The sequence below is a fragment of the Sciurus vulgaris genome, assembly GCF_902686455.1.
Source record: "Sciurus vulgaris genome assembly, chromosome: 17".
NCBI lineage: Eukaryota > Metazoa > Chordata > Mammalia > Rodentia > Sciuridae > Sciurus > Sciurus vulgaris.
The window spans coordinates 69,439,342-69,511,430 of NC_136478.1; the positions used below are offsets into that span (position 1 = coordinate 69,439,342).

The window sequence follows — 72,089 nt, forward strand, 5'->3', positions numbered from 1 at the left end:
ACCCAGGGCCTTGTGCTTGTAAGGCAAACACTCTACCAACTGAGCTATCTCCCCAGCCCCATATAGTACTAATAAATGAGCAGAAGTAGCAATTCCCTTGTCTGAGAAACCAGATTTTGAGTAAAAATAATCAGAAAAAGACAAGAAAGCCACTACATCCTAATAGAGAAAATAATCCATGTATATACCAATAATAAACATTTATGCCCCAAATGTTCTAAGATTCCTTGTTTTTACCTTGATTTCCATGCAGTGATTAAGTATATGAAATGTATTTGGAAAGAAAAGTTTAGAAAGAAAAGTTTAGAAATAAAGATAAAAATCTTTTTTGGTGTAATTACATAATGCTGGAAAATGAAAATGAGCTTTTCTGAGAAGTGTAGACCTCCTAATCCTGGTCTAGAACACACTCATGGATGGGACTTGACTTGGGTGCTGTGGTTATAGGGAATGGGTGTGGGCTTCATTTGATTGCATCTTCCTGCTTGTGCCAAAAGAGGGCAAAGACAAGGCTTTTCTCTGATTCCCATAAGGGCACAAGAGAGGGAAAGAGTGAGGCTAAAGAGGTGCCAGTAGTAAACACCAAAAATTGGAGCCAGACTCTCTCAAAACCCTGGATGTTTACTCTTGGATCTCCTGAATTCTTGGTTGGAAAGAAGAGTTTTCCTTATGCCATTTACTTAGTACCTTCCTTTTCAAGCCATACTCTCAGGTTTCACTGCACAATATAGTATAAAAATGCTTGTAAAATAATGTATAGATATACTCCCTGTTTTCACACTGATTTTATGAAACTTTAATGTGTTGAAATATTGATTAGCTCTTACCCATTATTGCACAATTTTACTAGAGCAACTTCCAAAGAATATAAAAGAGGTAATTTTTAGAGTATACTAAGTAGTACAGGGAATTGAAGCCAGGATGCTCTATCACCGAGCTACATTCACAGCCTCCGTCCCTGCTTTTCTTAAACTAAAAAGAAAAAAAAAGTTTATCTGTTTCCTTCCCACACTGACCTTGAATTTGAGATTCTCCTTCTGTCATAGCCTCCAAGGTCACTGGGATTACAAGTGTGCAACAGTACAAATGACTGAAAAGTGCTTATGTTGAATAATAGCATTAAGCATTTTTATAGGATTTATTCTCAATTGTCATAAATCTTTATTTCTTGGTCCTTGGGATTGAACCTAGGGGCACTCTACCACTGAAATAAATCTCTTTTTACTTTTTGAGACAGGTTTTGGCTAAGCCACCCACACTGACCCTGCACTTGAAACCCTCCTGCCTCAGCTTCTTGACTCACTGGGGGTTGCAGGCATGTGCCACTGCACCTGGCTCTAAAACATTTTATATATAATTTTTCTTCCCATTTTTTTCTTTCACATTTTAAACAGGCTAATATTTTTCTCCCTTGTACTTCAGGGGATGCACAAGTTTATGGTTGTTTGAGACTTGTTGATATAAAATTGCACCAAGAAAACAATTAGTACAAAGTAGGTACCTTGTGAAAAAGTTACGTCTAACTCAGTTAATGAACTGGAGTGATGTCAGATGGTGGGGTGAATCTCAGCCTGGAACTGGCTAAGGTCAGGTGCTTGAACACAAGCATATGGATGCTAACCAGCCTCCAGCAAGGTAAATGAAGATATAAAGTACCCAGGATCCCAACTTATTTCTAACAAATCCCCAAATGCCTGGAGGCTGTTCTGCAGTTCCCAGTGGTGCAGGAACTCATCCAGAGCCAACGGATCTTGTAAGAATGTGAACTTTGTGTGATGCTTACTCTGGCAACTGACAGTCAAGTTCCTCCCCTTATGTTTGCTTGCATATGTATAATCCTTTACACTTGAGAAGAGTCACAAATGGTGACTGAATGTTCAATGGAATAAAGTGTTGTTGCTCATAATCACAAGAACATAGGAAAGAGATGCATTCAGTTGTCTGGCTTCAAAGTTGACTTCTTTGCCATCTCCAGGGTACTGGGGATGGAAAGCAAGGGTACTTTGCCACTGAGTTTTATCCAGGCCTTTTTATTTTTTATTTTAAGCAGGTTCTCAAATTGCCCAGGCTGTCCTAGAACTTGCAACCCTCCCACCTCAGTCTCCCTGCATTAATTCACTAAAAAGTTCTTTGCAAATTATCACACATTCTCATGTAAAAACAAAAGGCCCAATAAGTTTATATAGCATCCCTACCTCACCCGGAATCCAGACGTAGAAGTAGGATCTGAACATGTAAGCAGGCTGAGATGCCTTGTTCATATACATAAAAACCATTGCAATCAGAGCAGCAGGATTACAGCAGGTCATGCAAATACAGTGCAGGAGAAACATTTCCAGAAATACAAGACATGAGCTGGTTCCCTAGGGAATGGCGCCACCCAGTGGGTTACAGGATTTTGAGGCACGACACTCTTGCACACATTGATGTGGTAGACTGGATCAGGTTTCCTCCCTGTAAGTCTGTTCAGCCTGGGAGCAGATGTCTTTCCTTCAAGTGTGTGCTGTGCAGGAAGCAGTAAGTCTTACAAAAACTGGGTTTCTGAGGTGCTCACTTTTACTGGTAAATTTGGTTGGAGCTGGAGAATATCATGCTAAATGTTAGGTCTGAATTTGGGTGACTATATGACAGAGAACGGAGCAACTGAGGCAAAGGGCAGCACGCCACATGGTGACCAATCAAACAGGTAGGAAAACTTCACTGACCCTTACCACCCCTGTCACTCAGCAGGACCCCCGCCCATTCTGGCACGTAAAGACCCCGGGCAGCCATGGCCACACACGATTTTGGCTCCCTACCCTGATCTGTTCCCCAGAGGGCTGGGAATTTTGCCCAAGAGCCAAATTCCAATAAAGCTTGCTTCTGCCGCTTTCTGTCCGATTTCATTTGGCCACTAGCCATGCCCCCGAGCTTCCATTTGATGTAGAAACCTGGGAGGGTTTTTGGGCTTTCCCCCATCGTGGTTGAGGTCCACACCCTCCCTCAGAAGAACCAGGAGATTCCGTTCCATTCCACTCAGCTCTGCTCCATTCCGCTCCATCCTGTTTAGTTTCCCTTTATTTGGCAACAGATGGGGTAAGTTCCCTGGGGTTTCTACCATGTGTCTTTCCAATCTTTACCATCTGATCCACATGGGGTCTGTCCATTGCGTACTCCACAGACCCCCACACCCGTTCTGTTTGGGCTCTGGTAGTTTTGGAGCCATCCCAGTCTCCAGTTAGTCCCCCGTTTATTCTGTTCCAGAAACGTGAAAGTCGAAAGACATTTTGACTTTTGGTCCGTCCGCTGTTTTTCCGGTGTACACAAACTAAAATTGGGATGCCTTTTTGTGCTTCTGTACATAATCTGGGTAAAATTGGATGGCTAGTGGGAAATACTGGTAACCCATTTGACCCCAAAACTCCTTTGGGCTGTCTCTACCATAATTTTAGGGACTCCCCCAAGACTTATGACATAAAAGGCTAGTTTTTAATTCTACCATGGTCTGGCCTCAGTAGATCACAAGATGGCCACCAAAGTGCACTCATGGCCATTTGCAAGCTTATCTTTTTGTAATTTGGTGCTTGCCCAACCTCTTCTTCTACCTTTTCCACCACCCAAGTTCTCCTCTCCAGGGGTGATCCCAAACCCCACCCCCTCCATGCTCTGGCCAAAATTCCTCTCCTTTTCCTGTCCTCCTCTTGCAAACCTGCCCCCTTCTCCTGCAGATGCAGCTCCACTTCCTCTTCCTTCTCAGAGCCTTCCCACCTCCCCTTCTTCTCCTCCTCCAGAATATCCCTCCGCCCACTCTGTTCTCTCCTCCCCTGTTAGCGCTCACACAGGATCTCATCAGACCTTACAAAATTCTAATCCAGAATTCTTTTTCCTTCCAACAGTATTGTGTGAATCCAAGATCCATTCTCACTCCAGGATCTTTCCCAGATTGAGAAATGTTTAGGGTCTTTCTCTGCTGACTCCTCTACTTATATTAAGGAATTTAGATATCTTTCCCAAACTTATGATCTCACTTAGCATGTCTTTCTTCCACTCTCACCCCAGACTAATGACCGTGCATCCAACGGGCACCACAAGATCTTGCTGACTAAATCCACCTAACAGACATGACTCTCCCCATACATGCCAAAAAAAAAAGAAGCATTTACCAGAACTCCAACAAAGCAATAATTAATGGCCATATCATTTTTCCAGGACTCTTGTTTTATTTTTGTTTTTTTTTTCTTAAATTCTATAATTTTTGAGCTCATAACATTGTTGTTTTGATCAGTCCTACTTTTATTGAACTCAAATTTTTGAGTAGTTTTTGAGTATCTGTTACATCAATGCAATGGAATCATTTGTTTCTAGAACTTGTCTCTAACAGAAAAGAGACCACAAATACTGTTCAATATACCTATCCGATATCTTGGTTTTTACAGTAAAATAAGGATTGACATGTGTGGGATTATTCAAATGTGTTTCTTGGAAACACCTAATTAATTTACAGGGTGTTGCCACTGATCTCTTTGCACAACCAACCAGACTTTCCCACAGACTGGTGGCATATCTCTGCAGGCAGCTTGATTCTGCCATTCGTGGGTGGCTACCATGTCTCTGGGCACTGACTGCAGCAGCTGAATTAACTAAGGAAGCTCTAAAACTCACCCTACTCCAGCCAAAAACTGCGTTTTCTGCCCATCGACGACAGGACCTCTTAAGCCATAAATCCTTCCACTCCACAGGTGCTGGAGGCCCTGTGCTCACCTCATGAAGACCTCTTTGATTACCCACGCCCCTCACCTGACCTAACCATTTTTGCAGATGGCAGTTCTGTGCTGGGTCCCAATAGATGCTGTAGAGCCGCTTATGCAGAGCCCCTGCCTCAGTTCTGGAAGCCAAATGCCTTCCAGAAGGGACCACTTCCAAAAGAGCCAAACTATTTCCTCTGATTAGGGCACTAATTCCATCCAAAGGTAAACAGGTTAACATCTATACAGATTCCAAATATGTCTTCTTGATTGCTCACTTACATTCGGCTATTTGGAATGAGTATGGATTTTTCACCATAAAGCAGTCACCAGATAGGGAAGAAAAACAGAATGTTCTAAGTATGGGAATGTATTCAGTAGAAGGGAAAAGAAAATGTTTCTGGGTAAGAAAGTCTTGGTGTGGTAAAATACATGAGGGTTTAAGCAAGTGCTAAGAAAGTCTGTGTGTGAGAAAAGGGCAAATTTTTCAACAACTTTGCATGTAACGAAGTTGGTTATATGTACGTGAGACAATCAGTTAAAGCTATTTAAGTTTTTCCTAAAGTCAAATACTAATGCGCTAATATAAACCAAAGATTAATCTAATGTTAAAATAAAGGACTACTTTAAAAACACTAATTTAGGGGGCGATCCAAGATGGCGGACTAGAGGGTGACTGCATCTCCTGTCACGTCAGAACCCAGGATTCAAGAAGGGGAGGCATTGAGAGACTCAGACTAAAATAGAACCACAGGTGAGTCTCTTCCCCCGGGTGAAGCTCAGCCGGCAGCAGGCCCAGATTCAGGTGGCTTATTAGAGTAGGGCAGGGCAGATAGAGTCTCCCTCAGGCAGCCCTGAGCACTCTAGCGGTGCGCTCCTCCCACAGGGCTAGATTCTACAGCTTCACGGAGCAGGCGCCCCAGTGAGAGACTTTCTGCACAGAACCAGCGCAAGGCCAGCTCCAGCCCACCCACAGGTTGCTTCAGAGACAAGGACAGGGCAGCCAGGGACTTCCCCAAGCAGCCTGGCTCCCTCCGGCGGGAAGTGCCTTTCTAGGCTAGCTTCTTGGAGCAGACCGCTCAGTGAGAGCCTTTCTACACAGAGCCAGCCACAAGTCCCCAAGCCAGTGGAGACCTCTCACCTGCAAGCAGCCTCTGGGACCAGGGCTGGGCAGCCAGAGACCTCTCCAGGTCTCTCTCCCTGGAACCAGTAGCGGGATAGGGGCAGCGTTCTTTGGAAGCACTGCATTATCAAGTTACTCCAAGACTTCAGGCTACTGAAGGCAGGGAGGTGATACACTGGCAATCTACAAGGACACTATAAGCCAATAGAGGAAATCTGCAATATCTCAGAGTCCCACTGACATCTGACCAATATGAGAAGACAAGGGAAGAAAATATACCAAACAAACCTAGATACTATATCAATAAAACCCAATGACAGCACAGCAGAAGAAATATCAAAGGGAGTTCAGAATGTACATAATAAAAGCAATCAGGGAAGCAAACGAGGAGATGAAAGAGCAAATGCAGGCATTGAAGGAGGAGATAAAAGAGCAAATGCAGGCATTAAATGATCGTAGCAATCAACAGTTAAAAGAGCAAATATGGGAAGCAAAAGATCATTTCAATAAAGAGTTAGATATACTGAAAAAAAAAAAACCAGAAATCCTTGAAATGAAGGAAACAATAAACCAAGTTAAAAACTCCATAGAAAGCATAACCAACAGGATAGAACACCTGGAAGACAGACCTCATATATTGAAGACAAAATATTTAATCTTGAAAACAAAGTTGACCAAACAGAAAAGATGGTAAGAAATCATGAACAGAATCTACAAGAATTATGGGATATCATGAAAAGGCCAAATTTAAGAATTATTGGGATTGAGGAAGGCTTAGAGAAACAAACCAAAGGAATGAACAATCTATTCAATGAAATAATAACAGAAAATTTCCCAAATCTGAAGAATGAAATGGAAAACCAAGTACAAGAGGCTTATAGGACTCCAAATATACAAAATTACAACAGATCCACACCAAGGCACATTGTTATGAAATTACCTAACATACAAAATAAAGACACAATATTAAAGGCCACAAGAGAAAAGAATCAGACTACATTCAGGGGAAACCAATAAGAATATAAGTAGATTTTTCAATCCAGACCCTAAAAGCTAGAAGGGCCTGGAACATTTACGAAGCCCTGAAAGAAAACGGATGCCAACCAAGACTCTTATACCCAGCAAAACTTACTTTCAGATTTGACGATGAGATAAGATCCTTCCATGATAAACAAAAACTAAAGGAATTGACAAAAAGAAAGCCGGCATTACAGAACATTCTCAGCAAAATATTCCATGAGGAAGAGATGAAAAACAACAATGCAAATCAGCAATGGGAGGAACTAGCCTAAAGGAATAGCCAAATAAAGGAGAACCAAATCATGTCAAAAACAAAAATGAGCCAAATGACTGGGAATACAAATCATATCACAATAATAACCCTGAATGTTAATGGCCTGAATTCATCAATCAAAAGACATAGACTGGCAGATTGGATTAAAAAAAAATCCAACGGCCTGCAAGATACCCATAGACTAAAGGTAAAAGGATAGGAAAAACATACCATGCACACAGACACAGCAAAAAAGCTGGAGTATCCATCCTCATTTCAGATAATGTGGACTTCAACCCAAAATTAGTAAGAAGGCATAAAGAAGGATATTACATACTGCTTAAGGGAAGCATAAATCAGCAGGACATAACAATCATGAATATGTATGCCCCAAACATTGGTTCAACCATGTACGTCAAACAAATCCTTCTCAATTCCAGAAATCAAATAGACCACAACACAATAATACTAGGTGATTTTAACACACCTCTCTCACCGCTGGATAGACCATCCAAACAAAATTGAATAAAGAAGCCATCGATCTCAATAACACAATCAACAATTTAGACTTAACCGACTTATATAGAATACCATCCAACAAAGAACAAATACACTTTCTTCTCAGCAGCACATGGATCCTTCTCTAAAATAGACCATGTTTTATGCCACAAAGCTACTATTAGCAAATACAAGAAGATAGAGATACTACCTTGTACTCTATCAGATCATAATGGATTGAAACTAGAAATAAATGACAGAATGAAAACAGAAACTTCTCCAATACCTGGAGATTAAATAATATGCTATTATATGATGAATGGATAACAGAAGACATCAGGAGGGAAATAAAAAAATTCTTAGAAGTAAACGAGAACAAAGACACATCATATCAAAATCTCTGGGACACTATGAAAGCAGTACTTAGAGGAAGATTTATTTTATGGGGCACATTCAACAAAAGAAGTAGAAATCAAGAAATACACGAATTAACACTACAGCTCAAAGCCCTAGAAAAAGAAGAGCAGACCAACACCAAAAGTAGTAGAAGACAGGAAATAGTTAAAATCAGAGCCGAAATCAATGAAATTGAAACAAAATAAAAATTGGAAAAATTAACAAATAAATAGTTGGTTCTTTGAAAAAATAAACAAAATTGATAAATCCTTAGCCACACTAACAAAGAGAAAGAGGGAGAAAACTCAAATTACTAAAATTTGGAATGAACAAGGAAATATCACAACAGACACAAGTGAAATACAAAACATAATTAGAAACTATTTTGAAAACCTATACTCCAACAAAACAGAAAACCTCGAAGACATCAACAAGTTTCTAGAGACATATAAATTACCTAAACTGAATGAGGAGGACATACACAACTTAAATAAATCACTTTCAAGCAGTGAATAGAAGAGGTCATCAAAAGCCTACCACAAAGAAAAGTCCCGACCAGATGGGTGCTCAGCTGAATCCTACAAAACCTTTAAAGAAGAGCTCATTCCAATACTCCTCAAAGTATTCCATGAATAGAAGAGGAAGGAACACTCCCAAACTCATTCTATAAAGCCAGTATCACCCTGATACCTAAACCAGACAGAGACACATCAAGGGAAAGAAAACTTCAGACCTAATATACTAATGAAATCGACGCAGAAACTCTCATTAAAATTTATAGCAAATCGGGATACAAAAATATATTAAAAAGATAGTGAACCACGATCAAGTGGGTTTTATCCCAGGGATGCAAGGTTGGTTCAAACATCCGGAAATCAATAAATGTCATTCACCATATCAACAGACCTAAAAGTTAAGAATCACATGATTATTCAATAGATGCAGAAAAAGCATTCAATAAAATACAGCATCCGTTCATACTCAAAAACACTAGAAAAAATTGGGTAGTGGGAACATTCCTTAACATTGTAAAGGCCATCTATGCTAAGCCCATTGCCAATATCATTCTAAATGGTGAAAAACTGAAGCATTCCCCCTAAAAACATGGAACAAGGGCAGTGATGCCCTCTTTCACCACTTCTATTCAACATCGTTCTATGAGACCTCTAGCCAGAGCAATAGACAAACCAAAGAAATTAAAGGGATATGAATTGGGAAAAGAACTCAACTAGCCCCTATTTGCTGATGACATGATTACATATTTAGAGGAACCTGGAAATTCCACCAGAAAACTCTTAGAACTCATAAGTGAATTCAGTCAAGTAGCAGGTTACAAGATCTTAAATCCAATGCATTTTTATACATAATTTATGAATCTTTAGAAAGAGAAATTAGGAAAACTGCCCCATTCACAATATCCTCGAAAAAAATAAAATACTTGGGAATCAACCTCACAAAAGAGGTGAAAGACCTCTACAATCAGATCTACAGAACACTAAAGAAAGAAATTAAAGAAAACCTTAGAAGATGGAAAGATCTCCCATGTTCATGGATAGGAAGAATTAATATTGTCAAAATGGCCATACTACCAAAAGTGCTATACAGATTCAATGCAATTCCAATTAAAATCTCAATGATGTTCTTTACAGAAATAGAGCAAGCAATTATGAAATTCATCTGGAAGAATAAGAAACCCAGGATAGCTAAAGCAATCCTCAGTAGAAAGAGCGAAGCAGGGGGTATCGCAATACCAGATCTTCAACTCTATTACAAAGCAATAGTAACAAAAACGGCATGGTATTGTTACCAAAATAGACAGGGTAGATCAATGGTACAGAATAGAGGACACGGACACAAAACCCAAATAAATACAATTTTCTCATACTAGACAAAGGTGCCAAAAATATGCAATGGAGAAAGATATCCTCTTCAAAAAATGGTGCTGGGAAAACCCGAAATCCATATGCAACAGAATGAAACTAAACCCCTATCTCTCACCCTGCACAAAACTAAACTCAAAATGGATCAAGGACCTCGGAATCAGACCAGAGACCTGCATCTTATAGAAGAAAAAGTAGGTCCAAACCTTCAACTGGTTGGCTTAGGATCAGACTTCCTTAACAGGACTCCCATAGCCCAAGAAATAAAAGCAAGAATCAACAACTGGGATAGATTCAAACTAAAAAGCTTTCTCTCAGCAAAGGAAACTATCAGTTTCAGTATGTAAAGAGAGAGCCTACAGAGTGGGAGAATATCTTTGCCACTCATACTTCAGAGAGAGCACTAATTTCCATAATCTATAAAGAACTTATAAAACTCTACACCAAGAATACAAGTAACCCAATCAACAAATGGGCTAAGGAAATGAACAGACACTTCACAGAAGAAGATGTAGAAGCAATCAACAGATTTATGAAAAAATGTTCAACATCTCTAGTTATAAGAGAAATGCAAATCAAAACTACCCTAACATTCCATCTCACCCCAATTAGATGCAATTATCAAGAATGTAAGCAACAATAGGTGTTGGCGAGGCTGTGGGGAAAAAAGGTACACTCATACATTGCTGGTGGGGCTGCAAATTAGTGCAGCCACTCTGGAAAGCAGTATGGAGATTCCTCAGAAGCTTGGAATGGACCCACCATTTGACCCAGCTATCCCACTCCTTGGCCTAATACCCAAAGGACTTAAAATCAGCATACTACAGAGATACATCCACACCAATGTTCATAGCTGCTCAATTCACCATAGCCAGATTGTGGAACCAACCTAGATGCCCTTCAGTTGATGAATGGATAAAGAAGCTGTGGCATATATTATACAATGTAATATTACTCCACCATGTAGAATGCTAAAATTATGGCTTTTGTATGCAAATGGATGAAATTGGAGAATATCATGCTAAGTGAGATAAGCCAGTCCTCAAAAAACTAAAGGACAAATGATCTCTCTGATAAGTGGATGAGGACATATAATGGGGGGGTAGGAGGGGTTAGCATTAGGGTTAGGGTTAGTTTTAGGGTTAGGGATAAGGAGGGTGGTAAGAATGGAGGAAGGAAGGACTGTATAGAGGGAAAAGGGGGGGGGGGAGGGGTGGGGGAAGGGAAAAAATAACAGAATGAATCAAACAACATTGCCCTATGTAAATTTATGATTTTTAATAAAAAAATGGAAAAAAACACTAATTTACCCTTGATATTGTGTCTGTTAAGATGTATTCTTTATAAACTTCTTAAAATGACATTAAGAAAGAGTGTGAAGGGCAGTATAGGAAAATGGGACAACAGTGACTGAGATTGGGTCTCTGATTGTCCTCATGGCTGTGGCATGTCCTGGTGCCTGGGAGTGTTCCTGTGCAAGGGCAACAAGATGCCTGGCTGCTGTAGCAGTACCCTCTCTGGGGAGGCTCTGTGCAGGAGTCCTATCAGCTCTGACATTGATCTCAGGCACACAGCTCTTGGCATGAAGGAATTCTTTTGCTAGATAACCATTGTTTCATTAGCTCCCTTCTCTGGTTCCCTCCCACCTTACAGCAACTTTGGACAGTGGACTTTCTTGAGAGCTACGCAGAGCTCCTAAGGTTGCATTTTGCAACTGTGAAAAAGTTACATAGATGTCCTAGTCTCTGTAACTTTCCTGAAATCAAAGAATAAGCTTAGTCCTTAACCTGATAATAAGACACATATAAATAAAGATTGCCAACATAACTCTTTAGATCTGCATTTCCATCAGAAAACAGAGCTCCATCTGATCTCAGGTAATCTTCAAAATCTGTGCTTATAAATCTTTATTTTCTAATCCTCCTTTGTACACTCACTGAACTTGAGAATTTGGTCATGCTATCAGAGGAAAAGAGGAAAAAATTAGCTTCATAATAGGATATTTTACCTAAGATTTGTGAAGAGTCCTGCCTTACCTGAGATAAGGCTCTGCCTCTCACCCTGCTGCTTGGTTAGAATGGATCCAAAGTAAGACCAGACTTTGACCTCCGTCGCCCCAGCTCTTCCGGGCAGAGGCCGCGGGGCTGGCGTCGGAGTAGTTGGTGTCGAGACCGCTGACCAGCCCACCGACCATGGTGCCAGGAGGGGCTCGCGGGCCGATGCTGCGCTGCGGGCTGCCCCTCGCCACGGCGCAGCGCAGGAACCGCCCGGAGCCGGTTGTTCTCAGAACACAAACGGATCCTGTGAAGAGTGCCTGAAGAATGTCTCTTGTCTGTGGTGCAACGCTAATAACGCATGCTTGGACTACCCAGTCAGAAAAATACTGCCCCCTGGCTCTCTCTGCAAGCTGAGCTCTGCACGCTGGGGTGTTTGCTGGGTGAACTTTGAGGCATTGATCATTGCCATGTTGGTCTTGGGGGGCACCGTCCTCCTGGGCATCACTGTCTGCTGCTGCTTCTGCTGCCGGCGGAAGAGAAGTCAGAAGCCAGATAAAGGTGACGAGTGGGCATGAGAGAGCAGGAAGAAAGGAGGGTCTGGCAGGAGGAGAGGAGAGCCGAGATGAAGTCGAGACATGATGAAATCAAAAAAAAATATGGTTTGTCTAAAGAACAAAACCCGTATGTGAAGTTTTAGGACAAGTGGAACACGCGTTCGACAGATCAGGCAGTCCCGGGCCCTGCAGGCGCGTGCTGCCCAGCACAGGCGGGGGCCTGCTCCATCCAGGGCCAGCCTCCAGCAGGTCACTGGGTGCTGCCCTGAAAGGACAATCCTGCTCTTGCCCCTGCAGGCTGTGGTCTTCTGTCCCTCCCGCCTGTTTCTGTATTTAGTTGCTCAAGACGTTAAACTCCTTGGGCTCTTGCTGTTTTTCCTTCACTGTCGCCTGCCCGTCTCAGTTGTCAAGCTGATTACCAGGTGAGCAGCCTGACGGTCCAGATGTGCTGGCAGATCTGCTGCAGCAGCCCAGGTCCCACGGCCTCTCTTCACCAGCAGGCTTCACACAGTGATGGGGAAGGTCACTTTTACTTGTGTCATGGGTGATCTGACCAGTCCATTGTCATTTCCCAAAAAATCCATGGGTGGCATCTGTGTGCCCATTTCTTTGAACCTTTGTACATGTTAACTCAGGTAGCTTTCTGTTGAAAACAGTGTCCCTTACATAGTCTGATAAGGATTTATTTTCTAACTGTAACTATACTGAATAGCATTAAAGAATAGAATAGTTAAAATCACCTTACTTTTTTTTTTTTAATAAATTTTGGATGCCCCACCAGGAGATTTCCCCCCTCATGTTTTCATGTAAGAGTTCAGACTCCTCTGGGATGACATTTTTTGATTTGCATCTTTGATAGAACTTGAGCATCTTTCCCTGTGGAACATGAATGCCCACAGGTGGGAGTGGGTGCTCTGATGCCCACCTCACCTTCCCTCCAGCCCCACCAGCAGCTGGGCAGTCACGTGTCCTTGGAAATGCTCTCATGAGCATTGGCCCTCTGCCTGCCTGTCAGGCTGTCTGTCTAGGGGGTGGTCCTTTTGGGATCATGGGTTCTGGCAAGTCTGCCCCAAAAAGGGAGAAGTTCTGTGCACAGGCCAGCCCCCCGTGAGACCCAGTATGCAGGAAGCCCGTGTGTTGGGCCTGCTAGAGGGCCCTCCACATACTGCCGCAGACAGGCTTGCCTGCCTTAGCAGTCCACCTGTCCAGCTGCACTTCAGCTCAGACTTCTGGAGGGCTTCTTTGAGGTGGTGTCTGTAAGCTCCTCAGGGAAGCTCCAGGTGCCCCAGAGTGTGCATTTCTTTAAAATCAAGACACGTGAGTAGTGAACAGACTGTTCTTGATGACCGGACAGCTGGACACTTTTCCTAAAAGATACTAGACAATACTCCCAGTTGCCAGGTTGCTTTGATTCAAGAGAATTCCCCCTGGGAATGTTGGTGGGCAGCCCCTGGAGCCGACTGTGTGTTCCTCCTCACCCCCAATGGTGCTGTGGACTGGTGATGGGCAGGTCACCTCGCAGCTGCACTGTGGATTCTCACACACTAAGGAATGGCCCTTCACAAATGCTTTAGTCTTATTTTCTGACTTCTTGGGCATTTTGATAGTAATTTTTAAAGTTTTCTGAAACATTCCTAAGTATGTTATAGCAGTTGTCAATACTTGTTTATTCACAAAAGACACTTTCTAATAGACTTCATGGACTTTGTATTAACATGATATTGTGTCTGTAAAATTACAGTTTGTTTCATGTATGTTGCTGAGTTGAAAGCAAGCGACCAGTTGTTAAATACAGTGTATTTGATTCTCATGTCAGGTGACTTGAGGCTGGTCTTGGTTGAATTTTTCTCTGAACCGAGGCTAGGGGCAGCCACACGACCGTAAGTTCGAGGAGACCACCGCATTCAGAGTGCCTTGCCTTTAACAGTTTCCAATAAAATGGCTCCGTGCCTGCTTTTGTGCACCAAAAAAAAAAACAAAAAAAACAAAAAAAAACAAAAAAAACAAAAAAAACAACAACAAAAAAAAGAAGCAAAGTAAGACAGACTTTAACTCATTTGAAGTTGTGTTCAAAGTTTGATGTTTGTTGTAAAGATTACTGTGATCTCAAACAGGGGATTTAATGAATAACTCAGCCAAAATTCAAGATAGCTATTGCACAAACAATGTTTTACTGTTGCTGATTCCATTTTGCATTTTCCTTGTAAACTATGTTGCCTAATTAATTTTTGCAGAAGTATTGCTTCAAGAGCAAACACCGTCAATTAACTTGAAATAGCAAGGCATCACCAATAGGACAGATAATATAAACCCCGATTAGATAAAAGGGGGTATATAACTGTAAAGTCATAGATATTAAAGTTAAAGCCCAGCACTCTTACTTAATGACTGGTGAGATTAACTTGCTGGATGTTTAAGATCAAACTTAGAAATTGAGATTAAATACAGAGGCCTAGAAAAGCCAGTATTTAGATCTTGCCCTCAGTGTCAGCCTGAATCCAGGGAACAAGAGAACTTCTCTAAGGGTCTTTGCAACTCTGGGCCACACAAACTCCCGATCAGGGAGATTGATGAGACCACTGGAGGATGAAAAGCCAATCAGTGCACCTGCTGCAGAGGAGGGTCATTGAAAAAAGGGATTTGATTCTTCCAAGGAAAGCCAACTCATCGAGGAGACCCTGCCTGATGGGCGGCACTAATGGAGCTAAGAAACTGCAGTTAAGTTCCCTATGAGTGACCCCTGTGGGAACTCAGCCGACTCTTAACAGACAGGAACAGGTCAATTTGACCAGTTTGGTCTTAAACACCGAGCAAAACAGTTAAAACTGAAATATAGCCATTCTTGGCATTTAAAAGAAACAATAGTTAAATGCAACCTAAGATGTACACTTGTGTTAACCCCCTAGAAAAAATAAATTCTGGAAGCTACAAGAGAGAGATTCTTAGGCAGATGTACCTGCTAAGTACCAAGAGAAACTGCCAGAATCAGGAGTTTTTAGTCAGTTTAAGGCCTACAGATCGTCCTAAGCTACATAGGTATGTATGCTTAATCTATGCTTGCTAGTATGATTATCTAGCCCTAAGTCACAGGAATATAGAGATCTCTACTAAACGCAGGTTACACCAACAAGAGGACTTAATTATGCAGTCACTGCCAACCAAGAGCTAGAACAGCAGCTCCAGAAGGCAGTGCAGGCATCTGCTGCCCCCCCCCCGACATCCCTGCAAAGATGAATAACATTTACTGCTCAAGTTTCCTTGCAGAACTGTCCAGCCCTGGACCTGACAAAGGGGGAACATGCCTGTTCCTAAGAGAAGAATGTTGTTGCTGCATCAATGAAACCCGTCTGATGGAAAAGCAACGTCGAAACTCTCAGACATCTAAATGAAAGGCTGAAGCAAGAAGAATCGAATGACCCCTGGCCAGGATGGCTGAACTCCACTCTTGCCACCTGGCTGACCCCTACCCTTACTCCCCTCTTTGTGATAGAATTTCTGCTAATGATTGCTCCCTGTCTTCTCAGGTTTTCCTGGAACCACATGAGTGAGGTTGCCAGGGTGACATACAACCAGAAGCTCCTACACTTTTATAGCTGCCTCCCCACCGACCTAGAACCCGAACCTTTCCTTCCCTACAACTCCCCCTAACATGCAGGAAGTAGCCAGATGGACTCCGGAGCCCTATATCACCAAAAAGTTCTGGATGTTAGGGTTGGAATTTGGGTGACTACAAAATGGATAGTGGAGGAACTGAGGCAAAGGGCACAGCTACACATGGCAACCAATCAAATGGGCAGGAAAACTCCACTGAACCTTACCTCCTCCTGTCAATCAGCAGGACCCCCACTCATCGTAGACTATAAAGACCCTGGGCAGCCAGTGCCTCGTGCAGTTTTCTCCAGCTCCCTACCCTTTCCTGTAGCCCAGGGGACTGGGAATTTCACCCGAGAGCCAAATTCCAATAAAGCTTGCTTTGGCTGCTTTCTGACCGATTTTTATTTGGCCACAAGCTGTGCCCCCAAGCTTACACTAAGCAAAATAAGCCAATCCAAAAAAACCAAAAGCTGAATATTTTCTCTGATATGCAGATGTTATTTCACCATGGTGAGGGAGAATAGTGTTACTTTAGATTAGGTAGAGGGGAGTAAATGGAGGGGAGGGGGTGTGGGGATAGGAAGGATAGCAGAAGGATTCAGACATTGTTACCTTGTATACATCTATAACTACATGACTGGTGAGATTCTAAATCACATATAACCCGAAGAATGAGAAATCGTACTCCATTATGTATGATGTATCACAGTGCATTCTGTCATGTATAACTAATTAAAACACATTTAAATTTTAAAAAAAATTAATACACTAGGAGTTACAAGTGTAATCCATTTAGATCAACAAAACCTCAAGGACAGGCCAAAACTGGGAATCAAAAGATCAAAAGTGAAGAGTGAAGGACTGGGGCAACCTGGGAGCAGAGCCTATGGAGCCTATGGAGTCCACGGAGGGACTGTGCTGCCCCAGCTACAACCCCCACCTCAGGAAAGAGGAAGAGACTTGGCAGGTGGCTGGATACTGAGCCAGCCTGTGGGAAGCAGGCCATGCTCCTGGGCCCTAGTGGAAGGGATTAGCATGGAAGGGAACGTGGATGACCCGATGGCAGATTCTCATCTCCCTAGTCCCTGCAGTGGTTGCTTTACCACTAGTCAAGGTCAATATCACAGAATCCCATTTCTAAGCACGTCCCCAAGGATACAGTGCAGAAGACAGTAAGAAAGTTCTTAATAGGACCCACAGTAAAAACCTGGAAATGGACATCACAAAAACAGATGACTCACTCTGTGTAAAAAGGTGGATACAAAAAAAATACAAAGACAAAGGCACAGCAACAGAGGGTAACCATGGGTGGCCATGGATGACACACAGCCACAGGATGGCTATGAAAGAGAAACCATTTTGACAAGGTATAAGCTCTTTAACTGTCTGCTACATTTGGTTAAAAAGTAACTTATGAACTAAGTATGTGAGGATTTTTTTTTTTTTTTTGTATCAGGGATTTAACCCAGGGGTGCTCTACCACTGAGCCACATGCCCACACCTTTTCTTTCTTTCTTTTTTTTTTTTTGAGACAAGGTGTCTCTGAGTTGCTGAGATTGGACCCAAACTTGCAATCCTCCTGCCTCAGCCTTCTGAGTCAATGGGATTACAGGCAAGCATCAGCATATCTGGCCACATCCCTTAATGTCAGCAGACCCTGGAAAGGAAACACATTTCACCAAGTGGACATGAAAGATTTTAAATCTTCATGTAAGGATTGACTTGTCTGGATGAGTATTCTGACTGATTGATGTGAGATAATATGAGCAGTTCTGCCCCTTATTTTATATTAAACTGAGGTAAAATTCAAGTTAAAGTGTATGATTCAGTGGAATTTAGCACATTACAATGTTGTGCAAACATCACCTCTATTTCAAAAACACATTGTGAGCTCCACAGGAAATTCTAGATCTCATAAGCAGCCACTCTCAAAACCCCACAGTCCTGGAATACACTAATCTGCTTTCTGGTTCTGAATTGATTCTGGAGAGTTCACATAAATGAATTCATATGTACACTTTGTATTCAGCTTCATTCACTTAAAATGTTGTGAGGTCCACTCATGATACAGCATGTATCAGTAGTATATTGATATCTATGGCCGAATAATATTCTGCTGTATGACTCCACTATATTTTATTAATTCATTCATCCACTGATAGACATTTGGGTTGTTTCTACTTTTTGTGCCTACTGTATATAGTGCTGTGGACATTCATGTACAAGTACCATTATCACACTCCTCAATTCTTTTGAGTCTAAGTATACCCAGGAGGAGAACCTCTGGGTCACACAGTTTAACTTTGGAGGATGTGCCAACTATTTCCAAAGTGACTCTTCCATTTGCCAGCAAGATAATGATTCTAATTTCTCCATCTTTACCCAACTAATAATTTTCTGTTTTATAGCAGCCATCCTAATGGATGTGAAGTGATATCTCATTGTGGTTTTGGTTTTGATTTTGCTGATGACTCAGTCGGCTATACAACTTTTCATATCCTTGCAGGGTATTCAAATATCTTCTATGGGGAAAAGTCTATTGAAATCTTTGACCATTTTTTAATTAGGTTATTTTCATCCTGCTTGTTGAATTGTAGAGGCTAGACTCAAACGTGCAATCCTCCTGCCTCAGCCTGAACTCAAGGGAAATGAAGTGGCCAAAGGGGACATCCTGATATTAGAGGTAACTTCTCATTCCTTCACCAAGGACTATCTCAGCTGTGAATTCTTAACCTATGGTCTTTTTACAATGAGGAAATTTTCTTCTATTTTCTAGTTTTGAATGTTTTTATTATCAAAAGGTTATGGAATTTGTCATCTGCTTTTTTTGATTAACTGAGATGATCATGTATTTTTGTTCTTTCCTTCTACATATGTGATATATTTCAGCAACTGATTTCTTATGTTAAACTATCCTTGCATTTCTGGGATAAATCCCACTAGGCAATGATGTACATCTCTCATTCATTTATCACTGCTTTAATCTTTCTTATTTCCTTTAGCTATTTTATTGTACTCTTTTTAGCAGTTTAAAGTGTAGCCAGATTACTAAATTAAGATATTTCTTATTTTTTTAGTATGTGAAGTTGGCTCTGTACCCATAGTTCCACATGCATGAAAAGAAATGTCTATAAAGTTTAGTACAGGTACAGTTTTTTGAATATTTTCCACCTGTGGTTGGCTGAATCCACCAATATGGTGCCCATGGCACAGAGGGATGAATGTATTTTGCCATTTTGTAAAATGGTCTTGAAAATTCAGATTTGGGTATTAGAGGGAGGTTCTGGAACCCATCCTCCACCAATACTAAAGTATGACTCTATGTTTTTACAACTAAAAAGTCCCTCTTATAACTCCTTTTGCTGCATTTCATAAGTTTTGGGTTGTTGTGATTTTGTTTTGTTTCCAAAAATTCTGTAATATTTTGCATTTTCTCTTGACCTGTAAGTTAAGACTATGGTTTAGAGAAAGACCTCAGTAGGATGATGGATTGACAGATCCTAGCACTTTTTACCCTACAGAAAAAGTGCTTTAATGATCATGCATGGGCAAAAACATCTGTACAAGACTTCTGGAATGCAAATGAGTTTACAGCCCTGTGGAAGCATAGAAAGTAGACACATTAAAATATGTCGTAGGGACTGTCCCACTCTTCCCATCTCATTCCTCCCACAAGCTAGGTGCAGCACCATGAGATCCATGGTTAATGGGTTCTCCCATGAGGGAGGGTAAACTGACTCTCTGGCCATCCCTGCTCCTTGATACCTGAGAGGTCTGATACTGTCACGCTACATGAAGGAATGAGCATGATTACATCACCTGGGTAAGCAAGAACAAAAGCAGTGGACTCAACAGTCAACATGCCGATCTCAGCCAGTAGTTATGACTTTCAATCACAGCCTGTGAGCTTACATGTATTGTTTTTTTTAATCCTGTCTCATGAAAAGCTATCAGGGCACACAGATGTGGGTCTCAATTCCTGACACCATGGAGTTTACTACCCATTTCCAATTAATTCCTTGATAGGGCAAATGTTTTCCCTGATAAGTGGATGAGGATATATAATGGGGGTGCGGTGTGAGGATTGAGAAAAGAATAAAGGAACTTTATGTAGAAGGAAATGAGAGGGAAGGGGGTTATGAAAAATGGTGGAATGCAAAAGACATCATTACCCTATGTACATGTATGAATACACGAACTGTGTGAATCTACAATGTGTACAACCATAGAAATGAAATGATGTACCCCACTTGTGTACAATGAATCAAAATGCGGTCTATAAAAATAAAAGTAAGCATTACCTTATAGAGTGATTCAATGGAGAGAGAACTTTATGTATCATTAAGTATTATCCCAAATGGGGGGAAACCCTTTCATTATAGTAACTGAAAATAAACTAATGCAAACACTATGAAGAATGATTATTTAAATGGAGCATTTTCCCAAGTTCCACATTAAGTCATTGTAAAATGGAATCTACATGGAGGTAAGAAAGGACTGAGTAACAGTTCTGGGTGTGAGCATATGTGTGCAGTTGGACACCTGAGAGTCCAAGAAGACTAGTAAGTCCGAAAACTGGCATTTCAGGAAGAAGACAGAACAACCAAGCACAATCACTTATACCTGGAAACAGCCATTTCCTTTTCCTTTTTCTTCCTTTCCTCCTCTTCCTCCTCCTCTTACCCCCTTCTTCTGGTATTGTTTCTCAGGTAAGATTAGTTTGTGTCAAATATATGTTGCTTAATGCTTAGAACACACATGCCCCTTTTCTTCAAGGAAAATAAACACACAGGGAGAAACTTAATATGAGAATAAATGATCCTATGCTGTTTACTGTAACAGGAATGATTCAGGGATAATAAACTCCTACAATGAGATTAATAAGTGAGTTTCTTCAATCCAAACCCTCCCCCTTCCACTGAAACTCACACTAGGTTCCACCCTATTGTTGTCTACTTGGCACTGAGCTAAAGGAATTGCCTCTCCAAGTTCATGACCTCTGCTTGAACATGGAATGACCACTAGAGGCAGGATACAAAAGCCTGATCACTTCCCGCATTTTGCACCAACTCTGAAGAGTCAACCAGCTCCACGGCTCTTTGCCACAGTCGTATGGAGTTTAGATTTGTCCGGAGGGCATGGGGGTAACGATAAAAGAGTTCAGTTCCAGGAGATGACACAAACTTTAGACTTATTTCTGAGGCAGAAAGAGAAGGAGAGGGAGAAAGTGAAACAGAGGCAGATTTCTTATCTCTGAGCCTATGTCCCTGTCTCTTTCCTAATGGTTTTCATCATTTTTGGAGAACTGAGAGTCATTTAAGATTCCCATCATCCAGGACACCTTCCTCAAAAAAGAGCCACATGCAGACAGACCCGATTTCGAAAATACTTCAGTGATGCCCTTCACTCAGACATAGAATTCCTGTTCTACCCACTGTTCAGATAGACACACTGAGGCTCAGAGAAGGGAGTCCCTTCAGTAAGTCACCCAAAGAGGTCTGAGTTGAGGGATCAGAACTTGATGTAACTGCATTCTGAAAGGGTGAGCTGCATAGGGCAGCGCAAAAGGTTTCCTTCATATTCCTGAATAAGACAAGCTTCTATTTTTGTGGGTTTAATCAATCTCAAGCATTTAATTTTTTCCAGAAAAATATTTAAAAAATATGAAATTACAAATAGCTATTATCCCTGGAAAGCATAAAAGCAGGTCAACTATGAAGACTAGCTCTGAGCAATCTCTGGGCTTTCAGGAACAGATGGGTTCTGCCGGAAGAGAACTGCACATTAATCCAGCCCTTCAACCTCTGCATAGGAAGGACGAAGAGGACTCAAGGGAAAACACCTTCTTGGAGATTTAGTTCAGAGTTGGCTAATTAAAAGATTACATAAGAGAAGAAAGACACTGAAAATTAAAGAAACTGGTTAAGTTTTGAGTGTTAACGATCATCAACATCCTTACAGATGCATAATGAAACTCTGTAAAACCAATTAGCAGATATCAAAGAATAGTTTCAGTATATGATAGAGTGTAGAAAGCATTTAAATTTCATCTTCTGAACAATACACTTATGAGAGAAAATAATTTGGAACTCTCTTTAAAATCACCAATAAATTCCAGGATTAAATTGAAACATCAAATTTAGAAAAGAATGCCATGAATCACAAAAAGTGGGAGGCGGGGAGCAGGTATAACATAGGTACTACTCCTTTTAAAAAGTACCGGCGGTGTCAGAGATCTTCCCTAGTTTACACTCTCCTCTTCCAAGCGAGAAAAGGAAGAGAGCCCTGAACCGAGGGCACTACCTCTGCCAGCTGCTGAACAGGGTGCAGCGGCATTGCCCTCTGCAGCAACACAGTGGTACAAAGTGTGGTCGTCGCACACAACTGTTTTTGCCATTCTCGTTTTCTTCGGCGAGATTGAAACAATCTAACACATTTTAAAGGACTCGCGGTGCCCAGTCAGTACCGCACGACTTCACGTTCCACGTGCAATCACCTCCGCTCACGCCCTGTCTCGCCCGGCTCCTTCCTTCCACCTGGTCTCTGCTCATTTTGCCTGTCCCTCCCTTCTCTCCCGACACGGCCGGGTCGCCTCCAGCTCCCTGTGTCCGTCCTGCTCGGCTCCCCTCCATCTGCTCTCCAACCCTGCAGGGGCTAGGGGCGTCCACCCTGCGTGGACTTACACCCGCGGCTGGACTCAGGAAGGCCGGGCTCTGGCCTACGAATCCTGTTGGCCCATCTGAAGCAAGTGCGCGGGTGGGGCCCGCGGAGCTGGAGTCAGCGGAAAACCGAGACTGAAGAGAGGAGGGTCGCCAGAGGACCCACTTCACACTCTGCAGGCAACTGCGCTGGAGTCTGGGGCAGGACCGCTCACCCAGGGCGGAGTCGTACCCTCGGAGGGGCGGGGCCTACGCGGGGCGGAGCCGGAACCTGGGGGCGGAGCTGCGTCCCCAGAAGCAGTGCTCTGGCCTGGGCTGGAGAGGTCCAAGTGGGGCTACGAGGGCGGAGGTCCATGTGTAATGAGGCAGGACCTGGAGCTGTCTGTGAGGCAACAGAAGCCAAATGTGAGATGAAAAACTATGTATGTGGAAGGTGCAGTTTTATCTTAGCGTCCACTGGAGCCCAGTTTTCGTTTCTGTTCCCCATTTCACCCAGGGGACAGGAACCACACTGGACTGAGTTCCAGGGACTTCACCCTGCCAGGCCCAGAACCAGCTGGAGGGCAGAGATGCTGCCCTTAGCAACCAAAGTTCTGCTTCTAAGGATGCACGCGTTTTTTTTACATTTAATTTTTATTCTAAGCCACAGTTCTGGAGATGAACTGAAATCCAAGAATCTTTCAGGTGTATTAGATGGTGTCTTGTGTTTCAGGGCATAAGTCATTAATTACTAAATATGATTGTCTTTTCACTTTTTAAAGTCTTTACTTCAATTATTTGGGAGAGAAGTTTTACCTCAATAATTAAATATATTAGATATTTAGCCTACCTTTGGTTTCTGTTTCTGAATGTTTTTTTCAAGTGCACATATTGAGGCTTGTAGAAGGTTGGTTTTGCTCATAAAAAAATGAAAAATTAATTTTGAAATATTTTAGAGACAGTTGATAAGAATGTCTGTTCTGTTATGCAGACAATAAAAGTAAGCAGCAAATGTAGTTTTTAGGTTTTTCAAGACAATTGTTTACACTTGTAATAATTTTTAATTTGAAATATGAGAGTTAACAGCTCCTCTTCTGGTTCTGTGACTAGAACTTGAAGCTGATCTCTACTGTGCCTGCTCCAGAAATTACTGAAAGATTGTTCCAATGAAAGGTATAATCCTGTTTTGCCTAGAAATAATACCAGCTTCTCAAAATTTTAATGTTCCACCCAAGGTTTTTTTTATTTAAATAAATTCATGGGCTCAGGTTGATTTATGTTAAGGAGATAAATTGCTCTTGGACAAGGGAACAGAAATAAACAAAACACTTTTCTCTTGTGCCTCTTTCTCCTCCTTTCCCAGGGCCCAGAGCTCTACTCAGTCTACTGAGACCTACTTTGGACCCAGATTAAGGATGTAGGACTATTCAACACTTAGGCTTAAGGGGTGCTGATATCTCAACTCCTGATCTGTTTTTTTTTTCAACTACACCTCTCCTTATCTGATGTTTTCCATCAAATATTCTACCTCCATATTTATAAAGGGTAACAGGTTAATTTTTCTAACCAATGTCTTTGGCAAAGACAATGTTGTTTTGAAAGCTTTATTTTGATCATGTTGACAAAATATTGTATGTATTTAGAAGGTATAAGTGATGCTTTACATATCCATATTGAATGATTAAATCAAACTAATTAACACAGCTATCATGTCAGATGATTTTGTGGTGAGAACATTTGTAATTTGCTCTCTTACCAATTTTGAAATGTACATTATTATCAACTACAGTTACCATGTTATACAGTAGATCTCCAAAAACTTATTCTTCCTGTCTGAGACTTTGTACCCTTTGAACAACATCTCCCTATTGCTTCCAAACCCACGTCTGGTAACCATTATTCCATCATCTACATGTGTGAGTTCTGCCTTTTTAGATTTTACATGTAAGTGAGAACTGTATTATTTGTCTTACTGTGCCTGACTTATTTCACTGAACATAGTGTTCTCAGATTTATCCATGTTAATGCAAGTGACAATTTCTATTTTAATTACAATCTATCAACAAACATAAGTAAAAGTGTTCAACATCTATAGCAATTAGAGAAATGCAAATCAAAACTACATTGAGATTCCATGTCACTCCAGTTAGAATGGCAATCAGCAAGAACACATGCAACAGTAAATGTTGGTGAGGATGTGGGGAAAAGGTACTCTCATACATTGCTGGTGTGACTCCAAATTGGTGCAACCCCTCTGTAAAGCAGCATGGAGATTCATCAGAAAGGTTGGAATGGAACCACCATTTGACTCCATCATCCCACACCTAGGTTTATACACACAGGACTTATAATCAGCATACCAGAGTGATGCAGCCACATCAATATTTATAGCAGTTCAATTCACAATGACTAAACTATGGAACCAACTTAGGTGCCCATCAACAGATGAATGGATAAAGAAATGTAGTATATATTCATCATGGAATGTTACTCAGCCTTAAAGAAAAATCAAATTATGGCATTTGCCAGTAAATGGACCGAAGTGTAGAATATTATGCTAAGTGAAATAAGTCAATTGCAAAGAACCCAAGGCAGAATGTTTTCTCTGATATGCAGATGACAATTCTCAAAAAAGAGGGGAATGAAGAATAGAGGTTATTTGAACTAGACAGAGAGGAGGGAGGGGAGGGGGCATGGGGTTAGGAATGATAGTAAAATGAATTAGACATCATTACCCTATGTGCATATATGATTACGTGACCTGTGTAACTCTACATCATGTACAACAAGGTGAATGAGATGTTATACTCCATTTTTTTTAAGATGTGTCAAAATGCATTCTGATATGTGTAACTAATTAGAACAAATACATATATATTTAAAACATTTTTATTTTAAGGCCAACTAATATTCTATTATGTACATGTAACACATTTTCTCTATCCATTCATCCATCAATAGACACATCGATTCTGTACCTTGGTGTGTTAGCGAGCTTTCCATCACAGAATCAAAGTACCTGAGATAATTGACTTAAAAAGGAAAGATTTATTTTGGCTCACAGTTTTGGAGGTTCTAGTCCGTGGTCAACAGGCCCATTGCTTTTGTGCCTGTGGTGAGGTACAACATCATGATGGGAGCATATGGTGAAAGAAACTACTTGCTTCATGGCAATGGGAAGCAGAGAGGGAGAGCAAGGAGCTGGGGTCTAAGCATCCCCTTCAAAGGCACACTCCAATGGCCTAACTTCCTCCAACTGGGCACCACTTCTTAAATGTTCTACTGGATTCTATTAGCACATAAACTGGGGACCATGGGGACTTTAAAGATCCAAACCATAGCACTTGTTTATTGTGACTAATGCTTCAGTGAACCTAGAGTGCAGATATCCCATCAACCTACTGATTTCAAACCTTTTGCATATATACCAGAAGTAGGATCACTGGATTCCATGGAGACTCATCTTCTTAGTTTGTTGAAGGACATCCATACAATTTTTCATAATGACTTATCTTAGTGTATTTGCATTGTTTTAACAAAAGATAGAATTTTAAAGGAGAAAAATTACTTTCTTACACTTTTGGATGTTGGGATGTCCAAGATCAAGGTGCCAGTGTCTGGTGATGATCTTCCTACTGCATCATCACATGGCAGATGACAGAAGGTCAGGAAAGGTGAAAGAGGACAAAAGTCTCCCCTTCAAGTTCCAGCCCAGAAACTTCCAATCAACCTCATATCCCAACCACCCGCTTCAACCTCAAGTCTTTTTATGAGCCCTCATTCCACTCATAAGGGTACGAACTCCATGACTTAGCTACCTCTTAAAATCCTTGCCTCTTAATGCTCTCATATTTAGGATAAGGATTTGGAAGTGAATTTGGAGAGGATACAAACATTGAAATCATAGTATGGCTGCGGTAATTCACATACCCACCAACAATGTCGAAGGTTCCCTTTTCCCACATCCTCACCAACACTCATTATCACCACCACTTGTCTGTCTTCCATCATAGCAATTTGTGTAAAGTGAGAGCTTATTGTGATATTAATTTGCATTTTCCTAATGATTAGTGATACTGAGCTTTTATATATATATATATATATATATATATATATATATATATATATATATATATACAAGATAGCATATTTATTGATTGGTGGCCACCATATTTCCCAAGGAAAGTTGAGTCCATGAGATGGAGTCTGAAAGAACCAAAGTCTCTCCACCATTTCTTTGGGTCTCTCTTTTTGAAGGGAATTAGATCTGGTTACAGGTAGGGGGTGCAGAAAGGGAGAGTGTGCTGTAGTATAACTTAAATTTATATTTTCATTGAAATGTTTACATTAAAAAGTCTCTGAGCAGCACTTAGAACAACTGGCTCACAAAAGAACTATTCCCTTTTTCAAGGTAAAATGTGTGCCTGGATTAACATGAAGGAGATAAGTTTTGGCTAGGAAGCCAAAACGAAGAAGAGAATAGGGTCCTACAATCTCCTTTGGGGCATCCCCTCAATGACCTTCTAATAGGATACACCATTTTAGATTCCAGCAAGTCCAAGTAGTACTTTGGGGGACATTTCAGAACCAAATTATAGCAACATCTGTCCCTTGAGTTCTCCCATGTCCCACAGAGAAGTTGGAAAGTAGCTCCAGTATGAACTACATACAGCATCACAGTTGAGAACGCAGAGCTTAAGAATTGTGACCTTCTATCATTCATATGAATCAAACCTGCCCAATCTTTTCCTCAGAGGGAGCATCATCTCTAAAATACTGGATGGGAAATTAATCTGCCCTGAGCTTTGGAGACTGACATTTCTGCCATATTCCAAATATCTCTGATATTTAAACAAACAAAAAAATAAATAAAGTGAATGTGTTAATCAGTATAATGAAACCCTGACTTAGATTACTTATAAAGAAAAAGATTTATTTAGCTCACAGGTTTTTTTTTCCACATAACTCACAGTTTGGAGGTTCAAAATACAACAGCAGGGATCATTGGTTGGATTCTAGTGAAGATGGGGTGGCAGCATATCTTGTTTTCATGTGAGCATTCACAGCTTGAGCCAGAAACAAAGAAAGAGGAGGGGGTACAGGTTTACTCCTTTTGTAACACCCTTCCTGTGAGGATTCCAGGGGTCACAAGAGATTTACCCAGGGATAACACGTGAACTACTTTATGCCCTCAATGATGTAAGGACCCCCCCAGAGGTTTCAAGGAACACTCAGACCACACCCAAACCACATTAGCAATGAACAAAACGTTGAACAAGTTAGCCTGAGACAGAACTGGATAAAAAGGGCAAACCCTTAGGTCCAGGAGGATTTTATCCCAATGTGTGTATCTTTCTCTTTAAAATACAGAAATAATTGGTCATTGGATCAAAAAGTTTAGATGATGAATTTCACCCTGCACATGAGTGTGTTTATTTTTCCGTCTCCATGATGGTGCTCTTGGGAGATGCACCTTTGGGGGGTGTGGCCTTAGGGGAGGTCCTTAAGTCAGTGGGAGCTTGCTGCCCCCAGAGGGAATTGTGGGACCCCTCTTTACTTTCTGGTTCATTAGGTGAGTGGTTTGCTGCATCAAGTGCTCCCACCATGATGTGCTGCTTCACCACGAGCCCAAAGAAATGCCTTCTGCCATCCTGGACTGCAGCCTCCAAATCTCTGAGCCCATATTAACTGTTCTGGTTTGGATGTGAGGTGTCCCACAAAAGCTCATGTGTAAGACAATGCAAAAAGGCATAAAGGAGAAATGACTGTGTTATGAGAGCCTTAGCCTAATCAGTGAATGAACCCCCTGATTGGATTATCGGAGTGGGAACTGAAGGTGGGTAAGATGTGGCTGGATTGGGAAGGTTCTTGAGAGCATGCTGTAGGAGTCTTTCTTTGTTTCCTGATAATCACGTGAACTGTTTCTCTCTGCCACACCCTTCCTCCATGATGTTCTGCCACCCTTCTGGTCTGTTATCTATGGACTGAGACCTCTGAAACAGTGAGCCCCAAAATAAACTCTTCCTCATCTAATATTTTTTGTCAGGTCTTTTAGTCACAGCAGTGAAAAAGCTTATTATAGTGACAGATTTTGTTATAGTTACCTCAGTATTTTGTTATAGTGACAGAAACTGACTAATATGAGGTTCATTGAATCAGATTGAAAAAAAGACTGACCTCTTTTCTGTGGAACTGTGCAATTGCTAATGATTGAAAGAGGCAAGAAGGAATAGAGCAAAAATAGCAGGAGACATGGAAAAATCAACTTCAGGAAGATGTAATCTGGGGCAGGCACAGACAGCTGAGAGCAAATGGACTGGAAACATGCAATAGTACTTCCAAAATAACTGGAAATTAGCTTAATGGAAAAGAATAGAAATCACCACCTACATATGAATCAATTTTGAATGGATTGATGATTTAAACATTAAAAAATTATGGTTTTAGACCAAAAATAGTATCTCCTTGGTCTTAGAATGGGAACAGACTTTTTTAAAAGTTATGAAATATAGAGAGGAAATTATAAATTACATTATATTAAAATCAATAGCCCATTACAGAGAGTGAGAGAGAAACAAAAAATGGCATTTATCCAGCATGGGTGGAATGATACAGAAAAGACAGTAGACATGATCTAAAACAAAACTTCCAAAATAAAATGTTGGAAACTCACAAGAAAAAGGTGACCAAATGTCTAATAGACGTGGGAGAAGATGCTCAGCACCTTCAGCATGCAGATTGAAAGTTACAGAGGAGCTCACTCATGGCCATGGATTGCCTTAGGAACAAATATTTTTTTATTCTATGTCCACATAAACACTTCAGGCATGAACAAATTACAGTAGTGTAAGTATTTACATAGGAATGGCAGTGTATTTCATTTGCAGTTGGTCTTATTTATTGCTGGTTTTTGGGGTGGAAGCTCCCTGTCTTGTTCACCATATTCATTATGTGATTGTTTTATATTTAGTGACAACTCTGCAGAGACAAATGAATAAGCAAATGAACAATGTGCAAAAGTATACAATTCACATGTTTGTAACAATTCAGGAGATTGAGGCAAAAGAATAGGGAATTTAAAGCCAGATCCAGCAACTTAACAATGCCCTAAGCAACTTAGTGAGACCCTGTCTCAAAATCATAGAAAAAAGGACTGGGTATGTGACTCAGGGATTAAGCACACGTGGGTTCAATCCCCAGTGCCCCCCCAAAAAAAATTAAGAGGAGGACTTAGACACAGACAAGCAAAGTGACTTAGGGGAAAGTGGGAATTAAGGCATGCCTGAATTTTGTTTGAAATGATTAACCCTCTGATACACAAACAGACCCACAGAACTGTGGTCTTTGAATCACACACACACACACACACACACACACATGAATTTTGTTCTCATCCTTGTCACTTTTTATTACTTGGGCAGTATATTATTTCATTCTTTTTGCTGCAACAATACCCAATATGTAAGGATTTATTCTACATGCCAATAAAATAAAAAATGCTTTACAGTTCTTAATAGGACATAGATGAACAGGTTATATTTTACTACCATAGGAATTAGTCTCATGCCAGTTGGACTTAATGAGTGCAAGGACTACTCGATATTGGTGGAAAAAGAATGGCAAAAAGTCTTTGCCAGCACTTTCTTCTAGGCCAGAAACAAAAGTATAATGGCATCTATAACAACCTCATGTCTTTCCCTCAGTGGAAGGACAGGCATGAATCACTTACATGGGATATAATAGTTTACTAAATTATTAAAAATGCACATCATATACTTATCTACAAATTCCTGAGTTAAATGAACTCCTAGCCCTAGGGACTCCTAGCCCTAGTGGAAGATTTGTTTTTAACTAAAATATGAGAAATAAGCGTACTTGGAAATTCTAATCTGTGTGCACTGTGTACTTCATAACTTGCAATGACAGAAAATAGGACTGATGTAGAATCCTGTTAAAGAAAGTTGCATTTGTGCCTGACATCCACTATCATAAACTCAGAATTGTTAACCTACCTGTTCCTTAAATGCTGCTTCCCTGGTGTCAAGGAGGAAACAAATCCCACCCCAGGCCCCAGACCAGTGATGTTGGTAGTAATGCCCTCACTGTCTTGTCAGGCGCCTTGGGCTCTCAGAGGCAGAGAAGGCCTTTCCATACTGCCATCCATCATGCTTAGTTCTGCACTGCAATATCCGATGCTGTAAAGTTAGCCTTGCATTTCCTACCACAGGAAGGCATCACAGGAACGGACATGGTAAACCTAAGAATTTAAGTCCTGTGAGGTAGACTGCTCAGCTAGTTGATTTTAGAACTGGAGTCTTTAGAAATGTCATCAGGCTCCCATAGGATGTGATTATTATAGTTGTTTTAGTGTGCTTGACAGTGCTGTGGAGGAACCTGGGCCTCACACAGGGTAGGCAAGTGCTTACTGTTGAGCACCATCCCCAGCCAGATCACTTGATCAAACACCAGCAATCAAGACTCCTGTGGGTTACACTATATGCCACTGGGGGCCTTCAGAGGTTGATGCACTGTCTAGCACTCTTTCTGCTAGTTCATCACATGCCTCAGAATTATTCCTCTTTCCCTCTGTGATCAGTTTTAAATCCAGAGAAATACCTTTTATGATACACTCATTCACCAACAGACTCTTGATAGGCATCTGTCCTTAGAAACTTAGCCATCACACTCAAAAACACCTCCCATTCCATCCTCCTGCTTGGTCAGTGTGCTTAGAGTGAAGGTTATGCAACCAGCATCACCTGGGAGAGGTAGCCAGACCTCAGGTTGTGTGCCTACAAGCCATGCCTCCACCTCCCCTCATCCAATTATCCTTCCACCTGCAGAGGCAATGACAGTGCAGGGGTGGGGAGCTGAGAACATTTCTGAGATATATTTTTCTCCCAATTGCTAATTGTCAAAACTGATGACAAGATTCTGGCTAGCATCTCTTTGGAGATTATTGGGAATGTCTGGGGACACACTCTCTTTTCCATGACCGTGGAGACAATGGCTCAAAGAGGCATTGTAGAGGAAAGCTGGAAATACTGAGATCTGACAAAAGAAGGACTGACAGAGAAATGTGTGTGTCTCTGGATGCTCTGATAAAATGAGTTCTACACAAAAGGGAACTTTCCTAATTGTTATAACACTGAACTGCATCACTACTACCTTCTGTGCAGAGAAATAGAATCAAAGTACTAGAGAAAGATTTTCAAGGAGATTAAAGAAAAAAGAAAAAAGAAAAAAGATGTGAAACACTGAATGCCAATGAATCTGGCCAGGCAGACAAGGCAGATCTGATGTCTAAGTTAGGCCATTTCTTTAAGAGAAACAAACATTACATATGAAAGAATTTTCCCCACAACTGCATACACCCATTTTTTTTAAAATCAAGTTTTAGTAGTGAGCACTGGTCATTCTTGTAATAAATTGAGACATAAAATATGAGTTGGAAGCCACCAGGACCTTCACTAGTGTGAAAAGCATTCTGTAGTAGGGACAGGGACATGGCTACCCATAACCATCAGGGATATTCCAGAGCCTGTGTCCTGAACTACTACACACAACAGAGACAGATAATCCACAGCATGGCACCCTCTGAGCACTCAGTTGTAGGTTCCAGATGTGACAAACAAGAAACTGCTGGCAGTAGGTTCATAGCAACTAGGGAATTTGTTCCTATGATTCTGCAACTCGGGAAAGATCCACAGCCAGAGACTGATGGACATTGGATAAATGACCAATGAAATTGGATAAACCCCAGTGAAATCAACATTCTACAAGAAATTTCTTTACCTTGACATATAAACAACTCTGAAGTCACCTTTGGTCATATACATAACTCCTCAAATTCAATAGTAATTCCTAGTCCAATATCTAAATTTATATCCTCAACTTATTTGAATGTATTTCATCTAATAGCTTAAAGCACTAATTGGCATCAGTACTTCCTACATTTGTTTTTCTAGTTCTAGTTTATTTCTGCTTCTCTTATCCCCTACTCTTCCTCTTGTACTATCCACCACTAACTCTAGTAACACTCATTTATTTATTTCTCCTTTTTACCTTGGTGGAAATTGTCTGTCTGTATCTCCTATCTCTTTCTAATGCTCCTTCCCCCCTTTCTCTCCTTTTTCCTCTCCTGTTTGCCAATCTCTCTTCCTCCTCAATTTTAATCCTCTCTTAAGGTTATATTAAGTTCACTAAATTTAACCAAATTTTTTTTTATGTTCCAGAACTTTATTATAGGTTTTGCCTGAATTTGAGGAACCTCAGGGAACAACTTCAACAAGTTTCTGTTCTTGTAGGGTTGAAAAAGAACAAGGCTTGGCTCAGAAGTGATTATAGTAAATTGGGCCTAGTGGCCTCCTTAAATTGGGGATGATATTGGGCTCAGCAGAGATCACACACTGAATTAAAATATCACTCTCTGGATATTAACTCAACCCAGGTCTTTAAGAAAATGAAGCTCAAAAGTAGTCCTTCACTTAAAAGAATAAGAGCTAACTATCTCAAATAGATGAGCATCATACAAACAATATGAAAATGCAAGGGAACTTCACCTGAAAAAAAGAACTGATCATGCTTTAACAACTAACGTTATAGACACCATAGTGGAGGAAATGTCAGAGAAGGACTTTAGAAAGTTTATAGCTAAACTGTTCTACACGCTAAAAGACAATACAGGGAATAAAATCAGAAAATACAAGAAGTGAAAGATCACTTCAATAAATAGAGATTCTGAAAAAGAACCAAGTGGAAATCCTTGAAATGAAGGAATCAAACAACCAAATTATAAACTGAATGGAAAGCATCACCAATAGGTAAAACTATTTTGAAGATAGATTTTCAGGTCTCAAAGCCAAAGTACATAATCTTAAAAATAGTGTCATCCATAGATAAAAGATGTTAAGAGACCACAGAATATTCAAGAATTCTGGGATAACAGTCAAATTTAAGATTCATTGGGATAGAAGGTGGTTCTGAAATACAAACTAAAGGAATGCATATCCTTTCAATGAAATGTCATCAGAAAATTTTCCAGCCCTATGAATAAAGTGAAAACAAAAATACAGGGGATCTGTAGAACTTCAAATACACAAAATCACAACAGATTTATTCCAAGATACATTATTATGAAAATGCCAAACATACAGAATAAAGAGAGAATTTTAGATGCTACAAGAGAAATATTACAGGTCAAATTTACAGGCAAACTAATCTGAATTTCAAGTGATTCTCAATCCAGACCCTAAAAGTTAGAAAGGCAGAGAATAATCTATACTTGGCTCTAAAAGAAAATGAATGCCAACAAAGAATATGATGCCTTGAAAAATTGAGTTTTATAAATTAAGATGAAATAAACACCTTCCATGATAAATGAAAGCTAAAAGAATTCATAATTACAAAGACTGTACTATGAAACATATTTAATGAACTGTTTCATGAAGAAGAAATGAAAAATAAAAATGTAAACCAGCATAGGAAGAAATTGCACTAGAAGAATAGTCAATCAAAGGAGAATGAAATTCAATGTGAATGTTAGAAATAAATCAAAATGACAGGAAATAAAAATAATATCTCAATAATAACATTAAATATAAATGGCCTAAATTCTTCAATAAAAATACATAGGTTCTCAGATTGGTGTGGAAAACAAGACTCAATTATATGCTGTCTGCAAGAGATTCACTTCATGGGCAAAGACATACACAGACTTATGGTGAAAGGATGGGATAAGATATATTATTCACATGAGGCTTGTAAACAAGCAGTTGTAACTATTTCAATATCAGATAAAGTGGATTTCGAATGAAATTGGGAAGAGACAAGAAATCTCACTTCATACTGCTTATGGGAATCATATATCAAGAATATATAACGGTCATACATATTTCTGTCCTGAATAATGGAACATGTAGTACATCAAGAAAACCCCTCTCAATCTTAAGAATGAAATAGGCCACAATATAATAATACTGGGTGACTTTAACACATCTCTCTCATCACTGGATAGGTCATCAATCACAAACTAAGATTCTATGGAACTAAAAAATACAATTAATAAATTAGACCTGACAGAATCTATATACTATTTCAATCATCAATGACTGAATTTGCTTTCTTCTCAGCAGCACATGGAACATTTTCTAAAAGAGACCATATTTTAGGTCATGAAGAAAATCTTAGCAAATACAAAAATGAGAGAAAATATGCATTCTCTCAGATCATATTGGAATGAAATTAGAAAGAATTAGTAAGATAAAAATTAGAAACCACTAATCCTTAGAGATTAAACTACACACTTTTACATGAAAAAGGATAGCAGAAGAAATTAGGGAAGAAATAAAAGAAAATAGAGGGAAATGAAACTGTGATACACTGTATCAAAATCGCTGGGACGGAGATCCAAGATGGCAGACTAGAGGGAGGCTGCATTCCTTGTCGCTCAGCAATGCCGGATTCAAGCAGAGGACATCTGTTTCTAGGTGAGGCAGTTTTTGCTGCTTATCGATCCCCTGCTCTTTACCGATTTGTCTGCTGTGATCACCTGAAATCTGCCAGCATATCGATGCCTTTTTTGAGAGCAGATTGCTCACTGTCAGGCATCTATCATCTGCCATTTGCCTGCCTCTCGCCTGTCCATCACCTGCTGTACCCCTATCCATCACCCAACGCTCGAGGTTCACCTCCCGATCGTGGGACAGCTGCCAGCAGACTGACCGCAAACTGCCAGTGGAGAACCAGCTGCCTGCTGCCACCTGGAAGTTCACTGTTACAGTACCTGCAGGTTTGATTACACGTGGCTGCCGCCATATTGAGAAAACAGCCAGGTCCTGTAGGACCCCTGGCCAGACTGAGTCCCGTCTCCAGGATCTCTCAGCCTGACCGATCACTCCCTGCCTCTGGGGCCCTCACATCAACTGACTGCTCCCTGCCGCCAGGACACCCAGACCAACTGACGGCGCCCTATTACTGGGAACCCAGACTGACTGATTGCACCCGGCCTCCTGGATCCCACAACCACACCAAACACAACCGACATCCAGGACCACAGCCGGACCAACTGCATCCTGTCTCCAGGACCTCCAGCAGACCACGTCCACCCCTGAGCTGCAGCTCCCCATTTGCCAACATATTTGGAAGCCAGAGCTGCCATCTTGGATAATCCTGGAAGCCGCAGCTCCGATCGTCGGGTGGGGCAAATCCATCTGGAGATGCCTGCTGGAGGCTTGAATCTAATTGTCAGGTACCACTCATACATCAGGCTACTGAACACTGAGAGGTTTCATTAGTATATGACTGTTATACAGTAGATTTTTTTTTTCATTTTAAAATTATTTAAGTTTTTATTTCTTTATGTTTCTTGCTTTCTTTTCCTTCTGTTTACCTGTTCCCTCAGAGTCACTTTCTCCCTTATTTACATGCTAACATCCGATTTCTTTTGATTACACTCTCACCCTTTCTATTTTCTAGATTTTCTATATATTCTTTTCTTATCCCATTAACAGCCATATCTTCATCCCTCTGCATCCTCTTTGTCCTCCATCAGAAACTGCAGACATTATTGTAAACCTGTTTGTTGTACAGAAGATAACATTTGACCCCATTTTGTTTATTATGGCAATTTTGTTATTGTCCCCATAAGGGTTATTTGGTCTAGGTTTGCATAGTGTCTGATTTGGGCACTGCTAATATTGATCTCCCCTTAAAGAAAGGGTTTTGGAAACCTATAAGGCCACTAAAAGAGTATAGGGGGAAATCTGCAATACCCCAGATCTGCAGTGCTAGAGGGGAATATACATGAACAACATGAAAAAACAAGGGAAGAAAGTGATCCAAACAAATCTAGATTCTATAGTAATAGAATCCAATGAAAGTATGTTAGAAGAAATGTCAGAAAAGGACTTCAGATTATACATGATTAAGATGATTTGCAAAGCAAAGGATGAGATAAGAGAGCAAATGCACGCAATGAATGATAATACGACTAAGCTGAAAGAGCACCTGCAGGAAGCAAAAGATCATTTCAACAAAGAGATAGAGATTCTCAAAAAAAAAAAAAAAAAAAAACAAACAAAAATGGAAATCCTTGAAATGAAGGAGACAATAAACCAAATAAAAAATTCAATGGAAAGCATCACCAACAGACTAGACCACTTGGAAGACAGAACCTCAGACAATGAAGACATAATATTTAATCTTGAAAATAAAGTTGCCCAAACAGAGAAGATGGTAAGAAATCATGAACAGAATCTCCAAGAACTATTGGACATCATGAAAGGACCAAATTTAAGAATTATTGGGATTGGGAAGGCACAGAGATACAAACCAAAGGAATGAACAACCTATTCAATGAAATAATAGCAGAAAATTTCCCAAACCTGAAGAATGAAATGGAAAATCAAATACAAGAGGCTTACAGAACACCAAATGCACTGAATCACAACCGATCCACTCCAAGGCATATTATAATGAAAATGCCTAACATTCAAAATAAAGATAGGATTTTGAAGGCCATGAGAGAAAAGCATCAGATTACATATAGAGGGAGACCAATATGGATAGCAGCAGACTTCTCAACCCAGACACTAAAAGCTAGAAGGGCCTGGACCATTATATTTCAAGCTCTGAAAGAACATGGTTGCCAACCAAGAATCCTATACCCAGCAAAACTAACCTTCAGATTTGAAGATGAAATAAAATCCTTCCATGATAAACAAAAGATAAAAGAATTTACAAATAGAAAGGCTGCACTACAGAATGTTCTCAACAAAATATTCTGTGAGGAGGAAATGAAAAACGACAATGTAGGTCAGCAAAGGGAGGAAGTACCTTAGAGAAAAACCACTCAAAGGAGCAACCAAGTCAACTTAAAAACCAAAAATAAGCCAAATGACTGGGAATACAAAACATTTCTCAATAATAACCCTTAATGTTAATGGCCTAAACTCATCAATCAAAAGACATAGACTGGCAGAATGGGAGAAAAACTGAAACCATTCCTTTTAAAAACGGGAACAAGACAGGGATGTCCTCTTTCACCACTTCTATTCAACATTGTCCTCAAAACTCTAGCCAGAGCAATTAGGCAGAATAAAGAAATTAAAGGGATACGAATAGGAAAAGAGGAACTTAAGCTGTCACTATTTGCGGATGACATGATTCTATATTTAGAGGATCCAAAAACCCCTCCAGAAAACTTCTAGACCTCATCAATGAATTCAGCAAAATAGCAGGGTATAAAATCAACACGCATAAATCTACAGCATTTTTATACGCAAGTGATGAAACAGCTGAAAGGGAAATGAGGAAAACAACTCCATTTGCAAAAGTCTCAAAAAATAAAATAAAATACTTGGGTATCAATCTAACCAAAGAGGTAAAAGATCTCTATAGTGAAAACTACAAAACACTGAAGAAAGAAATTAAGGAAGACCTGAGAAGATGGAAAGATCTCCCATGTTCTTGGATAGGCAGAATTAATATTGTCAAAATGGCCATACTACCTAAAGTGCTATACAGATTCAATGCAATTCCAAGTAAAATCACAATGACGTACCTCACAGAAATGGAGCAAGCAATCATGAAATTCATCTGGAAGAATAAGAAACCCAGAATAGCTAAAGCAATCCTTAGCAGGAAGAATGAAACATGGGGTATCACAATACCAGAACTTCAACTATACTACAAAGCAATAATAACAAAAACAGCATGGTATTGGCACCAAAATAGGTAGATCAATGGTACAGAATAGAGGACACGGTAACAAACCCAAATAAATACAATTTTCTAATACTTGACAAAGGTGCCAAAAATATGCAATGGAGAAAAGATAGCCTCTTCAACAAATGGTGCTGGGAAAACTGGAAATCCATATGCAATAGAATGAAATTAAACCCCTATCTCTCACCCTGCACAAAACTCAACTCACAATGGATCAAGGACCTTGAAATCAGACCAGAGACCCTGCATCTTATAGAAGAAAGAGTAGGTCCAAATCTTCACCTTGTTCGCTTAGGATCAGAGTTCCTTAACAGTACTCCCATAGCACAAGAATTAAAAGCAAGAATCAACAACTGGGATAGATTCAAACTAAAAAGCTTTCTCTCAGCAAAGGAAACTATCAGCAATGCAAAGAGAGAGCCTACAGAGTGGGAAAAAATCTTTGCCTCTCATACTTCAGATAGAGCACTAATTTCCAGAATATGTAAAGAACTCAAAAAACTCTACCAAGAATACAAATAACCCAATCAGCAAATGGGCTAAGGAAATGAACAGACACTTCACAGAAGAAGATGTACAAGCAATCAACAGATTTATGAAAAAATGTTCAACATCTTTAGTAATAAGAGAAATGCAAATCAAAACTACACTAAGATTCCATCTCACTCCAATTAGAATGGTGATTATCAAGAATACAAGCAACAATAGGTGTTGGAGAGGATGTGGGGAAAACGGTACACTTATACATTGCTGGGGGGTCTGCAAATTAGTGTAGCCACTCTGAAAGCAGTGTGGAGATTCCTTAGAAAACTTGGAATGGACCTACCATTTGACCCAGCTATCCCACTCCTGGGCCTATAACCAAAGGACTTAAAATCAGCATACTACAGAGATACAGCCACATCAATGTTCACAGCAGCTCAATTCACAATAGCCAGTCTATGGAACCAACCTAGATGCCCTTCAATTGATGAATGGATAAAGAAACTGTGATATATATATATATATATCTGTGATATATATATATATATATATATATATATATATACACACACACACACACAATGGAATATTACTCAGCTATAAAGAATAATAAAATTATGGCATTTGCAGGCAAATGGATTAAATTGGAGAATATCATGTTAAGTGAGATCAGCCAATCTCAAAAATCTGAAAGAGGAATGATCTCACTGATAAGCGGATGATGACACTTAATGGGGGGTAGGAGGGGGACAAGAATGGAGGAAGGAGGGACTGTATAGAGGGATAAAAGAGGTGGGAGGGGTGGGGGGGAAGGAAAAAATAATGGAATGAATCAAATATCATTACTCTATGTAAATATATGAATATGCAAATGGTATGCTCTTACTCCATGTACAAACTGAAACAACATGTATCCCATTTGTTTACAATAAAAATAAATTTAAAAAAAGAAATTATTCTATGTACATGTATGATTACATGTATGGTGTGAATCTACATCATGTACAAGAAATGAAAATTTGTACCCCATTTGTGTACAGTGAATCAAAATGCAGTCTGTAAAAATTACAAAAAGAACCTTTGTTTCATTAATCTTCATTTCTGATCAACTGATTCCTTCTTTTCTCTTATTCAGGTTTTTTTTTAAACTTTCTGAATGAAATAAATGGCAATAAACGTGATTTCAAAAAAACATAAAGTTTAAAAGCTTGAGGCACTATAGACAGATGGCTGCAATCACTTATAGTCACAAGTCCAAAAATTCCAGGGAAGAGAATCATTAGTTGATTTACCGTTACTTATCTGATTCTGGAGTAATTAGTGGCTAGATGATTAGATAATATGTAATATAACCATCTGGGAAACAACTCAGAAAAAAAATGTTTTGCTGACAATTCCAACTAGATTCATCCCATACAGGCATATAAGTTGTGTCTATTTTTCATTGAGCTTTAATTGCATTTTTCAATAGCAAACCTGCTTTCTTTCTACATTTTTATCCTGATTTGATCCAAATTATTGTGAAGTGCCTTTACAAAAGCAGCATAATTAATGTTTTTTGAAGAAATATGAGGTTGAGTTTTATAAATGAGAGGAATGAACAGGAATGAAGTATAGAAGAATAACACAATGTGCCTATCAAGATGGAAAAATAACTAGAGATTTATTGAAACAAAAAGGCTATCTGCAATGAAAAAAGAAAAACCTTTTTAAGCACATTACACTAAAATACTATATGGTTTGAAACTAAGATTTTTGATACTTGTGAAAATTACTTGTTATATTTTTTCTTTCAGTGAATGTTCGTTATGGAATTCTGTTAGTATTTCATTTCAAAACTCAAATACTCAATTCTCATTTATGTGCAGAACATATCTGTTTGTTTGTTTAATCACAAAATATTTGTTTCTCTATCAATTTAATAAATTATTTTAAATCAATGAAAAAAAATCTCTGGGACAGTATGAAGGCAGTTATAAGAGGGATATTCACAGCATTAATCTCATATATTAAAAAAATAAATATACCAAATGCAGACTAAAATTACATCAGAAGGCCCTATCAAAAGAAGGACAAAGTAACAGTCAATTAGTAGAAGACAGGAAATAATAAAAATCAAAGTCAGTGAAGAAATTGAGATTTACAAAAAAACAGCATACAAAAGATCAACAAAACAGAGTTGATTTTTTTGAAAGAATAAACAAAATAGTTAAACCCTTAGCCAAAAAAAAGACAAAAGAGGAAAAACTCAAAATTTTGACACCTCATATAAATGGAGTATAAATTCTCATTCGTCTGGCTGTACATGTTGAAGAGATACACAGGTCATGTAATCATATATAAAAATAGGATAACAATGCCTATTTATTCTACTATCATTCCTACCCTCATGCTACCTCCCCTCCCTTCACTCTGCCTTGTCTAGTCTAAATTAACTCTATTCTTCACCCCTTCCCCTTACTGTGAACTAGCATCTGTATATCAGAAGAAATATTTGGCCTTTGGTTCTTTGGAATTGGCTTATTTTAGCAAAATATTCTCTAGTTCCATCCATTTATTGGAAAATGCCATAATTTCATTCTTCTTTATGGCTAATATTCCATTGTGTATATATACTACATTTCTTTATGTAATCATCTGTTGAAGGACACATTGTTTGGTTCCATAATTAAGCTATTGCGAATTGAACTGCTGTGAACACTGATGTGGTTGCATCACTGCTGTATGCTGTTTTCATGTACTGTGGGTATAAACCAAGGAGTGGCATGACTGTGTCAAATGGTGGTTCATTTCAAGCTTTCTGAGGAATCTGTATACTGCTTTCCAGAATGGTTGCATAAATTTGCAGTCCCACATGGAAAGCATGAGAGTATCTTTCCCTCACATTCTCGCCAATAATCATTGATGCTTGTAGTCTTGCTGATTGCCATTCTGACTGGAGTGAGATGGAATCTCAGTGTAGTTTTGATTTGCATTTCTCTAATTGCTAGAGATGTTGAACATTTTTCAACATCTTCAACAACTTATTGCTTTATTATATTTCTTCTGTGAATTGTCTGCAGTTCCTTTGCCCATTTATTGATTGGCTTATGAATTAAGAATACAAGTCCCTGTATCTCAGCAGCTTGGGAGCCTGAGGCAGTAGGATCACAAGTTCAAAGGCAGCTTCAGAAACAGCAAGGTGCTAAGCAACTCAATGAGACACTGTCTCTAAATAAAATACAAAATAGGACTGAGGCTGTGGTTCACTGATCAAGTGCCCCTGTGTTCAATTCCCTGTACACCCACCCCAAAAAAAGAATATGAGTCATGCTAAGTGAAATAATCCAATCCCAGAAAACCAAAGACTGAATATTCTGTCTGATATGTATGTGCTAACTCACAATAAGGGCTCAGGTTGAGGTGGGGATGGGACAATAAATTGTCATTGGATTAGACAAAGTGCAATGAAGGGAAGGGAGGGGAAATGGGAATAGGAGAGATAGTAGAATAAATTGGACATAATTTTCTATGTGCATATGTGTACACATGACCAATGTAATTCCACATACATACAACCAGTAGAATTGGAAGTCATACTCCACATATGTACAATATGTCAATACATTCTACTCTCATGTATAACTAATAAGAATAAATAAAAATAAAAATCATAATAAGAAAAGAATACAAGTAACAATATATGCTGGGGTAACAGGCACACTCATACATTGCTGGTGGGACTGCAAATTGGTGAAACCACTCTGGAAAGCAGCATGGAGATTCCTAAGAAATCTTGGAATGGAACCACCATTTGACCCAGCTATCCTACTGCGTGGTTTATCTAAAGGACTTAAAATCAGCACACTACAGTGACACAGTCACATAGATGTTTATAGTAGCACAATTCACAAGGGAGATGATCAAGACGCCCATCAGCTGATCAATGGATAGAAAATTGTGGTGTCATATACCCAATGGAATATTTCTTGACCATAAAATAGATTGACTCTATGACATTTGCTACTAAATGGACAGATCTGGAGGCTATCATACTAAGTGAAATAAGCCAGTCCCCCAAAGTCAAAGTAATTTCTCTGATAGGCAGAAGCTAATCCAAATAAGGTGAGGAGGGGGATAAAATGAATGAAAAGAGGAGAGGTGTGTGGAGGTGACAAAGGGGAATGAAGTGAAGGGAGGTGGGATGGGAAAGGGAAAGAGAGTGGAATGAGTCTGACCCACTTTCCTATAGGAATGTTCCACAGTGAACAGCACCGTCGTGTACATCCACAAGACAGTGATTGAAAAAATACTACAAGTAAATAGCAGAAAGTCAGTAGAGAGAAGGGAATATGAAGGAGGAGGGGAGGAAAAGGGGAAGTCCTGGGGACTGAATTGGAGCATGTTATATCCCATGCTTCTATAATCATGTCAGAACAAATTCTATTGTCGTGTATAACAAAAAGAACCAGTAAAATAAAATTATATATGAACAAAGAACCCGGCTGAGCCACTCACAGCCTCACACCCTCTGCCACACTGGTTCAGGCCCATCTGCTTCTCGCAGCCACTCCACCACCCCTAAGAATGTCATCCCCACCCAGGTTGAGCAGAGCCGAGGCAGCCCCGCCCCAGAGGGACTTTCATGCCTTTATAAAATTCTGAAGGACAAAATTCTTGGAAATGAAAATACATTTCATCAATTATTAAAGGGCAAACTCATAATGTGTCCCAAGCTAAGAGAAGTGAGCTTAAGAATGAATTTTGTTGGAATGAGTAATTGATTGATTCATTAGGTTTTCAAAGAACAACATTTCAAATTTAGTCCTAGATGCTGATGGAAAGAGAAAAATAATATGAGACTCATTACACCACTATCCATAAGATACATTGAGGGAATAAAATTCCATATAGGAAAAAGAAAACCCATACAGACGTGGAAGTAAAACAGATGTCTACCTGTCTATCATCTACCTACTATGCATCTAAGTGTGGTATTTTTTTTAATCATACGTAAAGCAGGGAAAGGTGGTGCATGCCTGTAATCCTAGCTGCTTTCCAGTCTGAGGCAAGATGATCAAAAGTTCAAAGCCAGCCTCAGCAACTTAGTGAGACCTGTCTGAAAATAAAATAGAAAAAAAAATCTGAGGATTTTCTTGAGTAGTCAAAGAGTCTCTGCATTAAATCGTTTGTATCCCCCCCCAAAAATATTAGTATGTACGGAGTGTTATTTATCAAGAGAGATCAGGGTAGTCTAGAAGTGTATTTTCCCAATTTTTAAGTATACAATAATCTTAAATGCAGTCTCTTATTTAAGAAACATGAAGTGAGACCTAAGATTCTCCATTTTAAGATCACCTGTGATTCCAGTGTTGCTTTTTGATCACAATCTGTAGGACAAAATAGAAAAAGACAGAAAATACTAAAAGCAAGTTTTTATAATAAGGAAATTTGAGAAAAAACAACAGAGTTTGAAACAGATCAAGGAAACTTCTTAAAATTTACTGTACACTGGACCTCATTCTAAATGTTTTCCACATTCCTGTGCTTTTCACCTGGGAATGCATAAGAAGCCTCGGAGGAATCTGTTTTTGCTTTCCATGTGAGTCAGCCTTCCCTGGAATAAGAGGAGAAGGACACACAGTAGTTGAGACAAGTTCACTGGGAACCAGACTCAGAGGCAGAGAAGGTCTTGGTGTGCTGAGAACAGGAGGAGGTGTGTTTGCAGCTGCAGTTCTGGGAATCCCAGCTGAAGGAACAGGGCAGGTGAGGCCTCCAACAGGGCTCAGGCTAGATGAGCCACCAGCAGTCCCTGGGTTAGGAGAACACCCAGGAGAGCACCCTTTGCTGGAGAATGTCAAGACTCTCCTCACTGGCCTGGCACTGTGGCCCTCCTTGACTTTGGACGTTGGCGGCTGATGTAATTTCTGATTCTCAACCTTCTCTTCCATGTTATGGTGCAAGAAGTTTTTCAGGACCTCACTCTGCACTCATGGATTACATCTATTGGTGCTTTGCAGGATGGAAATATGGCCTGTCTGGTTGGCATCATGTCAAAACAATTGTTTGCTTCTATCAATATGGATCAGTTTTCAGAACTAAGCCAGTGCTCTACCACTGAGGTACACCTCAGCCTGGTTGAAGACATCAGTTGGCATGCTGTGGATGCCAAATGTGTAACAATTATTCCAAAATTGTCCTGCTAGCACACAGAACTGACTTGTGCTTCTACTGATAGATGGAGAGTGTGGGGGACTCATTGCCTGTTAGACACAACACACATTACATTCCCTACCTGTACACAGAGAAAGCCCAGCTGTCCTTGTTTTTCTCCACTGGTACCAGGGATTCAACTAAGTGATACGCTACCACTGAGGCACATCCTCAGCCATTTCAATTACTCATTTTGAGACAGGGTTTTGTTAAGTTGCTTACAGCTTTGCTAAGCTGCTGAGGGTAGCCTGGACCTTGCAATCGTACTGCCCCACTCTGCTAAATTTCTTCAATTACAGGTATGCTCCACTGTGGCACAGGCCTGTCTTTGCTTGTTCACAAACAGCAGTTCTCACTGATATCTCAGCAGCTAGTGTGCAAAGGCCCAGTTGCTACTGAGCTACATGCCCAGTACCCTGCAATATACAGAACAAAGAATTCAGTGTGTGGACATATGTATACATATACAAACATGCAGAAAATTGTCTCTGGGTGATCCCTGAAATTGGTGCAAAAATGACTTATATTCACTAGAAATCATGCTTCAAATTTTAAATTTTAATTCTTTTCCAGACTAGTGAGTTACCAGCCCATGCTTTCACAGGATGGTAGGAAGCACCTGTGGGCTGCAGCCCCCAGTCAGCCCTGTGACCACAGAGAAACTAACAACTGTCCATGATGAACTGTGTTGCTAAGCTATAATATTAGTAGATCATGTGCATTAAATGCATTTTTGACCTTGACCTTTCAGCTTACCATAGTTGTGTAACCCCATTCTAAGCTGAGAAGCTTCAGCTTATTGTTGCATTATAATTATACATTAGAGTGGGGCTCAATGTGAAATATTCATAAATACACATAATTTGGTTGATTTCAACCCCTCTACCTCTCCTTTTCCTACTCCTTTCTCCTGATCATCCTCTACATTACTGGTCTGGCCTTCTGTTTTCCTGAGCTCCTCTTTTTAATTTTTCTTCTTTAAACAAAATTGGCATTTTATTTAGATTGAAATAAACTATACAAAATTGATTTTCTTCACCAAAAGTAACAGCAATGTTTCCTGTATTATTTTGAGGTAAAACACAAAATTTTATTTTGTAGGTTTTCCTGTGTTTTCTTATCAATCAAGAAGAGGTAGTAGATAGATGTAGTCATGGTAAAATAAACAATTTGCTCAGATCAATGGCCTCTGAATCTGTCCTGAACATGAAGCAGAAGTGCTCAATATTTACCTGCTAAGATGAAGGTGTAGGCTTATGAAGATGTAGCCTCAACAAAGGAATGTAAACAGCAACAACCAGATGTGGAACAACAATGGCAGACTATCCACTGTTAATTTTCTTTAAGTTCATTTGATGCAGACAAAATCTATACTGAAATCTATTTGGTGGGCTCACAACTCTCTGGGTAATTCCCTGAAGTGTCCATTACAGATTTTAATACACTTAAAACTCCTAATCAAAGGTCAACAGTAGGCTTCATTGTAACATTCTATAAGATGCATGCTTTTCTTAAACCTTCTTAAACTTTATTTCTTCAAAATTGATAACAATACCTGACAACTTGTTCCATGGCAGAAATACGTTTTATATGGAAATGACTTAGCTAAAACAATTCCAGAGTCCTACTAGCAGAGGGAGGTCACACAGAAGTGATATGTGGTTCTGCCAATGCTGAATTCTGGAAGAACAGACAAGTTTTTAAAGAATGAAATCTCAAACAGGTGCCACGTATATAGGCAGATTACCAATGGCTTATATATTCTTGGAAGGCCTGTAGGCAAAGATATTCAGTGATTAAGTGACCTACATACACTTTATGATTTTCTTCCACATATCAAATATATAAAAAAGCCCATTTTAAAAGTCTTTTCGGTATTTTTAACAGTTTCTGAATCATCTGTAAAAAGTTTTGACTTAGTTGTGTATAGTTTGATATTCGTGTCTACCATTAAATCTAAATCATGTTTTATATCAAAATTTATGTTACGCAAAGCCAAGTTACTTGACCTTTGGTCTGTCAAAGTATTCCTCAAGTATGCTTTGAGACACTTCTGTCCATTTTTGTAGGGTTCATTGTCAACTGAAAGAATACACAGGACCTTCAGCAAGGCATATACATTAGAAAAATACGTGATATCAGGCAGATGGAGGAAGTCATAAATGGTGGATGGAAGCTCTATATCTTTCCCTGTGTTTCCATTCTCCAACAGTGAAGCTCAGCTGAAAGTGTTTCAGGATTAGGCAAGTCACTTCTGTACATGTCAGCATGGAGCTAATCTAATGCATTGAATTTGAGCTGTCCCATGACTGAGGGTACCAGAGGTAAACATTTAAGAACTGTGAGGTGCTGTTCGGGAAAAATATCTTTACATTTTTGAATGATGTGCTTCATTGTTGGTAGGGTTTATTTACACTAAATTTCAGAGGTTAGTTGAGATTCCAGATACCCTGCTAAGTCCTACAAAATTACCCAGGGAGTTTTGTCTGGATATCAAGTTTGGTTGCCAAATTTGTTGCTTCCTCAAACCAAAACTCATGATAAACTTCAATATTTTCCATTACTTCACTGAGAGAATGCAGCACTGCAGTCAACTTATTGGCAGCAAAGAAGACATCAGAAATTTGTCCCTGGAGGTTTTTCCTGAAGGCTCTTGTAAAAGATAAGACATACTCCAGAACAACAATGGTAACAATGAAATCAAAATCTGTTACTTCACTACTGGGTACAAATGCTGGAACAGTTATTCCATCTAATGTTTGTATTGCTATATATGCCATCCAAACATAAGAGAAGTGCCTGCAGGAGACCCACCAAAATTTCAGAAGCTTCATGCTTGCCTGTCCACTGAGAATGGCCAATCATTTTCAGTTCTTTACCCCTTTCTTCACTGTTCTAGAAAAGAACAGATATTACATTGTCAAATTCTAATAGCAGTTGTGGCGATAGAAGGAACAAAAGAACAAACTTCCTCAATTGTTCCTCATGCTACAGAAACCCCATCACAGGCAATGATTTTGCCAACCATGTGTTCAAGGCTCAGGAAGAGCAGAGTGTGTAGATAGCTGGGAGATATTTCTCTAAAAACGTAGAAGCAACAGCTTGCCTTTGGGAAGAGAATCCACTACACAGGATATAATCCTGGCCATAACAATACTCCATATTTAGTCCCACTTCTGAGTTACCACAGTGTGAAATTTCACTGCCAAAATTTCTGTTTCAGCATCGTTAGGCAGGAAGCTTCCAAATTCCTCTCTCAGGTTGAGAGATTCATCTACAAACCTCACCAACACAAGAAGGTGCTCTTCCCCTGCTACGTCCACCACATGTCAGTGAAAATGGAAAAGATGTGCCAGTCTCTCACTTCCTGAGGGTTTCTTCCCAACTGCAGCTCTCACAGATCTCCAGCATCTCTTTCTGTTGTGTTTTGAACAGAACAATGTGTTAACTGCTGTGGTCCCAAAGCGTTTTCTCAGGACTTCACCAGAATATATCTGGCACTGCGACAGGGCCTGAAAGTTCTCAGGAGTGAAGAGACCTCCTGGGATTTCATCAGCTTCATGCCCATCCCAAGGTATGTGTTGTTTTCCCATAAGGATCAAAAATTCAAATAAAGACTTGAAGTATTCTTTGTTTTCCTTCACTTCGAGGGTTAACGGATCTTCATCCTGCTCATCACTCCCTCTGCACTGGGGTTTTGAGCACTGCTGTGGTTTGTTTCTTTATGCTTTTGTTGCTTTTCAGAAATTTCCTCAATTTTTTTTTTCTGTTTCAGTGTCCTGATTTCATCTTCACTCAATTCTTTTTCTTCATTTCCTATGTCTACTACATGGACTGTTCTTGGTAAGATTAAATATTTTTGGTATTGCATTATCTTAAAGCACTGTCCTATAAAGACTAATTCTGGAAATCATAGAGGTCTTGGAATGTTTGGCATATAATCAATAATGGTTATTGAGTTGATGAGGCATTTTATCTTCCAAATCAACTCTTGACCAACTTCTGGCATCTCACTGGATCTCATGGGAAACTGAAGAAGTCCAGGTCAGGCTGCTAGGTCTTCCTCCTGCAGCTGGGGGCAGCACAAAAGTCTAGCATCATAGCCCCAGGGCACAGCCTTCCTCTCGGGACCTCCTCAGGGTAGCTGGCCTTCAGGACCTGGGAAGGGATTTGGGGGAGGGGTGGGCCTGCCTGTTTTGTTAAAAGCTTTTTCCCCTCTAGCACATAACAAAGAACATACAACCCTTGACTTTCTTGGTCTGGCTTATTTTGCTGAACACGATACTCTCCATTTTCCTCCATTTTTATGCACATGGCATGATTTTATGGCGGAATAATTCCTGCTGCTGTACATATGCCACACCTTCTTTATCCATTCATCTACTGTCTGGCACCTGGGCTGGTTTCAGAATCTGGCTGTTGGAACTTGCACTGCTAGAAACATGGATATTCCTGTGAATACTGAGGAGCATCTGTATGTTGTTGAAAGTATATAGTTACATGCTAACCTCTTTTCTGTCTTGGGGGCAATAAACAGGAAATGAATGTTGTTTAAAGAATTAATAAAATGAAAGTGGTAAGGAGGGGTAACACCAAACAGAAAATTCCATCAATCGGGAAGAGAGATGACACGTGATTGCTTGCGTCAAGCTGATGAGGGCGGATCCAGGAGTCCTGGGGCAGTATATAAAGCCCAGTAAAAGGGGCTTTCCCTCATTCCATCTCTTCTTCTCCTGGAAGTCCCACGGTCTTGAATGGAGTTTGCTCTTTGTCCACATATCTGTGTGGCCACAGACAGGAAGAGAGACAAAAAGGTGAGTTTTCATTATTATTATTTTTGCTTTGGTTTATCCCAATGGAAAATAGTAGGATAATGAAAGAATTCTGTAGTGGGTGATCTTAGGTATTAATGATTAATTAGTGGAGTGATAGTCTTTCTTAGTACAGAACCTAATTAAAAATATTTTAGAAATGTTAATTGTAGGAAGATCAACATTCCCAAGGGGTGGTGGCTCCCACCTGTATTTGTGTGGTGAGCAGATGTGGGGCCTTGGGTGGAGGGAATTTAAAGACTCTCACAGATTGGCTTACTTGTATTTTATTTCAGTGTATTCATTGATTCTAGTAGAAGTTGGATAACACTGTGACCCTGAGTCTAGAATCATAGATCAAGGTGAGCAAGACCTGGCTGTGAGCTGCCAGGTTAATCGATGTTGGAGGTGAGACGGAGTCTCATCCTGAACTTGAACTTGGAAAATACTTCACCTACTTTTGTCAGTTACTTTTTATTTATTTATTTGTGCGTGTGTGTGTGTGTGTGGTACCAGGATTTGAACCCAGGGATGCTCTAGCCCTGAGACACATCCCTTGCCTTTTTTTTTTTTTTTTAATTATTTTGAGATAGTGTCTTGCTAATTTGTCCAGATTAACTTTGAACTAGAGATAATCTTGCCTTTAATTCCTTAGTTGCTGAGATTAAGAGAAGCATTTGCATTTTTAAAACAAAGCAGACTTTATTTATATTTAAAAGATGTTTGCCCCCATAAGATTTCTGATTTTTTTCTTTTTCTCTGGCAAATATTATCTTTTCATTTTCTTAATATAGTGTATCACAATAGATTTTAGTCTCTGTTTATGACAACCTGCGATAGGATATTCTATTGATGTTTTCAAAGAAATGCTAGGTTTTATTATATTTATTTTTCCTTTATAGTCTTATTTTCAGCTAAAAAATTCAATCCTTCTGTTTCATATAATAATGGGATTTTTGGTCTCTAATTCATTAGATGAGCATTCATGTAAATTTTTTGTTTTATAACATGGTCACTTAGATGAAGACTTTGTCCTGAACTCAGGCTTCATACTTCTGATAAGTTTGTGTACAGAAGGCTTTATCTTTAATTTTCCTAAGACTTTATGATTTCTATTTGAATTTCATTATTTCAAGCAGCTTGATTTCAGAAACTTTGAAGAATGTGTTTCATAGGTTAAGACATTTAACATTATCGAGAAGTGACATGGCATAGTTGTATTTAATTTTGTCAAATTATTAGTATAAGTAGTAGTAGTATCTGGGATTGAACACAGGGGCTGTTCACTACTGAGCCACACCTCCAGCCCTTTTTTGCATTTTATTTACAGACAGGGTCTCACTGAGTTACTTAAGGCATCTCTAAGTTGCTGAAACTGGCTTTGAACTGGTGATCCTCCTGCCTTAGCCTTCCAAGACACTGGGATTACACACATGTGCCACTGTACCTGGCTAATTTTGTCAAATTATGACAGAGGAGAATACAAATTTATAATATCCAGTTTTTTCTCCTTCTTTTTCTTTTTTTTATGTTTCTGGGGGATTCGCCTGCCTCAGCCTCCCAAGTCACTGGGCTTACAGGTGTGCAACACCATGCCTGACTACATTTCCAGTTTTCCACTACAGCTTATCTTATAAGGTTTTTACATTCCAATAAACCCACATTAAGTTGAAAAATAGGATAAGCCAAAAATGTATTTAATGCCTTTCCACCTACAGAGCCTGATGCTTAGCCAGGCCCACAATAAATGCACTCAGAACACTTATAGGAGCTACGGTGCAAAGTTGGACATGAAGCCTCCTCCACACACAGACTGACTGTCTTTTGTCATTTACTGAATGCTGGTGTTCCAAAAACACTGGCAGCATGGTGCACCCTGGAGTAACCCCTGGTCACCTCGTGGTTGTGCATCTGCCTGGGAGCTCCAGCTGGTTGGCACCACTGTGCAGTATCATCAGACATATTGTTAAAATGTGGCAGGATACAAAGGTTAAATACAAAGGTTTGTATAGTATGGATGCCAGTTTTGCACCATCATAAGGTGGAAAACTCGCTGCATTGAGTCTTGCAAATTGGCAGCTGTATGTGTATTGAGATTTCTTTGAAGCCAATGACATGATCAATTTTCCCAGGTGTTGTATGGTACAGGATGAGGTCTCTGGATAAGGGTCTGCCTTCCTTCTGGTCAAGTGGGGTACATTTTGTGAGAAGACTTGCTTTTGACTTATCATCTTACTTCTGTTTATGCTGTAAAATTTGACTGGTGGAAGAAGGTCATGTGATTTTAATGAAGGGACAACAGGTGGAGTGGCAGCCACAGGGGAGAGAGGGCAGATGGCATACTGACTGCATCACACGTGCAAGAATCTGGGGATGTGGAGAACTCAGGGTATCATCTTATGTCCTACAGGGAAACAGAGCCCCTTGGACAGCACCAACACAGATGGATCCCAACACCCTCTCAATGGAACAGGGGCGGCAGTTCTTAAAGCAGAGGGGGATCCCACAAAGAGATGTAAGTGTGTGAGATCTTGGGTCCAGTGGGAGATTGGGCAAGAGGAGAGTCGAAGCTAGGTTCCAATTTGAGGCAGGCTCTGTGCCTGGGGTTGGAATTGGTATTCATGGTTCAACAACCCCAAACAACTGGGTGCTGACCAGGTAAAATATCCAGGAAACCATCAGGATGGACACAGACACTTGCAAGTGCTGCAGCTCCTTGTTCCCCTGCATTGTCCTTGGACTCTCAGGTGATGCCCTTTGGTGCCATATGAAGATGATGAGCCACCTCCTTGTGGCTGGGATGAAAGTGATCATAAGATTGATCACACAACCTTAGAACTGAAGGAATCAGTTCATTTATCTCTTTATCCCATGACCTCTTCCTGCTTAGTGAACATGAATTGTGTTTAAAAAGAAACATTTCACAATGCTTTTATTTTATTTATTCATTTTTATGTGGAACTCAGTGCCTACCTTAGCACTGTACCACTGAGCCAAAGCAGTGGCCCTAAACTCTATCTTGATTCTCTTTTCAACAGATTGATATGATGACAGAGAAATGGATGATTGTCGCCTCTGTGGAAGTTCTGCTGAGGTTCCCTCTGATGCCAGGAGAGGACCCAGGAGCCCGCTGTGTCACCAGTGAAGTCTCTCATCCTTTAGTGGACAGGCCCCACACAATCTTACAGAAACAAGCTGATCATAAGGAAGAGTAGGTCCAGGGTTAGAAGCAGTGTGGCTTCTGCCTGGTGGGATTCTGCATGGTGCTCAGGTGTGGATGGTGGATTTCTGCCTGAACACACTTGGGGTGTCTGTCCTGTATGTCCCTCACTCTAACACAGCTTATGTTTGAGTTGCCTGGGGTGAATTTGCACCTGTTGTTGGCTTGCACAGGTACCCTGAGTTTTCATGTCCTGGTGTGACTTAGTGCCAGCTTCCCTGTGAGCAGCTGTGTGCTTATGGGGTCTGTGTAAAACATCACAAAGTGCTCTTAGTTTACAGACCAGAACTTTGCAACACTTTGTCAGAGCACCTGGCTGGTTTTCTGAATAAGGAGCTATTTTGTAAAAAGTAGTGTATTTTCCACAAATGTGGGAAAAAACAATAGTTAGTTGTTGGCTTCCCATCTACTGGTTGATAAATATTGTTTGTGGCTTTAATCCTGTAGTGACTTACTGGGGAGAAATTCAGAACCTAGAATGCTTTTCTGCAAGTGTGCACATCTCATTTTGCCCTCTGTAAGTCCAGTAGGCTTTTCTCAGAAAGTGAATTTTTCAGGGAGTAGTTTAGATGGCAGAGGATCACAGAATGGGACCTTAATCCTGAGGGTACCGGATTGTGGTGGGTGTGAATTGTTGGTCAGTGAGTCCCTTCCAACTGAACTTGGGGACATGGGGATAGGCTGGACATTTCTCTTGTGTTTGTATAATTTTTACTGTTCTTTTATTATCACCAGGAAATCTAACAATCAGTTAATGAGCAAGACTGACCAGAAGTCTGGGGTTGTGACACATATATCAGGTCATTACACACATCCTCAGTCTCAAAGAGCTAAAGACAAGAACCTGAAGAAGCAACAGGGGGTGGGACTGTGGGCTCCCCCACCAGAGAAGGAGGAACCCAGGGTAAGTATAGACTTGGAACTTAGGAGAACCAAGGGTTCTGCATGGACCCAAGAGAGTGGGTTTAAACATAGGCCCTCTGTATCTGGGATGCAGTACAGTGTCCTATTTCATGGGCTTGGTTTGCACCTCCTCGCCTGACTGTTTGGTCCATTCAGAGCCTCTGAGGAGAAACCCCATTACCTGTTTGGTGTCATCTCCAGCCTGGTGTTTCTGTTATATCAAACTCTGATTTATTGGCATCACCCTTAGACTCAAAAGTATTTCCTGCATGGGTGCCTAAAAAAGTTCAGGGTAGGACCATGATATCTTGACTTTCCTGGTAACTATAAACCATGAATCTAAGTCCCCTTCTACAAATGGGTAACCAACTCCAAACATCTGTTTCTGTACTGAACTCTAAATGTTGTTAGACTCACTAGCTGGTGGCCTTCTCCTCCACAGGCAAAGTGCAAGGACTGCGGAGCCTTTGGGCACACCATGAGAAGCCTCAGGTGCCCAGTGAAGTGCGGGGCCCAGGCCCTTTCCTTCCAGCCCTCAGACTCAAATAAGGAGAAGGAAAACCTGAAAGCACGGAAACCCAAACACCTCAGACATGATTTAGCGCAGAGGAGAGAGAAGGATCCACAGCGAAGGTGAGGATGCCACAGAAAGAGAATGGTCTCTGAGCAGAGACAGTGTCTCCCCTCTACTCCTCTGTGCATCCATCTGCGTGCACAGACAGGAACATGCAAGAGGAAGAGACAACTGATCCCCACCTGGGGACCACACCCAGAGCTCACTGTGGTGCTGAGAAGCCAGGGGTGTGTGGGGGACTTTGAATCTGCCCAGGGAAGGTGAAGCAGCAGAAGAGTCTAGTGAATTTATGAAATGCAGAAGCTCAGGGGAGAGGGGATTCCTGGAATTGGGAGCTGCTACTGGGATAAGAGAATGTGCAACATAAGATAAACAAAGTACACAGGGACTTTGAAGACTCCCTCACCCCAAAACTAGGGCTGGACTGAGTCCTGGAGTTACACTTGGCTCCCCATACCCGGTGTGGACAGGAGGTCATGCACATCAGATAAAGATAACAGGGTCTGTTCCACAGGCAGGAGGAGAAGCAGAGGAAAGCTCTGACCCACAGACTTTCCAGGAAGTTCTCAGAGGAGGTGGCCAGGAGTTGGAAGGAAACTGCCAGATCTACTGCCCTTATGAATGTGAGTCTGCCCTGCATCCCTGATCTCCCAACTAGGTGCCCCGATTGGCTCACTTCTAGGCCCCCTAGTAGGATTGGGATATAGCCTAGGCTGGACTGCAGGAGTATTGAAAATGTATATTCCTTTTTCCTTCTTTTTCTTTCTTTCTTTTTTTCTTTCTAATACCAGGAATTGAACACAGGAGTGATTAACCACTGATCCACATCCCCAGCCCCTTATTTATTTGTTTGTTTGTTTGTTTGTTTGAGATAGAATCTTGCTAAGTTGCTTAGTGCCTGGCTAAGTTGAACTTATGGTCCTCCTGACTCAGCCTCCCCAAGCATTGGGGTACAGGTGTGAACCAATGTGCCCCTCTATATATTTTCTTATTTTGAAATTTTATGCTTTTTTTTTTTTTTTTTTTTTGCAAACTGACTAGCAATGATGAGGGAAAAATTTTTGTGTGCATGCAAAGGGTTTGGTCACACACCATCTGTGAACATACATCCAGACAAGGCATGTGATACACTCTTGTGAAAACTACCAAAGTGCCCTTTAGAGGGGCATTTTCCATTACACTCTCCATATTGGGTAGGAAAAGACTTGTTCCCTTGATCTTAGAAACAGAAATTCTAACGAAACTTTTAATGGATAGACAAGAGAGTATAATGTCTGATGGAGAAGAAATCAAATGTTAGACAAAAAACCAAACCAAAGTCAGACAAAAACAGCCCAGATTAGTCCTGGACTTTTCTTCGAACAGCCCTGAGGTGAGAATCTTGGTAAGGTGCAAAGAGAATTGCCTCTTTATGTGTGGAAGTGAAGTTCATGGTACTGTCCTTCATATTGCATTGTCTCTTTTTCAAACCCTGATTTAGATGAAATCCTAAAGTTCTTGTCCTACTTCTTATACTAATGGACCATTTTCCTTCATCCTAACCTGCTTGTTGTTTTCATGTAGTTTCTATGTAATGCTGGGGGAATATGGCAGCACATTCCACAGGGAGACAATTGTAACTCCTGATGTGACTCATGTGAGCTTTCTGTCCTACAGAGACCTGCCAGGCCATCGGTGCCTGCCCCAGCACCCAAGAGGGAATATGCCCCAGGCTCCATTCTCACGGGTCTTCCATCTGTGAAGACAGCTGGCACAAGATCACTCTGCACTGCATGGTCTTACAAGGAAAGGCCTGAGCTGAGCTATAGTGGAGCAGCCCAAGAATGTGAGGTGGGTATCCCTGTCTGTCCCCATCCCTCTGTCAAGAGGTACTGCCAGGACCCTGCTGTCAGCTCCAAGCCTACAGTCAGGATTTCTGGCGTATTCCCACATGATGTTGCTCAGTTCTGCCCCTGGTCATATCTTTAACCTGTAGGCACACAGCACACATCCTGGTGGGGATTCAAAGTCGAGTTCCAGGCTGCTGAAAAGTGTGTCCAGAACTGAAGTCAAGAAAGGAAAACTCAGTTCCTTCCTGAGTTCCCAGGTGATTACTCCTGCTCCCCCAAGGACAAGTGGATTCGGACCCAAACAAACACCCAAGGTGACCACTAAGGCACCGAGATTGAGGCCCAGTGTTGACCTGCAGCCTCTACCTTTCTCACCTGGCCTGAGCCCAGTACAGGATGGTGCCATCTTCCAACCTCTACCATCCAGTCATGTCCAGGGGGAGCCCAAGGAAAATGACTCCACAAGGAGGCATGAGAGATGTCTCAGCCCCAGGCTCAGCATGGCTCCCAGAGGCATGCCTTCTGAGAAGTGTGCACCTGCTGTCCCTGTCCAGCAGGTCTGGAAGGAGACTGAGGGATTGGGTCAGTGCACCCCAAGGAGTGTCCTCTATGAGGACCTTCTGATTTCTTCATCCTCTGAGGACAGTGACCAGGAGTGAGACCACTGTGTGTTGGAAAGACGCAGCCACAAGCCTCAGAGGAACTGAAAATGACTGAAAGATGGAGGAGGATTAAGAGCTTGGGAAGAGCCCTGCCCCACAAATGGTGCTTCCCAGCCTGTGATGTGTGTGCCCAGAGCAGAACCCAGATACAGCAGGGGATCAGTGGATAACTGTTGATCATTTGGCATATTGAAGCTTATTTAGATGGGGCTCATGAATCTGTCATGAAGTCCTTTGAAAATTAGATATAATAGAATGAAATTCTGAGTCACCACAAGGAATAATGTCACACTATCTTGTCAATAGTAAGCTATGAAATTTATCTGTCAATAGAAAGCTATGAAATCCATGTGTGTCCATGTGACTGAGATCTGACAATGCTGCTCCCCAGACCTATGTGTGGGTGGGGCAGAGCTGTGTGCCTTTTCAACACTGGCCCCTGGAGTCTCCAGTTTCTCACTGACTGACTGTCTTAGCTGGGAACTCTCTTCTTTCCTGGGGATTTTTGTTTTGTGGGTGAATTCCTTTGAGGACATGAACAGTTCAGCTCTGTACCTGATGAATGGATCCAGAGTATTGAAGAGGGGAATGGCTCAATAGAGCTTATGAAGTTTGTTTCACACTGAATATTATGAAACAGGCATGGTGACTCAGGTCATTCCAGAGGTGCAGATGACAATCTCTCCATATGTTGAGAGGATGAATTATGTAACATGCCTAGACAATGAATGTTAAATAATAGTATGTCACTATTACTATCATACCACAAGTAAACAATATACTTGGCTGAATTTAAAATAAAAGTTTAATTATTGGGATACGTTCCCTTTGGCATGGTACCTGTTGTTATTGACTGTCACTATAAAATTGTGTTTGGTTGACTTCTCTCAATGTTTGTCAATTTTCTGAGCTATGGCATGTCATCCAGGTCTCTTGATTTTCTGTATCATTTTAGGCCCATTTCCTTTTTTTTTTTGATTGACAAATGTAAGCAGTTTTATTTTTGGCAACTTGTAAAGGAATATGTCATATATTTCTTTAATGCATCAAATGAATGTTCTTTTCAGGTCTAATAACCATGCACACTTGAATGTTGCAGTTAGCATGAATATTCATGTCATTACACAAAATGTGGTGTGATGTGGTGGGCGGAACCCAGGGCCCAGGGTTACGCCACGTGCATCCAAAGATGGCGACTGGCAGAGAGCAAACGGCGTTCTGATTATGCATGGAGAAAGGCAGAACATGTTTACAATTGGCTGTATTATAATCAGTTCAGCTGCCTAGCACATAGACAGATATACTTTACATGTATGCTTGAGCGAGTGATTGCTTGACCTTTAACAGGATTGGATGGAAATATCTAGTTACAATTGCTTATGCATGAGACTGCTTATATATTGAGGGTGTTATTTGAATAAAGGGGAAGGTGCTTGATGAACCTTTGAAGGTACGTGTCTTCTGTCCCGCTGATTGGGCCGTACACTCGAGACGCGGCAGTTTTAGGTAAGCAAAAAGAGCAAGAAGCTGCACCAAACCGCTTGGAGCAAGCCGGGCAAAGAAGCTGCGGCTTTCCTCTGTAAGCGGAGCTGCTTGGAAAGAAGCCACGGTTTTCTTCCGTAACCACAGCTGCTTGAAGCAGCCCTGGGGCAAGCAGCGGTTCTCGGTAGTGTGAGAGAAAAGCATCCAGCTGCTCTGGGTAGATTCCTGCAGTGAGGCAGCCAGGCCAAGCATGGCAGTGTGCATTCAGTTGAGGGAAGGAAACCTGCAGTCACAGGGTATTGAAAACTTCCTCCAGGTTTTTCACATGAAGTTCATGGACTCCCTCAATTGTTCTCAGGATTTTTGAGGGTGCACAAACTCCATCATTAGAACCCCTGTATCAGCTGTGCTTTCTTTCTTGTAAATTTTAGCTTTTCTTTGTGATTAACATGTAATAGCTGTACATACATATGGATTATGCCCATAATTTTTCATAATATATACTTTTAATATTTGTATAAGACTTAAGTTGATGCCTAGTGGAATTTAACAGAATTTTGTATTCAGTGAAAAAAAGATTAAAACACAATCAGACGCTAAGTGATGGTTATAATTTTTCTTTGCTTTGCAGAGAAGAATTCCAGAAAGAATAGATTATTTTTCATTTGTGCAAGGCTGTGAGAGTTCCCAGCTAAGACACTCAGTCCATCAGAAATTGGAGAATCCAGCGGTCACTGTTGAAAGAACACACAGCACACCGCTACCCATAGACAAGATATGGGAGCAGCACCTCCAGATCTCAGCCAGGTGGGCAAACCTACAGAAGGATTTCCTGGCTTTCTCCTTCATCACCAGAGCCATGAGAGATGTCATCAATGTGGTATTGATCATTCTTCAGTAATTTCCATTTTCATGTGTCCTTCTGGAAATTCTGCATTGTTTGTAATGTCTTTTGGGATCCATTTTCTTGCAACTGCCTGCGTTGTCTTTGCTGTGGTGGAAATTACTCTAGCCATCTTCATCTGGGAATTCATCACTATTTTTGTGTGAACATATAAGTGAACTTTGAACTAATAGCAAAAAGTCTTGTTTTCTGTTTCTGTAGCCGTACAAGCTGTTTGGCTAAAACCCTGCAAGAGTCTGTATCACCAATCTTTGCATTTTCTTAATGTCTAATTCCAGCTGTTTTTCTTGTTTCTCTAAAGCTACTGGATCTCTGATCGCAGAGGGCTACACCTCTGTGTACCTCCTAACTCATGATTTTGTTCCTTCACTACATAATCCGTGGTTTTCTTCTTTAAAAGGGAAATCATGGTCAGGGACATTGGCCAGGCAGCCTGGCTCCTTCTGGTCTAGCCCAAGACTGGGAAAGTGATGAGAAAAAGGACTGACCTTTTGAGGGGTCCAGGTGGTGGAGTGACCAGGCAGAAGGAAGAGGGGGGTCACCAGGTGGGAATCATTGAGTGTGTGTATCCTCCAGGCTACCTCAGCCATGGCCCCAAGCTCAGGTGACTGAGAACTAAGACCTGATGCTGTATTTTTAATCATCAAAGTTATTTACTAGACTAATGGGGACCTTGGTGTAAATAGCATCATCCACACACCTCATCTCTTCAGTAACATCAGCCAGGGCTCTGAGTCAGCTGAATTTTAATTGCATCCCTGGGGATTTGACATGGATTTAGGGTGTGAGCAAAGGGAAAATAGCCTGGTTCCTTGTGTGGCTGCACACCAGCCTCACTTCCTGAGCTGAAATAACTGCTCACGACTGGGTCCCAACACAAGATACTGATTTACTATGACTGGTGTGAGGCTTGCTCTAAAACACCTGGTCCTGGTGCATCAGTGCTGAACCCTGGTACTGTGAGACAGAAGAGGAGAGCAGACAGACCCCTTAATGGCTCAGAGTGGAGGTCCCTGGGACTTGCTGACACAAGTGGGGCCCCATGTGGCAGGGACAAGTGGATTCCTGTGTGAGGTCACTGAAGAGGGCAAACATAATGGTCAGGACCAAGGCACCTTCATTCAATCTGACTGTACCAGGTGTATCCCCAGCTGGCATCAAATTCCTTGGACATACTCCTGGCCCCAAGGGCTCCCACGTCCAATCTTAAAACTGTGCAAACCACTCTAGAGCTTTTGTTCATTTATAGTCTGCTGGGAAAACATGGGGGGAAATAAACCTGGTTCCTCTGGGTACATGGTGGTCAAGACCCTAGATAGCTGCTGTCAGGTATGCTAAATCCATATGGAACAGGTCTGTTCATCTCTCTATGTATTTAATTATAGCCTGCAGTGGAGGTTAAGAAATCTGGAGGAAGAGTGCAGAGGTGATACTTTGCTTATCTCCCTTCTCCTTTCTTAGAACTTTCTGACAATCTGTGCCTGTGGTTTATTTTTATGTATTTATTTTTTTATTTCATTAATTCTTTTTAGAGACACAGGACTCTCCTTTCAGGTGACCATCACCCTCTACCAATGCCATGTAGAACAGGCTTTTCTGCTTGCAATGCCTTTACTCTCTGGATCTGAGCTTACCCTGCAGGGACTCAATGGTATTCACTATTCTGGGACAGATGTTATATTTCAGCCATTTGTTTAAATGACCACTTTGAATTGTCTTTCTCTTTTATGGGTATTTTCCCAACAGTTATAATGCTTGTAAATATCAGATAAATTTCAAAGTATTTTGAAAGTCCCATTGTCAGTGTTCTTCATAGCTTATGGATTGTTTTAGCTTCTATGATTATAACACAGCAAGAGATATACACTCCCCCATACTGACACTAATAGAATTTACTAGCATCAATATTAATATGACAATACCCCATCATAAGTTCCATGCAGTTCAAGTTTTACTTTGATGCAGAAGCTAAAATTTCTCTTCTCCACTCACGTGAAACCACAGTTTCATAAAATGTGCTTCTATTCTGAGAGAGATGAATGGATAAGAAATAGTCATTTTTAAGATACATTCAATTTAGGTTTCTCTCTCAGTATAAGGGGATGTTGTTTTCTTCTCCAGTTGCAGTGGATTTCTGCACATCCTAGAGTCATGGCTTACAAGGATGTAGGGCCTGACCATTGGGAAGCACCCATCAATTAGTGTGGAGATTATCACCAGACACAAACTGGAATTCTGTACAATAGCCAAGGCAATATGTAAGACAGAGGAGAGAGCATACAGAGACACAAAGGCACCCACCAGGACAAGGATGCTTTGTGTGGCCCTGGACTGACATTGGTCAGACATGAGTCCTGTGAACATGTTGCATGCATTGTTTGTGCCTCTTCAGGATGAAAACCATGGAGTCAATGGCCCAGAGCATAAGCCCCACACAGAAAAAATCCCAAACTAATAAAAGTTATACACAGAGTGTGTCCAGGATTTTGTCCTGAAAGACAGCAGAACAGTACCCATAATCCCTTCTGTTGGTGTTATTTCTGCTGCTGTGTTTGCCAGTCACATGTACAGGCACCATGATATTCAGCATCATGTTTAAGACCCAGTAGATGAAAATGGATCTACCCTTGTACCCGGGAGCTCTCACCTTCAACTCTGCCCACCTGAAGTCCCTGGAGCTGATGATGATGGACTGGAAGACACTCAGGAGGCAGGTGGTGCCAATGGACACATCTCTACCCAGTTTGTGAAAATAGAGAAGAAGTTTGCATTAAATGTCACTGGGGAGATCTCTTAACCCCCAAGCTGCCGTTGATTCAGGGATTTCTTTAGAGAGAATGACTAAGGTGTTGGCTACATTCAAGTGCATGATAATTACATCGAAGGACATACATCTGCCTGTTGTGCAGTAAAGGAAGAGATGATGATTCAGAAGAGTGACATTCCCTAGAAAGTCAAATGCCGCCTGTGACAAAAAGAACATTCCTAGTGCCGGATTCCTGGTGGCCACCCTGTTAGTTCCCAGTAACTGATGTTCATTTGTGAGGCAGAGATCCCTGCATAGAAATACAAGCATGGGCCATTGTGTCACATCCACTGACATCCAACTTCCTGTACTTACTTTAGGTCCCATTCAGAATATTTACATAACATGACTCCCGAAGAACAAGAAATAAAAGCAGTAATCAATATTTGGGATAGATTCCAACTAAAAGGTTTTTCTCAGCCATGGAAACAATTAACAATGTGAAGAGAGAGCCTATAGAGTTGTAGAAAATCCTTGCCACACACACCTCAGATACAGCACTAATCTCCAGAAACTATAAAGAACTCAAAAGACTTTGCACCAAGAATACAAATAACCCATCAATAAATGGGCTAAAGAATTGATCAGACACTTCACAGAAGATATATGAGCAATCAATAGATATATGAAAAACTGTTCAAAATCTCTAGTAATAAGAGAAATGCAAATCAAAACTATCCTAAGATTCCATCTCACCCCAATTAGAATGGCTATTATCAGAAATACAACAATAGTATTAGCGAGGATGTGCGGTAAAAGGTTCACTCATACATTGCTGGTGGGGTTTCAAATTAGTGTAGTCACTCTGGAAAGCAGTATGGAGATTCCTTAGAAGACTTGGAATGAGACCATCATTTGACCCGAGTATCCCACTCCTTGGCCTATACCTAAAGAACTTAAAATCAGCATACTACAGTGATGCAGCCACATCAATGTGCACAGCTGCTCAATTCACCATAGCCAGATTGTGGAACCAACCTAGATGCCCTTCAGCTGATGAATGGATAAAGAAAATGTGGTATATATACACAATGGAATATCAATCAGCCATAAAGAAGAATAAAATTATGGCATTTGCAGGTAAATGGATACAGTTAAAGAATATCATGCTAAGCGACATAAGCCAATCCCCGAAAAACCAAAGGCAGAATGATTTCTCTGATAAGTGGATGATGATATGTAATGATGGGTGGGAGGGAGGCAAGAATGGGGGAAGGATGGATTGTATAGAGAAAAAGGGGGGATGGGGAGGTAGCAGGGGGGAAGGAAAAATAACAGAATGAGACAAACATCATTATCCTATGTACATTCATGTACAATGAATCAAAATGAATAAATTTTTTAAAAAAAGTTTCTCTTAGAACAGGGACTTGTACCATGAAGGACCCAGAGGTAGAAGATTCTGTGTTCTTCATACTCCACGAAGCTGGTGACACTGTTATATTCACTGTAAAGATCAGGAACATGTAAGCAGCTGAAGGGGGCTCATTCATCCAAATTCAAACCACTCGATGTCAATGTGCTGCTGTGAATGGACTGGACTGGTGAAGAGGGAGTGCATTTCCACACTGTGCTCTTCTGATCAAGCTATTTAACTGTGCTCCTCAAATAAAACAGGCATGTCTAACAATGTTTAGTCCATTTACATTAGTGGTTTTCTAATGTACAATCTTACGTCAAGTTGCCAATTCTGTATCCCTATGTATTTGATAGAAAAATTCCACTTATGATAAAAGGTTTAGATATATTAATCAAATTTAAAAGCATTGGCAGTATAAACTTATGTACAATCACAGAATACCAAGTGTATTCAAAGAGTATATATATCCCTCTATGGTGGGAGGGTGATGAATGTCAGAAATGACACCTGTTATGGGCATCTTTTCTGTCCACATAAAATGGCACATGCAATAGTAATATCTGCCACAGTCTTATAGGACAGAAACCATGTATACAATATACAATATTGTATACAGAAACCATGTATACAATAATGTATACATGAAACCATGTATACCATAATGTTATTATAAATACATATTGGTAAAACTATAAACCACTGTAGGAGATTTGTGGAAGATTTAAATAAGTAAGACACACATGAACAATGGAATCTCTTGGGTGAAAAATAAGTTGATTTTGTACAACCAAATTGTTGGAATTGACTTGAGAATACTTTCCTTGTTTCTACGTTTCTTGTGCCTGTCGATGGGGTACAGAAAGGTAATTCTCTATGAGCATACAATGTTTCCTGATTAAACATTTCCATCTCCTTACTGTTAGATGGCATGTGGAGACTTGGAGCTGCTCTCTCCTGGTTATTCTAAACTGTGTGATGGGATATTGATCATCATACACAGTGCAGTGTTTTGTAGAACTTATCACTTCTAACTGTGTTTGCATATCTGTTATCCAACCTCATTTCTTACCTGCTACCCTTCATTTCTCATGTAACCAACAAGCTCCTGCACAGCAAGAGAAACTAGGACCATAGCAAGGATTCAACCAAAAAATGAAACGAAAAAAGGAATATTATTTTTTCACCAATTATCCATTGGATAAAGGATTAATACCCACAATGTAAGAGAGACTCAAAACATTCAATAAGAACATATTCAAATAATGCAAATTAGAAATGGACAGACACTTTGGGGACACATTTCAAAGGTAGAAATTAAAATGGCAATCAGACTAATTAACCAAATACTTAACCTCATTAGCTAAAGGTGAATCATAGCACCCACTTTAGAATGGCTATGATCAAAAGTAAAAATGTAACAAGGGGTCAATAGGAACTCATGTTTTGAAGTGAGAAAACATATCAGAACATAAATTTTGCCCCAATAAGACACCTGAAAATTGTTCCCATAAACGTAGCTTTTCCTTCAATGCTGCTTCCCTACTGTAAGTTTGGAAACAGTCTCATCCAAATGAATGAAACATGTACATTTTCAGTAGGAAAAGATCCCTGTGTCTATGAAGTCCTTGTAGATCCCAGAACCCGGGCAATATTTCTGCTCCTGCAGTTGTCCCTGGGATCTTGATTCAGCATGAGATGAGAGGTTTCCTGGAGATTTCTTCTGTACTGGGAGAATGGAGGAATTAAGACAACACTGAGGTCACCCTGAATGTTCAGGTCCTGTTCCTGCAAGGCAGACTGGACATCAGATTGAGTTGGAATGAAGTCCTCAGGCACATTGACCTTTGCATGGGATCCCTAATTGGCTAAACACCAACAACCACTGTCTCTGTAGAACACAGTGAGATACACCAGGAGATGCCAGTTCCTGGCCCAGGGACCCTGAAACATGTCTCCTGACAGCTCAGGTCTTCATCAGGTATTCCTTCTCACACCTGTGTGGCTTCGGTTATAGAACCAATCCAAACCCAGAAGAAACCTCCTGGCCCACATGATCGCTTACCCAGACTCCTGATCCATATTATTATGGCATTTTCAGATAAATAGATGGAATTGGAGAATATCATGCTAAGTGAAATAAGCCAATTCCAATAAACTAAAGGCTGAATATTCTCACTGATAAGTGGATGATGATACATAATGGGGGTGGGTGGAATGAAAGAGGAAAGGAGGAACTTCAGATTATGTAAAGGGAAATGAGAGGGAGGGAGATCTAAAAAATGGTATAATGAGTTTTACTGTATTTTATCACTCTGCTGAAATACTCCTCCACTAGCTCAGGCAAAGAGATTTTACTTCAGTGTTTTAAACTTGTTAAAAAAAAATTCTCAGGGTCCTATGTTACTGGCCTTTTTGGCTCTACTGTTTTATCTTACATTTTTTGGAAAGCTAACTTAGAACAGAGCAAACTGCACCACAAGAACCTAGGACAGTTAAAATCATCACAGAGAATCAAGCACTGCCCTTTGAGCAGAGGGAACAAGAGGCCCAAAGGCCTCTGGGACTCCAAGGGTGCAAGGCAGCCGGCTCCGCCCTCCTGCTGACTCCGCCTCCGCAGCCCAGCGGGCTCCTTCCCTGCGCCTGCGCGGTCCCGCCCCAGTGCGAGTCACGCCCACTCTGCTCACCACGCAAGCGCCGCCTGCGGCAGACCCGGAAGTGATTATCGACCAGAGACAGACACGCTCTGGAGGGTGGCTCAGATTTCCGGTTTCATACCGCGCCTCGCGGTCTCTCCGCACTGGGCTCGGGGGCTCCGAGGTTCAGACTCCTGCGCTCGCCTCGTGACCGCGGGAGGCCGCGTGGTGGGGGCGTCAGAGGCCCCGCGGCGGGGCAGGGCGGGGAGCGCGCTCCCGGGCCTCTCGCCTGGACCCCGCTCGCCGGGTGCCCTGTCGGCGGGGGCGAGGGTTCGCGGCACTGGCTCTGGAGACACCGCCGTCCCGGGGGCGCGTCCCCAGCCCTGTGGCGGCCTGGCGTGCGATGGGGTCGCAGGAAGGGCCCCCGAGTCTCAGCACGGAGCAGCCGGCGCTCTGCGCGCAGGACCAAGCTAGCCGGAGAAAGAGGCCGGAGGAGGCCGGAGGGGGACGGAGGAGGCCGGAGGAGGCCGGAGGGGGACGGAGGGGGACGGGCAGGAAGCGGCCCTTTCCCAGTGGAGCTCTGGTCCTGGGGTGGCGTGTCTCCCGAATGTCTGTTTGGACGTGGTGACTTCCCCTGACGCTGAGTGTGCTGCCCGCTCCTGCCTGCTCACCTGTTGCTCAGTCCCGCTCATCTCCTGCAGATCCTCTAGCAGTGCACCACCATGTCGCACTTAGGAAGAGGCTCCGCTTAGAGGATCCTCCTGGGAGAAGGTCCACGCTGAAGCATGGACCCGAGGCTGGGAGAGGGTCTGTGGTGGTCTGCAGATGGGGCAAAGGGTATCGTTTCAGGGTTTGCCTCGAAGTATACGGTTAACTCACTGCTGACCAGCATCAGAAATCACATTTATCGCCTGTGTTAAAAAGCAAAAACAAGTAGAAAATGTTGTAAAAGAATAACAGAAATCTGTTTCCCCCTTATTTTACAATGCATTTTAAACTGATCGAGTCAATCAGTGCATTTCTGACTCTGAAATGCTAATGATTTGAACTACAATAGATAGTTCAGACACAGCTACTGGTGATACTGAATGTTTTATCATTTGCTGAACTGTAAAAAGTGATTTAAAATCATTCACAACACATCCATCCCTTGAAGACCCTGGTGTTCGAGCAGAGACTCCCAGGTAGAAGCTGTTTTAGATAAAAATTTTTCCCAGAAAATTTGGAGTGATAGGCCAGGGAGAATTGACTTGGGGAGTGATAGGCCTGTAAAGGTAGGCAGAACTTTTAATTAAAATCATATTTCCTTGTCCTTTTTTTTGTCTCTTTTCTTCCTAGTTTTTAATTTCTTCTGCATATGTAATCACAGCTTCATTTGTAATTTGGCAAGCCTCTCCATTTTATTTTATTTTTAATTAGGTGGATTCTCCTAGATAGAGCAGGTAATCTTATTTGAAATACCATGTTACTTTTGGGTTTGTATTGCTCTGAATTTTTGCAGCAACCAAAGTGTTCATGTAACAATTGTACTGGTCAGACTTTGATTAGTCCATTATGTCCTTTACTGAAATTTTATGATTTCTTCAGGTGTCTGCAAATTGGTGTTGTAAATTGATGCTGAGCTGTATTTGCTAATGGGAGTGCATACCTTGCCTTCTATCATTTGTTCTGTTTTTAAATGGTTTTTACTAAAAAAGAAAGATTATTTTCAGTGTGGTGTTATGAATTCTTGAAGTTATATGCCTTCCTTTTCCTAAGTTCTAGCTGTGTCATCTGTGAATGACTGCAGTTCCAGCTGATTGCCACAGTGCGCTCTTTCTCCTCTTTTGCTCCTGCAAGCATTCTGTGCAGTGGTGAGAGGGGCCCTGGCTGGAATCCTGGTCTTAGCTCCCTCTAGCAGAAGTGCTTATTGTTTACTCCTGCATGGGATGGCTGGTAAGTCTTCTTACTTAATTGCACCTCTTTCCTTTCAAATTTTTAATTACCTAATAATTTCTTCAAGAACGTGCTTTCATTTTTTTTTTGGTCTATTAAGTTAATGTATAACAATACATTTCTTACATTCCTTCTTTTATTAGTGGATAAACTCCATTTGACTTCTGTTAATGACTAAATATTTAAATTTAAATGTCTAAATTTTTATTGATATTTCCATAATTAAAATTGAGTACCGTGTTTTTTTTAACAAAAGTTCTATTTTTTTTTTAGTTTACATGTGTAGAAAAGTGATAAAAAAGAGAAAAAAATCCAAATCTCTTAAACAGAGATGACCACTTTTACTGAAAGTGCACATTTGTATGTACCTGTGTGTGTGTGGGAGCAGAAACCTACAGTCTGTGTGAAAGGAATATCATCATTTCGTGTGTAAGTTTTATATTTTAACCTTTGGAAGTTGAACTTCAGTGTTTTCCATGCTATTAAACATTTTCTACACTGTGACATTAATGAGTTAGTAGTGATAAGACTGGTAACATGTACACATATGTGCATTCATGTATTGCATGTTGTAAGCTTTGATGTAGTTTCAGGTTTTCTTAGGAAATGACCAACATGCTAATGTGGTGTCTGTGCTTAACTGTGTAGTTCTTTAGGTTCAGTTCTAAACTCTGGTTACCTTTTTCAGGTGCTGGCTCTGCCCTTTATAACTGCTTAAATTCATGTGTTATTTAAGAAGCTCTGTGACCTCCCCTATTCTAAGGTGGGAACAGAGATTTCTCTAATGTGATTCCCCAAAATACATGGGAGCATACATTTGATTTAATGCATACCATGGTATGGAAACTACATCCTTCTCATTGTAATCATTGTCACAAATTGTTAGAATCTATGCTTTAAGACACTGTGACATTGCAATCCCGGATGACTCCACTCATGCTCTGGTTCATAAGTGAAATTGAATATCATTGGTGTGTAGACATAGTGTTTATCACTTCTGAATATTCCATTTTGTGATCATTTTATTTTTATATCTTTTATAATTCACATTATGGAATGCGTAGAGATTTTGTTGATTTCATGTTCTTCTCTGAAAATATAATAAAATAAGATAAGGGATGTATACCTTTCCCAAAATTATCCTATACTGATCTTTCAAAACACTTTTTTACAACTGAATTGATCCTTACACCTCTCTTCTGTTTTATTTTGTATGGGTGTAAGAGATCTTTCTACATCTTCTTGGCTAATTTGTATTTTTGTTTCAGGGTCTTTGAGCTTCAGGGATGGCCATAAAATTCTCCCAGGAGGAGTGGAAATACCTGTACGCTGCCCAGAGGGCTTTGTACAGGGAGGTGATACTGGAGAAGATAGGAACTTGGTGTCCTGGGGTGAGGATTATTTCTCATATTGGTCTGCCCCTTGTATCTTTGTGTTTTCCCTTGTGACTCTGGGGAGTCGTGATGTGCTGTCTCTATTTCAGGTCCTTATTTTTTTTATTTTCTATTTTTATGTTTGAGAATTTCTCAGCTGTTTTGAGAATGAGTACACACACAGTTTTCTTTGTACACAAGTCCTAACACATGTACCAGAAATCTAAAATGCCTTATACTGTGATTCTCTTTCAGTTATTCCAGTGACTTTCCAGTTTTGAATTTGGAGACCAATTTTTCTTAATAGAATATCAAGTAACAGTATCATTTTTTGAACCTCATTATTTTTATTTTGATTCATTGTACACAAATAGGGTAAAACTCTGGTTTTACATGAAATAGAGCCACATCATTTGCATAATCATACATGTAAATAGGGTAATGATATTTGTTTCATTTTATTATCTTTTCTTCCACCCACCCCTCATTTTTCTCTATACAATCCATCCTTCCTCCATTCTTGCCTTTCCCCCCACTCCCCATTATGTATCGTCATTCAGTTATCAGAGAAATCATTTGGCCTTTGGTTGTTTTGGATTGGCTTATTTCACTTAGCATGATATTCTCCAACTCCATCCATTTACCTGAAGATGCCATAGTTTTATTCTTTGTGGCTGAATAATATTCCATTGTATATATATACCGGAGTTTCTTTAACCATTCATCTATTGAAGAGCATCTAGGTTGGTTCTATAGTCTAGCTATTATGAATTGGCTTCTATAAATATGGAGGTGGCTGGGTCACTGTTGTATGCTGATTTTAAGTCATTTGGGTATAGGCCATGGAGTAGGATAGGTGGGTGAAGTAGTGGTTCCATTCCAAGTTTTCTAAGGAATGTCTGTACTGCTTTCCAGAGTGATTGCACCAGTTTTCTACCCCACCAGCAATGTATGAGTGTACCTTTTTCCCGACATCCTCACCAACATATTTTGTTGCTTGTATTCTTGATAATAGACATTCTAATTGGGGTGAGATGAATCCTTAGGGTACCTAATAGAATAAAAATTAGGTCCAAATCTTCATCAGGTTGTCTTAGGATCAGACTTCCTTAACATGACTCTCAAAGCATAAGAAATAAAAGCATGCATAAGATTAATCTGATTAGGTATGCTGACCCTTTGGATTATTCTGTATTTTGGATTTTCAGAGTAGGGATGCTCATCCTGTATTGCAAATGGACCTTAAAATTTTTGCAAGATTTCCTTCTTCAGTGTTGAGGATTGTGACTCGGTAGTAGTGAAAACCCATTCAAACCCCAGAATTTTGTGAAAAACTTTATTTCTCCTTCATCTGACTCGGTATCCACCATTAAAATACCTTTCTCCAATTGAGTGAATTCTTAAAATTGAGCTTTATTGGGTACTTTAAGGATATACATATTTTATTGTTATTGCATCCTTCCCAGACATACCCTTGGAGTCATTTCTCTCTTGCCCATGGTGATACTTTTCCAGGAAACGAGCTGTGAGACAATTCCATTATTGTGGAAACATTGTAGAGCATATTTATATAACCTAAGACACGAGCAGTATCACTAAGTGACAGAACTTTCTGTGACCACTTTTGTTTAAGTGGTTCATCATTGATTGAAGCATCATGCAGTACATGTTGGTAGCTTTGTGAAAAATTCTCATTGAAGATATCTTGCTTTTTCTATAGTATATTTTAAATTTTCTAAATATAATTTGCTGATTTTTATTTGTATTCTATTGTATTCTACTGAATTTTAATATTTTGGTATAAATGTTATAATAATCTTGTCTAGACTTATATGTGCATCTTGGTATACAAAATGAATATTTAAACACATCATTATATTTTGTTAATTAAAATACATCATTGAATGGAAGTTAGCCATTCTCCATTAGTCCATGTTTCATTAAGTCCTTCCTTATTGTCCCAATTTTTCTATTTGTATTGTTCATTCACGAAATGCTATTTATTTGTTAAATAAGCTTATAGCTTATTTATAATTATTATGATAGCAGCATATAATGGTCTCCCTTAGCTTTTGTTTGGGAACAGTAAATATGCATTGATATATTGTTTTTCTTCAAATGTGAGACATCCATGTCCATCTCCTGTTAATTGGTGTGTGGTTTGGGGTAAGGACAAAAAAAAAAAAATACTTTTTGACTCAAGAACTATGTAAATGTTCATACTATTTTAGTCATAGAGTGTTGGAAGTAGGTTTTCCTGAAGATAAGTTGAATTGACCATTCATTCTTTTTTTAAGTACTTTTTAGATGTCGATTGATCTTTATTTTGTTCATTTATTTATGTGTGGTGCTGAGAATCAAACCCAGTGCCTCACACATGCTAAGAAAACACTAACACTGAGCCACAATGCCAGACCCACTATTTTATGATGATGATGATGATGATTATAATTATTATTATTCTTTTGTGGTGCCAGGGATTGAACTCAGGGCCTTGTACATGGTAGGCAGGCAATCTA

At 40.5% G+C, this 72,089-nt stretch overlaps 1 long non-coding RNA gene and 1 pseudogene across 2 annotated transcripts; both read left to right on the forward strand.

The window, feature by feature from the left end:
* The first annotated feature begins 12,086 nt into the window (after positions 1–12,086).
* Positions 12,087–14,399, forward strand: LOC306648279 (pituitary tumor-transforming gene 1 protein-interacting protein-like; annotated as a pseudogene). Its single transcript has one exon. The product of its transcript is annotated as a pituitary tumor-transforming gene 1 protein-interacting protein-like (transcript).
* Positions 14,400–66,891: 52,492 nt separating this feature from the next.
* Positions 66,892–69,567, forward strand: LOC306648293. The gene is made up of 3 exons (XR_013760347.1): positions 66,892–68,197; positions 68,471–68,626; positions 69,466–69,567. It is a non-coding gene; the product is annotated as an uncharacterized lncRNA (long non-coding RNA).
* The last annotated feature ends 2,522 nt before the right edge of the window (positions 69,568–72,089 follow it).